Genomic DNA, 72,089 nt, shown 5'->3' with positions numbered 1-72,089 from the left:
TCACACACTGTTCATATTCTGACCAGAAACAGTATTCCCTTATAATTAGTCTCTATAACAAAATATTGAACCACAAATCATTCATAAAGAGCTCATCAGTCACAGATAACATGATTAATCCTTAATGAAGCTTGCAGAGAGCAGAACGTCTATTTTTAAAAACGATATAAAAAGTACTATATTGTGGTCATTTTTTAATTATTTTGGATATTTTGGATAAACGTGTGTCAAACATGCTACAAAAATGTTTTTAGAAAGTTGAATTATTTCCTTTTTTGTATTTTTGTATGTCCTGGGCCATATCAAGGGAAGCCATCAAATTTCAGGCTAATGGAAAAAAGTATTTTACTGCTCTCAGGTGTCAAATTTGACTCTGAACAGTATGTAAAGGGTTAAAAACATTAAATTCTCCATAAAACACCTTATCAACTACGGTAGTTTGGTACGATCTTATATTATAACTTATAACTTCAATATTTATCATTCTTTTGTGGTTACACCATTTGACATTTCCAGGCACATTCAGTCTTACTTTTGATTTTAAAAAATGGTGCAAATGTCATGATGCTGCTTTTAAGACCATTTTTAAAGATATTTTATAATTGCTCATCTTGCCAACCGTTATTAGTCACTGACCCTTACACAGCTATCCACCTTCCTGACTCCGACCACATCGTCACTGTTCAAAACAGGAAACACCCAACTTGTTCCAATGAACTGGAGGTAATTTCCATTCAACTAAAATTAGATGCCTTGATGGCTTACTGGTTAAGACACATACCACAAAACTGCACTGTCAGCATTTTAATTATGTTTATAAAAACTTTCTTAGTGATGTGTCCTCTCTCTCTCTCTCTCTCTTTATCAAATATCTATAAAACAAAATGTCAAAAAACTAAATGCAAACTCTAAGACGATGTTTAATTTCTTCTTGGTTCTGCTTCACTGCCTTCATGTAATTTCAGTGAGTCTGCTTAGTCATCTCACCGAGCTCATTACAGCAAAGTAAGTGAGAGAAAAATAAGCACTAACTTGGGTTTTTACATGATTATATTCAGTTTAAAAGGAGTTTTCATGCACTAAATAAAATCAAGGCCTGTTTGTTACTTAACACAAGTATATAAAACATCTCTTTTATTGTCCTCAGTGTATTTTAACTTTACCCTCCTGTTGTCTTCCCGTAGACAAAATCCTCCCGGGTCAAAATTGAGTTGGTGTGGTTTGACTGTTAATAAAGCTTAAAGGTATAAATTATCACCTTATTCTGTGTTAGACCTTTTTAGCCAACTTCATTCCAACTTATTATTTGTAAAACCTGATTTTACACGTTTTTTTGGAAATTATAGTCAATAGACCTCATTTAAATAATAGTACCACCATATACTTGAAACCATGAGTATATTATAGGAACTGGGTACTAGAATTGAAGATTTAGTTTTAATAGAGATGTCTCCTTCATATGTAGGATGATCACTTCATAGGGCACTCAATCAAATACTTCGTAATTTAAACCCTAGATAGTTATTGGGGGCAATTACATGATGTTTTGGCTTTTGGGACTACATATAAGTCTATATATAAAAACGCCACATGGTTCGACAACCTTACAGAGAGGCATGGGGAGGCTATTTTGGATGTTTATGGGTGTCAACAAATATAGTCAGTTACCCAATAAAGGGTTAAATATATGAGGAAAATGCTGTCTAGGCTTCAGAGTATTTTTGTTGTAATACCGTAAGTTCCCACTAGGGGAATTTTGGCCCCAAACCATGAAACAAAGTGGAACAAAAACAATTATTTGGTCGGATGATTAATAAGCAGTTTTCCCAAACTCATCAAGTAAATATATCCAACACTTGCTGGTTCCAGCTTCTCAAATGTGAGGCTTTGCTGCTTTTCTCTGTTTTATATAATTATAATTGTTGATAATGGTCATTTTATAGGCTTAGGGAAATTGTGATGGCCTTTTTGCTATTTTAAATTGAGCAATTAATAAAAAAAGAAAATCAAGATACTAATTGAGAAATGAAAATAATCCTAATAAGCTTAAAACTTTCCATATATAGTCCTGTAACAGAGATAACTCAGTGACCTTAGGGGAGGAAAATAATAAAGAGTGAGAATATAACAGAGTTCAAGTGAAGGCAGGTTGACACATTTTAAAAAGGTATCTGGAGGCGGATGTTGAACTTATGTGAGGAGTAAGAAGCTGACTGCTGAGTAACACTAAACAACACATAAACCCCACTCTTTTTTCCCCTCACAGTACCTCTGCTGATGTCTATTCTCAATGGTCGACTTCAAAAGGGGAAAGCCTGAGAATGAGATGTGAGAAAGTGAGAATGAGCTGGGAGAGGTGATGATGATACGCACGGACTCGCACATTACAATTTTATGCACGTACTGTAAGCTGAAAGATCTCTGGTCAATTTCTATTACAGCCCTGCAGAAGTGCAATGATGCCTTTACTTTAAAAAGACTGTGTCCTCTACTTGGCCTTTTTATAGGAACTACGACTGCATGCAAACAGGATCAGTGATAGCAAGTATCTCATATAACAACTGTATATAAGCTACATAATGAATGCATGTATTATAAACAGCAGTTTAAGGGAGCTTATTTCTTGGAGGGCATTTCCCATCTTCCTAATGCACCTCAAAATAGGATTTCTATCAACTTACTGTAAATTTTAAATTAAATTTGTTTCCTAAATCTGCTGGCAGACACATCTGACTCTCAATAACCAGGGGCACAGTAAGGGGGTGAAAGTTAAGTCGATATTTACAATGTACTCATGAAATTAAAGCTTTAATTTTCTTGTTTATGACAACAATTAACCATCCAAAGCCTCCATATTGCCCCAACATCCCCATCTTGCTAGCAGTGAATTGTGAGTGAGGAGCGCTACATGAGCATAGTGTCTTAAAAGGTATAGTAAGTGATATGGGGGAAAACCAGGCGGGGAGTTCTGGCCCTCTGAAATAAGGCCAACACGGAAGTAACTTAGAACTGCATTCTATCAAAAGGCCACCAGGGGGCGACCGTTTTGGTGTCAAAAGGACTCCCGTCTCTATACAAGTCAATGGAGAATTCACCAACTGCTACTGTCTCCGGTGAGTAGCAGTGTATTGCTGTGTCAACATCCGCAACAAGCTGCTCTGAAAGCAACACAGTATGTGAATGGGAATCACGTCCTCAGCAGGTCGTTCAATGAACGAACTGAGCAACGCGAATCACGTTCGCTCAGGCGTCAACAACAGTCCCTCCCTGCCTGCACGCTGGCTGCGTTTTTCGCCAAAGATTCACGAGTCAAAAGATTTGTTCGTTCGACCGACACGTTCACGACTGACACAACACTAGTTCAGACACCACAGTACCTCTGCTTTCAGCGTAGGGTTGGACCTGAACATTGTCCGGAGATTTGGTGCTGCTGTCCCGGGTTGTTGATGTTGGAGAAGGGGCTGGAGGCACGGTAGAGACGAGAGTAGAACAGAACTGGAAAATACCTGGCGTTTGTTGACAGCTTGATTTTGAGGTTCAATTGATTTTTAGTTCAATAAGCTATTTTCCACGTGCTTGTGTGCTAACGTTAGCTCTTGAAGTACTGTAACAGCACAGGCAACAGTTAACATTAGCATTTAGCATTAGCTTCAATGTTACATTACACACGTAACTAACGTTACTCATCTCATAATATTTTATGATTGTATACATGTATGCAATTAGCTATGTCATGTTACTAAGCTACTTTAACACTTGGCTGTAAAGTTTACCTCGAATTGTGGTAGCTAACTTGGTTTTCCCTCCTTTTGCGGTCAGGTTGTCAGGTTGCCGGTGTGTGGGTAGCGGTGAGTAGGCAGGCGTGCTGCGTGAACAATATCCTCGAGATCAGAGACAAATTTCAGGTGCATGCCTGGAAAAAAAAACAAGGATTTTACTTATATATTATATTGTATGTTTTAATGTTTCTCAAATTGCATGTTTTTCTGTTTCATGTAAAGCACATTGAGTTGCCATTGTGTATGAAATGCGCTATATGAATAAAACTGCCTTGCCTTACCTTATATGGGCATGAGGCGGAGTCATGGGCGGGACAATGGGTGGAGCGAGGGAGGTTGCGAGCCTATGGTTGCGAGGACTTTTTTAAGCGCGCACTTAGAAGGGACAGCTAGCGGATAGTGAGGAGAGAATTGGTGATTTTGACCAAAAAAATGTATTGGGTTATTATCGCTTACTACACCTTTAACAGCTTCATAAAATACAATCAGGGTTGCAAACGACTAGCCTGCACAGGTAGAGGTGTGGTTACAGGTGTGGCTTGGCCTATGTGTGTAGTGGTGGAGCCCAATATGATATCCATTCATGAGGCCCAAAATCCCTGACAGCACCCCTGTCAATAACAGTATACAGGCAAAAAAACAAGACTCACTTCCCCAAATATACAGTTTTTCCTTTAGCTGGTTTGTCTTCAAAAAGGATTTAAAACGACTTGCTGACAGACAATCGAACAGATGATTAGAATTGGATGAAAAGATGATCTTCTACTCAGGGCAAATGAATGCACATCCAAATAAAAAGAGTTTTAAAAAAAGACTGTGCTTTCTAAAAACCACAACAATCCTTTAAATCTATAGAAATACTGTATACTGAAATCTGGGATTTGATACGATAATCCTTCGGAAAACCAGCTGATCTGCTCTCTGTGTATAAGATGACGAGAGCTCAAGCTTGAAATCACAGCTGTTTAAACTGCAGCAGGACAGGATGAACAGAAGACTCCCATTTACTCATGTTACAGAATAATCACCTTATGTATAAAAGAAAGTAACCACTTATGCCAATTAGGTTGTTAATTATCTAAATTAATGCATTAATTAGCTAATTAAATAACAGCGGTGGTCTAATATAAAACCCTCCACTTCTACAACTTGGCCCTTAAAGATGTTGATTTAATTATTTAAAGTAGAAATTAAGCTCATTAATCTAAATATAGGGTAACTTTAAACTAATATGTCTTCTTTATGTGCAAATAATTAAAGATGCAGTACAGAGTATGCAATTTGTGAAATCAGAGTCTTAATCAACACTGGTGCAATGCGACAGTAAACCATTAATGAAAATGACAATTATTTTAATTAACTACACTACATTTAGTTAATAAATGTTGCTTATTTGACTTTTTAAAGGGTGAAAAAGAACAATTTAAGTCTAATTGTAGAGCAAATTAGATGTTGTTAAAAAGTTGGTACAATACTTTGGGGGTTTTTATTTATGAAGAAATTGTAGTTCAAGCATTATGTTATAAAAGTGAGACAGTGAACTAGTTATAAACCCCCAAATAAGACAAAAGTTAACATATTAGTGCACTTCAAGAGCCTCATGAACAAATGCCTCTTACTAACCTTAGCTAATCACACCAGCTAACCACATTAGCATGTTGCCTAATGATTTGATTGATTGATGATTTTTAAAAAGACACCTTCCTCTAAAACACACAATCTGCGTATCAGCGTATTCTCACCTTGGAGTCTAAAGCTGGCAGAGAAAAGCTGAATGATATCAATTAGTTTCCAACTGGAGAAAATCAACACTGACCTTCTGCTACATCTGAAGCTGTTTCTGTGCTGTTCTGACTCATATTCGTAACTCTTACTTCCTGTTTAGATGATGTTTGGTTTTGATTAACAGGCTAAATATTAGTCAATGTTTGGCTTTCCACTTAGAAATGAACTTTGAGATAATAAAACCAAACATTAGTTGAAATTTAGACTATTAGGCAGAACAAACACTGATAAGACACAACATTAAAACCACTGACAGGTGACGTGAATAGCACTGATTGTCTCGTTACCATGGCACCTGTCATAGGGTTGGATATATTAGGCAGCAGCTGAGCGGTCAGTTCTGGATGTTGATTGGTTGGAAGAAGGAAAAATGGTCAAGTGTTATAAGGACAACTGGTTAACAGGGACAGGGTCATGGTGCTAAAGCTAGCCCAACTGGTTCAATCCCATAGAAGAGCAACTGTAGCACAATTACTGTGGAAGGTGGTCCCATGGGCGTCATTTACCTGCAGAAGAGATGGCACCAGGATACACAATGGGGAGAAGGCTTAATGTTGTGGCTGATTGATGTATTTAAAGTATAAATGTGTTTGTTCTGCTAAGTTAGACTCTGTTTTATTGGTACTTTTATTTTATTATTTCTCTAAACAACACTTTACAATATATAATAAATGTGACTTTTGAGAAATTGAACTACTGCTAAGCTGGAAGTAACTTTGGAGGCAATAGGATTCAGTCAAACAGGAAAGGTAAGATAAGGTATCTTTAGAGAAAGTGATAATAAACAAAATAAAAAACTTCATAATAAATAAACAATCTCTGTGTAAAACAATCTGCAATTATATAACTGTGCAATATGCATACATTCCTGATATTCATTATCATCATCATCACCTTTCTTGTCAGACTACAGACATAGTATATAAAAAAGACCTAAAAACTAAAAACATTGCACTAGTTATACATTATATATACACGTGTGTACAATGTTCCTGGGATATACACAGTAACGACAGCATCAGTCTTTTTTAGTGAGAGTGGGAGGTACTGGGAGCTGTGGTGCAGTCTGATGGCTGATGGGATGAAAGAGCCCCCCAAAGCTCTATTTTCATTACCAATTTACATGGCAAATATTTCCCTGATTTAATAGTTTGGTTTATAAATGATCAGAAAGTTGTTTTCATTATTTCCCAAAGCCCGAGGTTGCATCTTCAAATTGCTTGTAGTCAGTTAATCATCAAAGAAGACACACACAAAAGTACAAATATTCACATTTGAGAAGCTGGAACTGGCAAAACTTTGGTATTTTTGCTTGAAAAATTATCCAAACAATTCATTATGTATAAGTTCCAGCTCTAAAAAATGACTACAGAGTTTAATTAAGACCATAAAGACGCTACACAAAGATAACATTTATTAAAGGAGTGGCGTATTGGATTTCACTGCACTGTACCTGCACACCTAATAAACTGGTAACTAAATATTTTATCCCTCTCTTCACTGAAACACTGAGTGCATTATGTGAGCAATGTACTGTCTAAAGTTACTGTTACTGCTTGTCGCTCCCCCCCCAACAGTCTCAAATCACCCATCTAATGCTTGTAAGAACCACACACTTCAATTATTCATTCAATTAGTGCCTTCAGTGTCCCACAGCCTGCTGGATTTCACCCTCCGCCGCTGTGCTGACAGGACAGTTTGGAAACGAAGCCCCATCTCATCGACCATACCTTACACGCGGCTCAGTTTTATCCCTCCATGTGTGAAAACGATAATCATGTAGGTCAGGAACTTCAATTTTTTTTTTTTTTTTTGGAGGGCACCAATTTCATTTTCCGCCTTCCTGTATTTACAAAGCTTCATCTCGCTGTGGTAGAGGGGGGAACGCTGAGGACACTCAAGGGTGTATTCTTTCATGTAAAAGCCCAAAAAGCTTGGCAACTGCTGCCAAGAGCACAGCTAAATAATGAGGCTCGAGTGGAGCAGCATTAGGGCGATAACCAAGCATCCAATAAATTATGTGTTATGTGACACAAGGGTGCTATCACCAATACCGCAGTTTCACCAGCATGACAGATCCTGCACAGCTTCGAGCTATTTCATGCCTGTTTTGCAACCTTCAATCATGGATTTGTTGATTTAACTCTCATTTGCTGCTCTGAACATGTTATTTTAGGTGCTTGGGGTAAACTTTTCTTGTATTAAATGTGAAGAACAGGTTTATTTATAAATGCACTTCATGCCCATGGTAGCTATTTTTTTTAATGGCGCTTAAGGGGTCAGTGTGGAAGGACTTAAAATTCAATTTCCTTAATGGAAAAAAAGCACACAAAGAAATAAAAGTGAAAAACAGTATGATGAACAAGCTTTTTGTGATAGTGCATTACAACTCATAACTTTCTTTTCTTTGCTGGTATTTTGTATAATGAGTTCCCAGTTGGAAATTTCAACTGGAACCCATTATTAGTTTCAAGTCTTTGTAAATTATAATGTAATTTAATTTTTTATACGTGGACAATATTAGATAGGTAATGTAACCATGTTGTAACCTCTAACTTTGGTGGCCTAAAAAATGTCTTATTAAGCATTTGGTTGTACTAAAAGACCCTCTGAGGATACAGATGTTCAGTTTTTCCAGTAAATCCATTTGTTTTAATGGTTTTAAGCCTCTTTTTTTGCTAGTGAAAGTTAGCATTAGCACAGTTAATCATCAGTAGCTAGCATCAGCTCCACCCTCTCCTACAAATACAATCACTTCTCATCACTTCTGGCTCCAAATATCCAACATGGCGACAGTCTCAATGGCAAACTCAAGGCTTCACAACAGGAGTCCACAAACCATGTCACTATGGTTACGTCCATGTATTCATTTATTTATGTTGTATGTTTCCCCGTAAAAAGTTTAAATATGTTCATATTTAATGCTCCATTGCACTAAAAGTGTCTTTATATCTTTAAGATGGCTCCAAAAAGTAGTTAACTGTCTTTGAAGAAGGATGGATAAAAAGAAATAATCATACTATATTTTGGAAAAAAAGAAGCTAATGGAATTTCCCTAATGAAAAAAAGCACACAAAGAAATAAAAGTGAAAAACAGTATGAGGAACAAGCTTTTTGTGATAGTGCATTACAACTCTTCACTTTCTTTTCTGTACTGCTACTACGACTCGGAAAATGGGACGTACCCCAACAGCCCCGACCTCAAAATCCAAGATGCTAGCCCCATGCATCAACAGTGTGAAAGTTGTATTAATATCTTGTTTATTAGCAGTTTGTCTTATTTGTGTCATAAACACAGCAATGTCCAACTTCTATCTGTGGACGTATTGCTGCAGTGCTTATATGCATAAATACAGCGAAATGCATTTTTATTAACTTTCCCATTCCCTTCTCCAACTTCCAACTTCCAAGCTAAATGCAACGCAGCATAAATGTGGCTCAGTGAAGTCATATCTCTGTGAAAAACAATTAATTTTGTTATTAAAGACAAAAAGCAAATTATTTTCCTTTATAATGTTTGTTTTGCATTCAGTTACTGTGCATAAAAAGAAATACAACACTGTGAATTGTATTTCACTTAATGACTTTGTTTGATTGTTTTTTATTTATCCACAGTTCATAAACACAAACCTGGCAAAGTAGCATAAAATAATACTCACATTTCAGATGAATTCAATTGATGTTGTATTTTCCCCTTTTTATGGATGTGCTGGAATTACTGTGCCATAATTAAATTAAACATATGTCACAAGGACAATCATTGGCTTTTATTTCTGTTGTTGTTTTTCAGTGTGACTTTTTCACGCCACAAACAAAGTTAAGAGTTGTTTTTCATAGTTACACAAAATGCTAAATTGTTCTTATACACACACACATACTGTATATATTAAGCAGTTACCTGGAGAAAAGGCTGAGAGAAGAGAGAAAAACAACTTTTATTGGGAGAAGATGTTTCTGCGAACAGTTCCTTAAGGATTCTGTTGTTTTTTTCCACATGCTTTTGAATATTTATTATCAGAAGATGCATGTTTAGTAAAATAGTCTTATAACTCTTGTAGGATGGTCCAGATGTTTGGCATGGCAAAGAAATAAAACTGAAAACTAAATACATATGTTTTTTTTATTGTTTTGTCCTTATTTCACTTCTTTTTTTGGATTCATTTCATTTATTTAGGCATTTTTAATCTTCCACAGTTTTATGAACTCCACCTGTCAAGTATCATATGATAAATGTTATGACAGCTTCTACAGAAACGTACACTTTTAATAAACCTGCCAGTTATTAAATAAAGAAACAAAGAGTACAGACTTACATAGATAGAGATGCACTGCTGGATTTGCAGTTAAAATGTGACCACAGCTCCCGTGCTTCAGATAAAAGGTGCTTGTCGTATCATCTAACAGTGTCCTAAAACTTTGCTGATGTCAGAAATTAGGAGGACTGGGCGCGCAGGTGGTCGAGTGGTTAGAGCGCATGCCATATAAGCAGCTGACCCCGGTTCAAATCGGAGGTCCTTTGCTGCTCTCTCCCATGTTTCCTGTGTGTCTACTGCTTAATAAAAGGTGTCTATGCCAACAAAATCTTTATAAGAAAAAAAAAGAAATTAGTAGGACTCAGACATGTATAAAGTACTAGCGATCCAGACTTGAGTAGAAGTAGAAGTGCTCTTTAAGCACCGTACTTAAGTGGAAGTACTAAAGTATTAAACATGTTTTGTACTTAAGTATTGCAAGTAGTTTATTTTTAAAATTACTACTCAAGTACTGAAAGTAAAAGTATTGTGTAATGTAGTTATTAAAGAAATCAGTTGAAAGTTTGAAAATCATATTGTTTATATTATTCCAAATGTTTGGCTATAACAGCAGTACAACGGAATGTACAAGAGCACCTTAAAACATTGAGCTGAACTCTTTTGAACAAAAAAATATGTATTGGCAAGTAAAGGGGCAAGTATGTCCCTTCCCCCACGGGACGGTAGACTAACAAGTAACGATGCAACACATAAAAAATGTATCGGAGTAAAAGTACTAAACTCATCGAAAATATGTACTGAAGTAAAAGTGGAAGTAAGAGAAAAAAATAATACTCCAGTAGAGTACAGATACAGCATTTTAGTACTTAAGTAGAGTAGTGAAGTAGTTCTACTTTGTTACTATACATCTCTGGTAGGACTGCATCCATCCATTTTTGTAAATTTTCAAAAACTAGAATCTGACAATTAGAGCTACTTCTTACAGCAATACGCCTGCTGAATTTATAATAAAGCTTTATAAATTGCAAATAGCTTTTGCAGATGTAATAAGCTTTTGAAATTAGCTTCTGGCACAAAAAGAACATAGAATAAATTGAGACCAGCAAATTTTCTCAAAAGGAATGATACTAGTTCATTATAAAGATGACAATATATAATATGTAATATATAAAGCATGAAAATAGAAGAATAGTCACACTCCTTACAGCATGACACAATCAGTAATAACAATAGTGTAATTTGGTAAATTTAAACTGGATAATTGAAAACATTTTCAGATAATTTTGTCATATTTTTCTTAACTTGGTGATGTTGGACGAGAGGTAAGATTACAAACATTAAATAATATTTTTATATTTGATAGATACTATTCCCTATCCAATGAAAATGCATTCAAAGGTTTATTTGAGGTGAGGAGACGAGGAGCTTGTCCTTCTTTGTCCTTAAATAATCAACCACCACCAATATGTACACAAAGTGATCATGCTTAATGTTTTATGTGAACACCTTGACTTCGATCTATATCTCAAGCTCTCCGTGGAGGATTATGGAAAAGTGACGAGCACCTTCATTAAGGTTTGGGAGTCGAGCCAAAAGAGCCAACTGACAAGGGGCTGAAATGGCTGCGTGTCATCATTCTTTACCGGAAAATGAACCCCGATATCCAAAAACCACAGCCATTACAATCTGTTGATGGGAGTTGATCATGTTCACAAATACTAATGAGACAGTGTTGGATGAAAGATATTAATCAGATGCTTTTAGGCGTAGTATTGATTTGGCTGTTTTGGATGAAGATCTGATTAATTAGTGCTAACACTGAGCAGGCGAGTAGCTCTGGGAATGGAAAGTGAAGCCGATGCAGAATGAAACTCCACTGGCTCCAGAAATAAGAAGTCCGAATGTATGAAAGTCTGAGAATATTACCCCAATTCTCACTTGATTTATTACCTCAGTAAACGGTTTATTGATGACTGTAACCATGTCGTAACCTCTAACTTTGGTGGCCTAAAAAACGTCTTATTAAGCATTTGGTTGGACTAAAATACCCTCTAAGGATACAGATGTTCAGTTTTTCCAGTAAATATATTTGTTTTAATGGTTTTAAGCCTCTTTTTTTGGCTAGTGAAAGTTAGCATTAGCATAGATAATCATCAGTAGCTAGCATCAGCTCCACCCTCTCCTATAAATACAATCACTTCTGGCTCCAAATATCCAACATGGCGACAGTCTCAATGGCAAACTCAAGGCTTCAAAACAGGAGTCCACAAACCATGTCACTATGGTTACGTCCATTTATTTATTTATTTACAGTCTTTGATGAGTTGTGTTTCCCCGTAAAAAGTTTGAATATGCTCATATTTAATGCTCCATTGCACTAAAAGTGTCTCTATATCTTCAAGCTGGCTCCAAAAAGTAATTAACGGTCTTTGAAGGATGGATAAAAAGAAATGATCACACTATATTTTGAAAAAAAAAAGACGCTTTAATTCATTGCTTTACACTATAAAAGCAAACACTATGTAGACGTGATAAAGACAACAAAAAATGGTAAGAATTGAAAAATTAAACATTTTCTCGCACTCTGACGCCTGACCAGTAAAAATACAGAGAGATAACTTTAACGTGATTAACTGAAGATGTCGGAGCTACCAGGAGCTGAAGTCTCCGAAGCCGGTCTTTCCTTTGGACTTCTTGACTGTTACACCGCTGGTAGACGGTTCGCTGTCGGCTTCAGGGGCCGAGCGTTTTCTGAAAGACAAGAAGCAGACTGTCAGCACACGGAGGACCTCCATGATGCTGCTTTACTCCACGGATATGTGCCTCTTGTTTGTTGATGATTAAAAGGCTTTCTCTTCTGTATGAATTCCCTCTCATGACCCTATTGTCTTTGTAAATTTGTTGTTTATGCTTTTTGTAAATGTGTCCCAGACTTTCTTTCCTTTCTTACTCGCAAAATCTTGGCTTCTCTTTTTGGGGTTCGACAACAGAGACATCAACATGAACCTTTCCTTCACCTGACTGTAGTGCAGGGGTGTCAAACTCATTTTCATTCAAGGGCCACATACAGCTCAATTTGATCTCATGTGGGCCCGATCACTAAAAGGAAGGAAGGACGGAAGGAAAAGAAGAAGGAGAAGGAAGATAATACAGGAAGGAAGGAAGGAAGGAAGGGAAGATTGGAAGGAAGGAATGAAAGATGGAAGGAAGGAAGGAAGGGAAGATCGGAAGGAAGTAATGAAAGATGGAAGGAAGGGAAGAAGGACAGATGGAAGGAATGAAGGAAGGAAGGAAGGACAGATGGAAGGAATGAAGGAAGGAAGCAAGGAAAAGAGGAAGAAGGAAACTGGGCCAGATTGGACCTCTCGGCGGGCCGGTTCTGGCCCACGGGCCGCATGTTTGACACCCCTGCAGTAATGCATATATTTGGATGTTCTTATGAATCAAACCTTCTTACCCAAATGTTAAAGGAATACTTGGGTTGGTTTCAGGCTTTGTGAAGATGAAGCAATGCAGCTTTTTCATCTTCAAAAGCTCCTTAATGTCCCACATTCAACATCTTTCTTTGTGTCGAACGTAATCCTTGAAATACTCAAGTTTTGTTATGACATTTAACATTTTATGTGCAGGTTAAGATCAAAGATTTTTTGGGTGAAGTAAAGGCTTTTTGCGAAGTTAAAGCCATAGTTCAACACTTTTGGGAAAATATGCTTGTTTGCCTTCTTCTTGAGTTAAAAGAGAAGATTGATCCCACTCTTAAAAACATGAGTGGGATCAATCTTCTCATCTAACTCTCAGCAATAAAGCAAAATGTTACCAAAATGTTAAATTATTATTTTTTTTTATCTTCACAGAACTTTTAAAACCATCTTCAATCTTAACCTAAACATACAATTCTCAATGGTATAAGTAAACTTATATATTTCAAGGATTTGGTCTTGCACACAAAAACATCAATGAGTTCAATCAATCGAGGCAGCATTAAGGTACCTTCAAGTCCGAAAAACTGGTCAAAGAAAATATACGCAGAGCAGTGTGTAAAGCGTTATTAAAAGCCTTTTTTTAAAGTCAGGTTTAACCATTTTAAACCAGTTTCCAACTTCAGTGTTCAAATAATAAAAACTTAGTGATTGATATAAACAAGAAATTATTTCATCAGTCGCTGAAGTGACAAAAAAATAAAGAAAACTGTAACAATTATAAAATACTAATATAATAAAACATTAATATCACCTACTTTACACTTTCAAACTGGATGAACATGGCTGCCGTTTTGGAAATTTATCCTAAACTATCCATTAAAATCAGTTTCAAAAAGACTTTGCCAGAACTTAAACTTCCTTTATATTTCTCGTTTACGTTGGCTCTCTGCTGTTTGGTGCTGAGCAGGTAGCTACACTTATATTGTTTGAGCTTGCTTGCGGTAAACTACTGGCCGCAATCATAAGGCAGCTGAAAAACTGAAATAATGAGCTAGAAGGAGTTTAGAGCTGAAGAGTTGGGTGTTCAGTTAGGATATGTAGGGTAAAGAAGTGTTAAGAAAATCCTCTGAAGTTAGAAAAACTCAGAATCAAAGGTTTAAAATAATTATACCGACTTGAACTCTGACCTCACCACTGTAATATTTGATCAATTCATGTCACAGAAAGATGTTTTTAGACATTTCACAACATAATGTTCATTTCAGATAAACCTCTCTGATGTCCTTCCTCCCTTGTAAATCCGAAACCCTAAAAAAACCCATAAAGTGACTAAATGCTAAAACCCCCCACCTGCCATTATACATTCAACTGTCCAGGAACATGTGGATTACACTATTATTTGGGAGATCTGCATAAAACTATATAAGAGAAACTGATGTGATGACAGGGGCTAATAATTATAATGAACTAGTATCATTCTGGGATAAAATGGGTAAATTCTGACAATAAAATGTCAAAGAAAGGGAAAAACATTAACTTAATTATGTCTTAATTAACACCAGCGTGAAGCACAGCATTTTAAGTGCAGCTGATGCACCTTCATTTTGAATAATGGCAGTAATTTCAGCATTGCCACAGATGCTACAAGGTAATATTGTGGAAAGTGTTTTTAGATGTAACAGCCTTATTTTTTTTTATTATACTACTAAAACATTGAACCACAATTAAGCTCTTAATTGAAGTTGTATACACCTGAGCATTGTAGAAAATAACACAGAACAAACTACCATAAAAATATAGCTTTTAACTTTTTGCAAAAGGACAAGAATCCCATGTTTTCTTTTATCTTGTTATTTGGTTTATTAGATTATTTTGAGGTTTACTCTTCAAACATATGGCGCTTTTCCACTACACAGTTCCAGCACTACTCGGCTTGACGCGGCTCCAGGAACGACCTTTTCCATTACAAAAAGGTACCTACTCAACGTGGACGGGGTCGTCATAGCACGGCTCTGCGATACTGCTGTGACTTCGTTTTCTACGCGACACAAACACATAAACAATGGAGGACATGGAGGCGAAGGTGTACTTGCTGCTGTATGAGGCTTTCTGTCACACACAAAGCAAAGAGAAGAGAAACCGAATCGCTGTTTCGCTGTTGCCGGTATTTAAAAATGCCGGGTTTGATTCTTGTGTGGAACGGCTCATGACTCTTCCAGCGACAACTCTTCTGACCAATCATCGGCCGGCAGTCTGTTGACGTCACATTTAGTATCGGCTCAGCTCGCTTGGAACCTCAGCAGAGCAGGTACTAAAAAAGTAGCAGGTACCAGATACTGTTGCTAGTGGAAATGCAAAAAAAAACGAGTCGAGTCGAGTCGAGCTGGAACTGTGTAGTGGAAAAGCACCAATAAAGATCTAAGCTGTTATATATATCGTGCCAGAGCTGCTAAAACAAGAGTTGCAGCACAGATCTAAAACATAAAATGTGTTGTAATATCACAAAACACACAATATGCTTACATGCAATAAAAACACAGTCTGGGTAATAAACCTGAATTATTCCCTGGGGGGGGGGTGGTTAATCCTCTCAGTAATTGTCAGTTTTTCACATTATACCTCAAATCATTCTGTGCTGCTATGTTATCATGTTTTATGATCCGTTCATTGCTGCATAGACTCTGAAAAACACATTGTAATACAGTTTGTGTGACTTTTTAATCCAAATTCTGTCTGGAAACATTATTTAATTTATGATTTGTGCATATGCAGCTTTTATAAACGCTGCAGGGATTCTTATGGATGATGGCAGTAAGCACTAAATCACTATGCATGTGTGTGTGTGTGTGTGTGTGTGTGTGTGTGTGTGTGTGTACTTACGCCGTGGTGGGGTTGATATATTTCCCCACACCTTCTTTAAAGGTCTTTGGCGCCTTCTCCTCCTTTGCTTTCTTCAGGGCGGCGCTGTCATGCTGCATCTCCTCCTCCTGCTTCTTCTGCAGCTCTTTTTCTCGCTCTGCTGCAATCTGAAAAACACACAAATCATGTCAATCCCGCCCCCCAAAAAAACACGCAAGGGAGATCAGAGGATAAAAGAGGCAAAGCTTGATAATCGTTACTACTGTGTTGACACGTTGCAAACAAGTAAATAGACGAACCTGAGCATCCGCCTCTTCGTACGGGTTCACAAACACAGTCGTACTTATGAGCTTGATCTCCGACTGTCAAAGACAAACACATAAAATACAGTTAAAAAAAAGCATTTGGCTCACTTAAAGAAAAAGTCAATAGTGCCGGTGTATGCTGGGGTCACCATTACGAGTGATAAAGTATCTAAAATGTTACGTTTTTTGTGTTGTGTGTGTCCATGTGGTTTAGTTTAAATTTAAAGGGTTAAAATGTGAAAATAAAGGTATGAATAACTTGCACACATTCTTTTTTTGTGGACCCAGCATCAAATTTCTGCTTTTAATCCATTTTGAGAGAATATATTAGAGGATTATGGTAAAAATGTCTAAGTGGTGTAACCATAAAAACTTTGTACCAAATAATTCAACGTTGCTTAAAAACAGTAAATAGTCAATAAAACACCATATCAACTAGTTTGGCATGATCTTACATTATAACTTTTATATTAAATAAAGCTAATGGAATATAATTGTTATAAATATTACATTTAATCTGGGTAACCATGGAGATCAGGACACATTTACAGTCATTATTAGTATAAGTCCACTTAAATACACTGTAGGTGGATAAAATATTTAATACTTATCATTCTTTTGTGGTTACACCATTTGACATTTTCAGGTGCATTCAGTCTCACTTTTGGTAAAAAATGATGCAAATGTCATTTTAAATGATACAAAAACTACAAAATGTACATTTTAACAAACCTGATGCTGCTTTTAAGACAATTTTTAAAGATATTTTTGAATCGCTCATCTTCGCCAAACCTTATTTGTCACTGACTCATACATCAAAATACCACTCAAATAAATTATCAAGTTTCTGCTTCCTGGCTGCAACTTAATGAGAATTACAGATATTATGTGTGACAAACATCTTGAGAACTGCAACCAAGTATTTTTATAAGGAAATTTAGATTTTAGCATCAATAAAAACTAGCTTCAAGTTTCCTTTCTGCTTGTTAGTAATTTAAAATGATAGATTGAACACTAGACTGAGTGCAGCCCTTCCCTGACATTTCCAGCTCCTTTCTCGGTGGCCTTGCTTCATTCTTGTCTCGGCGCCTGACCTTTACATGATCCATGTACGGGTCAAAATACTGTCACGGCACTCTGGCTGAGTCTTGTACCCCACAGCTGCTTTTAATGTTGGTGATCTAGGAACTGAAAGCGATTTGCACACCGGGACAGGAGCGTCGGCTACATTTATAGATTGTAAAATTAAAACATGATATGAAGAAAAATCCTCATAATTAAGATTTCACTGGATACGCTCTCTCATGCCTCAAGATTACTACAAAAAATACTACTATGATGACTAAAAGCTATGTTTTCTCCTCAGAACTAAATAAATGGTTAGTAAGTCAAATTTAATTATGTTTAAGGCACACCAGACTGTAAACATCATTAATTCTTACTTTGGGTTTGTCTGTTTTAGGATCACTTTCCACATTCTCCATCGCCGTCAGCGCTTCAAATCCACCAACAACTCTGCAAAAAAAAGAAAAAAAAGAAAATAGAAACATTGAAGTGAAAAGGCACAAGTGCAGCCAAGCAAAAAATAATGAGAAGACTTTGAATTTGAAATGGATTCATTACCAATTCAACCATTTTTATAACCATTCAACCATTCGAGTTTAAATCAATTCAATTCAAAGGCCCCGTTGTAACAAAACCCTGATGGAGTGTCCTTGAGCCAGACACCAAATCTCTCTCATTTACGGGCTCGCTGGACTATGAAGAATGTACTTTCTGTTCATACTGACTAAAAGTACTGAGTCAGAAAACATGCTGTGTCATGCTACGAGTACATGTGAGATGATGATGAAAGACTATCCGTGAAGTTCAGATGTCAGGACGCTGAACAGTTGATTCTTGTTTGGGGCAGAATTTGACAACTGTGTAAAGTCACATTGTATAAAGTTTTATTCTCTATTCGTCTCTTACTTCTTCTTTCATTACTTGTACGATAACTACATGCAGATGTTCTACCTGATATGTGGGTCAGTGACAAATAAGGCGATGGCAAGATGAGCAATTACAAAAATATCTTTAAAAAAATAGTCTGTACGAAGCAGAAGTGTTCAATCTATCATTTTAAATTACTAACAAGCAGAAAGGAAACTTGAAGATAGTTTTTATTGATGCTAAAATCTAAATGTCCTTATAAAAATACTTGTTAAGGTTGCAGTTCTCAAGATGTTTGTCACACATAATATCTGTAATTCTCATTAAATTGCAGCCAGGAAGCAAAAACTTGATCATTTATTTCTTGAGTGGTATTTTGATGTATGAGTCAGTGACAAATAAGTGTTGGCGAAGATGAGCGATTCAAAAATATCTTTAAAAATTGTCTTAAAAGCAGCATCAGGTTTGTTAAAATGTACATTTTGTATTTTTGTTGGTTTTATATAATTTGAAATGACATTTAAACCATTTTTCACTAAAAGACTGAATGCTCCTGAAAACGTCAAATGGTGTAACCACAAAAGAATGATAAATATTAAACATTTTATCCACCTACAGTGTATTTAAGTGGACTTATACTAATAATGACTAAATGTTTCCTGATCTCCATGGTTACCCAGATTAAATGTAATATGTAGAACAATAGTATTCCATTAGCTTTATTTAATATAAAAGTTATAATGTAGGATCATGCCAAACTAGTTGATATGGTGTTTTATGAGAATTTACTGTTTTTAAGCAAGTTCAATTATTTAGTACAAAGTTTTAATGGTTACACCACTTAGACATTTTTACCATAATCCTCTAATATATTCTCTCAAAATGGATTAAAAGCAGAAATTTGATGCTGAATCCATTAAAAAATAATGTGTGCAAGTTAGTCATACATTTATTTTCACATTTTAACCCTTTAAATTTAAACTAAACCACATGGACACCTAAAATGACGTCGACCCCTTTTGTGCATTTGCATGTATTTGACTGGGTAAAGCAGTGCAGCCAGTAAAGTATCTTATTTCTCTGCGCTACAGAGCTCCACTGTTGACTAAAAACACATCAGTGAGCCACAGCATTACTCTGGATGACATGTTCCTTCATTACTATGAACACGGCCACTTTAGTTTATTTTTAGACGGTCCCACATACAGCGTCCGTCCTGCTGCTGGCTGGAGATACTCAGCAAAGCACCACATGTGTATTAATGCACTAGTGAAAACAGGCTCCAATAAAGGCTCCATTTCATTCTGTTTGAGTGTCGTTTGCTTAATAGCTACAATTTCCAGATGAGCCTTTTCAAAAAATGAAATTGTACATTTGTGACCTGTTTTCAGTAGAAATAGGGACAGCTTCATTTGATTCGTTGTCGTTTGCTTTGCGATTGCTCGTCTAATCATCGCCTGAGTGATTACATATACAAATAAAACAGTTTATCATTTTAAAAAACCCACAAAAAAAATACATGATGTTTCATTTCAGTCGATATCCATAATTACGGATCATTTTAATAAAGACCAGGAGAATAAAGTTTAATTGAACCACCTGATTTTAAACATAACCATTTTATATTTATCCATTAGTCCATGTAGTCAAATTTAAAGGGTTAAAATGTGAAAATAAACGTATGAATAACTTGCACACATCCTTTTTTTGTGAACCCAGCATCAAATTTCTGCTTTTAATCCATTTTGAGAGAATATATTAGAGGATTATGGCAAAAATGTCTAAGTGGTGTAACCATAAAAACTCTGTACCAAATAATTCAACTTGCTTAAAAACAGTAAATAGTCAATAAAACACCATATCAACTAGTTTGGCATGATCTTACATTATAATTTTTTATATTAAATAAAGCTAATGGAATACAATTGTTTGTGGTTACACCATTTGACATTTTCAGGAGGATTCAGTCTTACTTTTGATAAAAATATTACATTTAATCTGTTGAATCATGTCATGTGTAAGTCCACTTAAATAAACTGTAGGTGGATAAAATATTTAATATCTATCATTCTTTTTTGGTTACACCATTTGACATTTTCAGGAGCATTCAGTCTTACTTTTGGTAAAAAATGGTGTAAATGTCATTTCATTACATGTACCCTTATTTGTGACTGAAAAGTTGCCCCACTGATGAGCTGAACTGTCCTTTTGTTAACCATCAATTTCCTCTTTGTCTGCACTCGTTTTCTCTCCGCACGCTGTTTCTATTGTTGTGTCACATGTCAATGGTGTAACTGAACCACACGCTTGTTAAAAGAGTCACTGTTTGCGTGTCACTCGTAGCACGCTCCATTATCGAGGGAGAAGATAGCCGGTTAATGAAAGAGGGAGGGAGGGAGGGAGGGAGGGAGGGAGGGAGGGAGGGGGAACACTCATGATATAGCCGAACTCTGCGTATATGTGAAGTGTTTTCATGGTGGATTGAATTTAATAAGTTTAACCTTCGTGTCGTCCTCTCGGGTCAAAGTGACCCCACCTGTTCCTTCTTTCCTCCCTTCCTTCCGTGTGTCCTTCCTCCCTCCCTCCATCTCTCTTTCTTTCCTTCCTCTCTCTTTCCTCCATTCCTTCTCTCCTTCCTCCATCCCCCTTTCTCCCTTCCTTCCTTCGCTATATAAATAAAATAAAACTGCCTTGCCTTCCTTCTTCTTTTCCTTTCTCCTTCCCTCCCTCCTTCCTTCTTTCCGCCTTTCATCCCCCCTTCTTTCCTCCGTCCTTCCTCCCCTCCTTCCTTCTTTCCTCCCTTCCATCCTTCCCACCTTCCTCCCCTCCTTCCTTATTTCCTCCCTTCCATCCTTCCTTCCTTCCTTCCACCTTCCTCCTTCCATCCTTCCTTTCTCGCTCCCTCCCTCCTTCTTTCTTCCCTTCCATCCTTCCTCCCACCTTCCTCCCCTCCTTCCTTCTTTCCTCCCTCCCTTCCATCCTTCCTTCCTCGCTCCCTCCCTTCCTCCTTCCTCCCTTCCTGCCTTGACTCGAGGACAACGGGAGGGTTAAGTGAAACTATTGAATCATCTATAACATCATTTTCTTATTGCTATTAATAAAGAGTCTAAATATCATATATATATATAAATCATTTCATCATCCAGGCCTACGTGACCCTACAGTGGGCAGATCATTTCAAAATTAGCCTCGACATTATGACTATCATACAAAACAGAGGAGGCCTGCTCTATAATTATAAATGTATGATGCATATACAAGAAAAAAGACAATAGGTTTACACTAGTTATTAGTTTAAAGCTATAATTATAACATGGAGTCTAACTGCTTACATAATAGTTTAGCTGTCACTTTTATATTGTCTTCATTTTTTTATTGTTGTTTCTTTTTAATGTGGTTTTAATTTCACTAACTCTGTACGGTGTCCTTGAGTGCCAAGAAAGGTGCCTTTAAATAAAATGTATTATTATCATGATAGCAGATTTCAGTTTTCTGTCATATTGTCAGCGTAGAAATCAACAAAACGCTCACATTTCAAGCAGTTATTATTGTTAGAAATGAAAAAAAGATTTCATCAAATGATCAAAACCAAAGCATTTAACAAAGCTGTGTAATAATACGCCTACATGTAATGCTTTTTTCTTTTTTTCATTCAATATAGTGTATCATCTTGCTGGCTGTGGGATTTGTGCAGATCTCATTATATTCCTCAGGCAACTTTTGAACATTGGTCGCCACTAAAAAAAAAAAAAAAAAAAGAAATTGTCTTTGTTATAAGCACATTGGCCTCATGGTGTAAACACAGCGGAGAAAACAACCGCTGAAGATATATAGTCTGTCAAACGCTGAGGGCCGAGAGGCGATCTGCTTGCGACTCCCCTGCTGCAGAGCACTTTAAAAAAGAAGTTGCTCTCACTTTCCTCTTTAAACTGCAAACTCTTTATCCAGCTGCTCCTGTGGGGGCCGTGTGGAGAGTGACAAAAGACACACACACACACACACACACACACACACACACACACACACACACACACACACACACACACACACACACACACACACACACACACACACACACACACACACACACACACACACACACACACACACACACAGTGATAAATACACACAAATAGTGTACCCAATAGATGGCGGGGGGGGGGGGGGGGCTTCTCGGGGCCACGTGAGCTCTGCTTCCACATGTTCAGATGAACAGCAGAGCTCCCACACTCGATGACTCACTGGCCTTACGGTATCAAGACTCAAGGACGGAGCTATGAGGGTTTTAATGCCAAGGATCGCTAAAAAAAAACTACAACTTTCCCCTCAAAGATAGTTATCTCACGCTTCTTTCTGGAAGATGCCTGAGTAGTTGAGCATTTTTAGACGTAGATGTAAAAGCAATTTGAAACTGGAGAAAAAGTAATGATATCTTGTGTCGCAATTGTAGTTGCATCCAAAGTGGCAACATTACTGTGTACTAGGGCTGGGTATCGCTACCTGATACTTTTAAGATATCAAGTGAAATAAATCGATACACAGTTGTATGAAGCACCTCCCGTCAAACGATACCTGCAATCCATCCTTAAATTTACAATATTGCAGCAAAGCGAACAGTAAAAAAGTGTCAATAATAAGAATAAACAACAATAAATAAGTAAAAAAAAGCAATAAAAACAATAGTAGTAAAAAGTATAGTAAATAATAATAACTGATATTACACAGTAGTTCCTTTTACACCCAGAGCTAGAAAATATGACTATTTGTACGGACTTGCTCACAGCTAATCAACATAAGAGTTCTTCGTTTTAATGCGACATGTGATTGGCCCACTGCCACAGCAGCTACGACCCGTCTGTGGTGGTGAAGTCGTGGTGAATTTGAGTTAGCGTGCTTAGCAGTTCAGCAGCTGAGATGCCACCTAAACGCTCTACAGTGCGTCTACACTACACGCCTGTTACACCAGATAAAAGACAGAGACCTAAATGTGTAAAGCTTGATTTATACTGGTGCGTGACGTCGACTGCGTAGCTATGTGTAGCCCTCTGTATCGACACGGACCCCTACGACCCCTGTGCACCTCCAAAAAATCCTAAACCCAAGGGCTGTGATTGGTTTGCTTGGTAGCAAAAAAGTAATAATTAATAAATAGAACAATGTTGTGTGACAATCATGTGCATTTCAACAAAACACTGCAGACATTTAAAATCTTCTAGTCAAAATTAATCTCATTACACTTAAAATAAGACTCATAGCCCAAAAAATAACTTGTTTTTAAACATCTTTCACTTGTTTCAAGCACATTTTCATTTGAAATAAGAAGCTCAGTCTGCTATGGAGCAAGTTTTTTTAAAATACTTGTTATAGGAAAAAATAAGAAGTGGCCATTACACAGAAAATAAAGTGTGAAATTGTCTGTGTCATACCTGGGAAGGGACTAGAGACACCGATAACCATTCAGGTTAATTACACCGCGACAAAACATGACGCGATGGAGAGACGCAGAACTTCGAAAGGTGCATGACGGCATCAGGGTTACTTAGAAGCATAAATCAGCCTTAATGGGTATCTTATGAAGTACTCTATTGGTATTAGTATCACTTTAAGGGTACTTGGATTGGTACTTGTATCGTCATTTTTTAGCCCTACTGTGTAAAGCACTTAATTACCATGACGTCTGTATTTCTGGTGTTAAACTGAAACAAAAGGGGAAGATAATGATAAATATCCTTTAACACAGTATTTACAAGTGAATATGATGATATTATTAAACTGTGCTGTGCAAAAGTTCGAGATACTTCAGATTCTTATCCCTCACGTAATACCCCTCAGGGAGGCGTTTGATTGGTCCCAAATTTATTCTGCTGCATGACAATGACCCCAAACATACGAGCAGAGTGATAAATAACCGTCTATGTCAGTGAGAAGAACAAGGAGTCCTGCAACAGATGGTTTGGCCTCCGCAAAGCCCTGATCTCATCATCACAGAGTCAGTCTGGGATTAACATGAAGAGATAAAAAGCTGCTGAAAACCACAGAAGAAGAAGAAGAACTGTGGAAACGTCCTCAAAAGATGTAGAAACAACCGAAAACAAAAATATTGACTTGATAAATTACAACTCACTTTATTTTTTAACCCTCCTGTTGTGTTCAAGTCAAGGAAGGAAGGGAGGAAGGAAGTAAAGGAAAGAAGGCAGGGAGGGAGGAAGGATGGAAGGAGAGAGAAAGGAAAGAAAGGGGGATGGAGGACGGAAGGAAGGAAGGGAGGAAAGGAAATAAGGAAGGGAGGAAGGAAGGATGGAGGAAAGAAGTAAGTAAGGAAGGAAGGAAGGTAGGAGGGAGGAAGGAAAGACGGTAGGAGGGATGGAGGAAGGAAGGAAAGAAGGACAGAGGAAAGAAGGAAGGAAGGAAGGAAGGACAGAGGAAAGAAGTAAGGAAGGAAAGAAGGTAGGAGGGAGGGAGGAAAGAAGGAGAGAAGAAGAAAGAGAGGAAGGTAGGGGGGGAGGACAGAAGAAGGAAGAAATGGACATGGAGGAAGGGAAGAAAGAGAGAAGAAGGAAAGAAAGAGAGAAGGAGAGAGGAAGCACAGAAGGAAGGAAGGAAGGCAGGAAGGAAGGAAGGAAGGAAGGAAGGAAGGAACAGTCAAAACAGATGGGTCAATTTGACCCGGGAGGACAACAGGAAGGTTAATGCCTGAACCTTTTGCATAGTTCTGTATATCGTGATATAATACAGAAAAAGTTATTTAGAAATTCTTCCTGGATAAATCACCCAGACAGAGGTGTGTTTTTTATTTTGGGCTAACTAAATGAATTCAAAGCTCAACATTTCAAAGCACAATCCAATATTAAAATCCAATAAGCAGCTTCATGGCTTATATACAGTATGAACATGAAGAGATAGAAGCGGCTGAAAACCACAGAAGAAGAAGAAGCAGAAAAAGAAGAAGAAGAAGAAGAAGCAGAAAAAGAAGAAGAAGAAGAAGAAGAAGCAGAAGAAGAAGAAGAAGAAAAAGAAGAAGAAGAAGAAGAAGAAGCAGAAGCAGAAGCAGAAGCAGAAGCAGAAGCAGAAGAAGAAGAAGAAGAAGAAGAAGAAGAAGAAGAAGAAGAAGAAGAACAACAACAACAACAACAACAACAACAACAACAACAAGAACAAGAACTGTGGAAACGTGATGTAGGAACAACCGACCTGCTGAGTAACTAACTGAGTGAATTCAAAGCCCAACATATCAAAGCACAATCCAATACTAAAATCCAATAAGCAGCTTCATGGCTTATATACAGTATGTTCAAATATCTAGAAACTAAAAACTCCAGGTAAAAGTCAGCTGGTAGACAAATAGCATCATTTCTCCTCTTTTAAGACATGATTAACACCTCAGCTCCACCAAAAGGTAATTTAACTACAAAATAATAAGCTCAAATATCCTCCAGGCGGTGTGGTGTTCACACATAAGGACTAATTTACACACAAAGGACTAATATTTGAACCCAGAAATGTAATTTCAATGTGTGTGAGGGGCTAAAGAATATGTTATGCTTATTATACAGAGACATAAATACAGCTTTATACTAAAACTGGTTCTGTAAACAAGCTAAATAGATGCAAAAATGTTTTTTTTTTAAAGGTAGAAAACACACTAAAGCAGAAAATTAGCACTTCTGATAAACTAATTCACTGATTAAGAAAGAAATGCAACACATCTTTTGGGTTTTATCTTCTAAAATGTGAGAAATGTGCAGTTTTTCTCCGTTTAATGTCACAGCCATGCAGACCTCGGGATTTTTCCAAAGGTAAATTTTGACCATCTTAGATGTTTTGTGTCAGCCTCCTCTTCATTTAACTTGCTTAGTAGGGCTGGGCCGATATGCTTTTGTGCCGATACGATTCTCTAATACTTTTTGGGAGCCGATTCGATTTAAATTTCGATTCTGATTAAACAACTATTGCGATTCGATTTTACCAAGTACAAGTATATATTTACAAAATTTAAAAAAATTTAAAAAATGTAATAAATAAATAAAAATCGATTCTTGTATGAGAATCGACTTTTAAAAATCGCCAGAAAAAAATTGCGATTAATATAAAAATCGACTTTTTGGCCCAGCCCTATTGCTTATGATGCTTTACTACTCGACAGATCATTTATGCTACTGCAGACTCAGACTGACATGTGGGCGGATCCATGGTACATTTAGATTTTGGACCTCAGTATTTCTGTTCAATGTCATGGTACACTGAGTATATTTGGGTTTGGGACTATTATTATTAGGACACAACAACTAGGGCTGGGCCAAAAAAACCCGATTTTTATATTATTCGCAATTTTTTTCTGGCGATTTAAAAAAAATCAATTCTCATACAAGAATTCTCAGAAAGAAATTTATGAATTTTTATTTTTTATTTTTTTAAATTATTTAATTAATTAATTTTTCTTATAAATACCAGCAAACTGACTAAAAGACGGACTGAGAGAGAAACCTGGCTGGCAGCTCTAAAAAGAAACAAACTGTCAGACTATATAATGCACCTGTTAAAAAAATCTCCAGTCTTCTTCTTTTCAGACTTTTTCATCCCGTATGAGTCAAACCACCTGGCTGTGCTCTCTCAGTCTGACATTTACTCTGAATAGGAACATTTCCCTCTAAGAGACTTCACATTATGTATAGATCAGGTTAAGTGGACAGACACAGTCAGCCCCATTAAATGTTCAAAGACCTCAGTCAGTCTGGAGAGGGAAAAACCTGGACGTGGGGGGTTAAAGCATAAACTTTTTAAAGTGTGCTGACCATGTGAGGAGCCAGTCACTTGAAAGCAGTCTGAATATATTTTTAGACAAGGCACAGAGCTTTCTCCAAAAAAAAAGAAAAAAAGAAAAAGACGACCATTTGAGATCATGCTCGGCTCAGCAGAGGAAGAGCTATCAGTTTAGATTCGGCGTCTGCTAAATTTTTTACTGCTCTAGCTCAAAATCACAATACTGGTTGCTCTGTCTAAAGCTCCAGAGGAACTAAATATATACTAAAGGGAAGAAAAAGGAGAAGAAGAAGAAAGAAAAGAGCAGAAAAGAAGATGTGGCTCACCAAACTTTTTTTGTGTAAATGGCAGTGAGCATTAAGCAAGCATCTGTCGGGGCTTTTACCTTTCAAAACCAAACAGCCTGGGATGCTAAAATACATAAAACACTGACACTAACACCAACGTGGATGCAATTTAAATATGAATAAATGAATAATCGTACAATTTAGTGTAAAAATATCTTTAAAAAAAAAAAAAAATAGAAAGTTTACCTTCCAAACACTGTGTGCTTCCTGTCGAGGTAGGTGCACGACCTGAATGTGATGAAGCTGAAAGCAAACAATATTACATTAGTATAAATATTCAAATATTCAAACAAATAATAAATAAATAAATAAATAAGGGTTCTGTATAAATGAATATGTGAAAAGCAACACAAATCTAAAAAGGAGGCCGGGTCTGATTATTTACTGGAAAAACTGGTGTATAAGTTGCACCATTATATAAATCTATTTTATTTTGTCTATTTTTTGGGGGGGTCTCATGCTGGGAAAACCCTTTTCTATTAAAGACTGGTTTATTTGAATTCACAAGTAGTTATTCATTTATAAACACAAACATTTAAAATAAAAACACTTTCATCACTTTTCTGATCACACGTCAATGACTGTGCAACCACATACACTCACTTCTATTCTACTCCTTCAAAATAAAACCATGTCAATAAATAAATAAATAAATAAATAATTAAATGAAGGTTCTGTATAATTGAATATGTGAAAAGCAACACAAATCTAAAAAGGAGGCTGGGTATGTAAGTATGGGTATCTATAAGGCTTGGTTACACAAGTATCTCCTTATTGTGAAACCCAACTGAAAAGTACAATTGGATCAGTTCTTCCACGGTCTTATACACTGGTTTCTATGGTAACTGATGTATAAAAATATAAAAAAACTACAGAATCTGCTTTACAAAACATTTTAAAATATTTTATCATATATCTAATTTTATTTATCTCCCAAAATACATCAAACAAATAATTGGCTAAAAAGCAACTGAACTTAATTTGTATAGCACCTTTCATTCAAGAAATGCAGCTCAAAGTGCCTTAAAATAAAATACTTCACATTAAAAGGGCCTATAAAGGAGCAAAAAGCAATGTTATGAAAGGAAATGAACGGAATATAGGATTGAAAATAAAAATAGTAATAATTTTAAAATAGTAAAGCTAATATTAGACGAATACATAAAATCCATAATGCATAATATGTTTATCCATTTTCATTCTCACAGCATTAAAACACTCCTCATCTCGGTCACCTGTGGGACCTCAGCTCAAATAATCAAAGGGAGGGAAATTCGAGGAAGGAAGAACACAAGTATCTCTCTGTAGACTGATTTTTCTAGCACACTGCGGTTGTTCAAAGTTTAAAAAGACTCTTCTGAAAAAAAAAAAAACATTTCTTACAACTGGGACTTGTTGGTGTTCGGGCCGGAGTTAGCCATGCTGAGGACTCCTCTGCCTGTGTGGGACAAGTTGGGCCGAAACTCGTCCCTGAAAGGTTTCCCCCAGAAGGATTCCCCTCCTGAGAATGGAGAAAGACGGAGAGAGAGAGAGAGAGAGAGAGAGGAGAGAAGGAAGGGAAGTAGAAACATGTCAGGAGAAAATAAAAGGTAACACTGTTGACAGATGACTAAGTGCTCTTTTATGATAACTTTCTACACTCAGCTCTTGAATATTGATGCTAATGTTGAATTTAAGATTTTCCTGTTGAAGAAATATTTGTTTCAGTAGGTGAAGCTCTTCAATTTCAGTTGCTCCAATAGAGTCACATCCATAGACTGTATAAAAGAAATGAACGTAACATCCGTGACGTCACCCATTGGTTTGTGGACTGCTGCTTGGAAGCCAATAGTTTCGAATCTAGGCAGCGCCATCCTAAAAATTTCAGGTGCATGCTGGGAAAAATAAAAACACAGATTCTACTTATATGGGCATGAGGCGGGGCCATGGGCGGAGTGGGGAGGTTGCTATGGTTGCGAGGGCTGGATCTCGAGGACATTGGTCAATCAACCTGTCAATCAGGACGTAGCCACGCCCTAATGCATACCCTGCTTTATCGTCAAATATAAAATCAAGGAGGCCAAAATGTCCCAAATGAACATCATACTGCATTGAAGAAGGCTTTAAACTAGCGATTGAGACCATAAACACATTTTGAAAACGTTTACTGAGGTTAGAAATCAAGTGAGAAGTTGGTGAATTCTCCATTGACTTGTATAGAGACGGTCGCCCCCTGGTGGCCTTTTGATAGAATGCAGTTCTAAGTTACTTCCGCGTTGGCCTCATTTCAGAGGACCGGAACACATATAGATCGGTAATCTATCATTTATCTTATGCTGGTCCTTTTCGCACTCAACAAACTATTAAAACTTTTCTCATCCTTTTTACTCTTAATGTCCACTTTTCCAAATGCATTCATACACCTTTGAGTTGGAATCCGATCCAAAATATGAGAGTGGAAAATGGGATACACAGAAAAACCATTGCAATGAAAGCAGTTCAGCAAGAGTTCAGAGAAGGTTTTTGGGGCTTTTGGGGCTTTTTTTTTTTTTTACCTTTGTTGTTATACAGTGAGTGGCAGAGAGAGAGAGAGAGAGAGAGAGAGAGAGAGAGAGAGAGAGAAAGAGGGAGAGAAAGAGGGAGAGAAAGAGGGAGAGAAAGAGAGAGAGAGAGAGAGAGAGAGAGAGAGAGAGAGAGAGAGAGAGAGAGAGAGAGAGAGAGAGGAAGAAAGAGAGAGAGACAGAAAGAAAAAGAAAGAAAGAGAGAGAGAGACATGGGTAAAACTTACTTCCTTTAACCACAGTTTTTGGAACATTTCCCATATTTCCCATAAATATCTAAACATCATAATAATATAAAATAACAGAAGAGCACCAGCGGCATGATATAATATGTTTCTTTTTATAGAGAGTCATTATGTGTCAACATTTTAAAGGCAGCAGTTCACTCATCGTTTGCTGTGTTAATCTCTCATTTAACTGCACCATCTGGCTTCTTATCTATACTCACAGAATGAGTTTACTTTAAGGATGAGTTCATGTACACGTTGATTCTGAAACATCATTAAAATAAACTACAGTCAGTTAAATGTGTTGAGATAACTGCCCCATCACAGAAACAGCTTGAAATGCCCCAGGTGTCCTCCCAGGTCAAATTGACCCTGTCTCTTTTGACTGTTCCTTCTTTCCTTCCTTCTTCCCCTCTTTCTTTGCTCCCCCCTTCCTTTCTTTCCTTCCTCCCTCCCTCCCTTCTCTCCTAAATTCCTTCCTCTTTTGTCCTTCCTTCCCTCCCTCCCTCCCTCCTTACTCCCCCCCTTACTCCTTTCTTGCCTTCCTTCCTTCCTTCCTCTTTTCGTCCTTCCTTCCTTCCTTCCTCCCTCACTCCTTTCTTTCCTTCCTTCCTTCCTCTTTTCCACCTCACCTTCCTTCCTTCCTCCCTCCCTCCCTTCCTCCTCTCCTTCCTTCCTTCCTTCCTTCCTCCTTTCTTCCCTCCCTCCTTCCTCCTTTCTTTCCTTCCTTCCTTCCTCCTTTCCTCCCTCCCTCCCTCCTTACTCCTTTCCTTCCTTCCTTCCTCCTTTCCTCCCTCCATCCCTCCTTACTCCTTTCCTTCCTTCCTTCCTCCTTTCCTCCCTCCATCCCTCCTTACTCCATTCCTTCCTTCCTTCCTTCTTTCCTTCCTCCCTCCCTCTTTTCCTCCTTACTCCTTCCTCCCTTCCTTCTTTCCTTGCTTCCTTCCTCCCTCCCTCTTTTCCTCCTTACTCCTTCCTCCTTTCCTTCCTCCTGTCCTTTCTTGACCAGAGGAAAACAGGAGGGTTAAAACTACAACTACAGTCAGTACAACGTGTTAAAGATAACTGCACCATGATAGAAACACCCGGGTATTATTTCTCTTAAGAAGCCAAAGACCTATTTGCCCTTGAACATGGAGCCATGTTGAGAGCCTTCAAGCTGTGAATCATTATTCAGAGCGACTTCATCATTAAGAATCATCACGATGAGTATACAGGAATATGCACCGCAGGAGCTTATTGGCTCCCAACTGGGGGAGAGGATCTGTTGCCCTGAGGTGTGTTTCACTGTCCTGCGTCGTGCCAGCTGGTGTGTGTGTGTGCATGAAACAATGTGTGTGTGTGTGTGTGTGTGTGTGTGTGTGTGTGTGTGTGTGTGTGTGTGTGTGTGTGTGTGTGTGTGTGTGTGTGGATGTATAGTTATGTACTGTATGTGTATGTTAACCTTTGTGTCGTCCTCCCGGGTTAAATTGACCCTGTCTGTTTTGACTGTTCCTCCCTTCATTCCTCCCTTCCTTCCCTCCTTCATTCCTCCCTCCTTTCCTTCCTTCTTCCTTCCCTCCTTTCCTTCCTCCCTCCCTCCTTTCCTTCCTTCTTCCTTCCTCCCTCCTTCCTTCCCTCCCTTACTTCTTCCTCACTTCCTTCCTTCTTTCCCTCCCTCCTCCTTTCCTTCCTTCCTCCCTCCCTCCCTCCTTTCCTTCCTTCTTCCTTCCATCCTCCCTCCCTCCCTCCCTCCTTTCCTTCCTTCTTCCTTCCTTCCTCCCTCCCTTTAGTCTTCCTCCCTTCCTTCCTCCTTCCTTCTTCCTTCCTTGACTCGAGGACAACAGGAGGGTTAATGCTCGACTTTAAACACGTACAACCAATAAATCGAAGCTTCAGAGGCTTCTTGTGCAGCCGTCAACCTTCCCTTGGTGACATTTTTGCATAATTTATCAACTCGCTGACATTTTACTTCAGTATGACTGGATCATAAATGAAGCAAGAGCCAGCCAAGAGGATGAAGAGAGAAATTCTCACCGAAGACTTGAACCAATAAATCAAACTGTACTATATTTGACATCAATGGTACGAGCTCCAAAAGCAAAGAAAGCTCAAATATGAAAACATCAACCGTGCATCAGCATCTCCGCTAACGAAAGCATTATTTGGGGCATTTCAAAAAATACATGAGCATGTGTTTTTCCATTTCATAGTTTTCTGTGTGTCCATATCTGGGATTTCATTTACAAGTCAATGTTTAAAACATTTCTTTCTTTCTTTCTTTCTTTCTTTACTCCCAAGCATCTGTGTTCTGAAGGATGAACGAGGCTCTGCTGAACTGAAGGGAAAGAGAGTCACGCTACAGTGAGCGCTGAGCAGGATGTGTCTCTTACCAATTTATGTAGGGGGGGGCGGGGGGGGGGGGGGGGGGGGGGGTGAAGAGACCAGGACTCACTCAAAGTCAGAGCGATTTTTTCTTGACATTTAAATCTCAAAATTCAAGTGTCACGAAAATGTTCCTCCAGGGTTCAACATCATATTTTGGAGCAGTCAAAAGTCAAAACCCAGATTTTCAACCACAATGCATGATTTCTACTAGTGCTCATGTCTTTCTTTAAAACTAAACTTGCAAAACACATTAAAAAAAGGAGGAAATTAAGTTTAGTAGTTTATTGTGTGTATGCATTTTAGAACAGACATTAACTCTTACATACTATTCAGGGTCAAATTTGATCAATTTCTTGCCTTTAAAAGCTATAAAAACATCATATAGACATTTATTTTAGTCAGACTGTTCCTAATGTGATCTACAGCATACACAAATGGAAATAAAATGTATGTTTTTTGCAGCCGATACTCATTTTTATAGATGAAAATGTACAAATCTGACCTGTGTTTATTTTAAAAACTTCAAATTATATTGACTCTGACATCTGTCTGATTCTGATGACTGAGCCCCCCCCCCCTTTTTTTATTTTTTATTATTATTGTTATTATTATTATTATTATTTTATTATAATTGTTTTTAAATTCATTAATTTATTTTATTTAACTTCATTTTTATTTATTTAATTGCAATTCTTCTTCATTTATTTATTTGTTGTTATTTTTTGGGGGGGGTGGGTTCTTGTCTTTTTCTTTCTCATGTATTGTTTATATGTATTGGGTATTATTAATATGCCCTTGATCGCTGTACAACGATAACTGCTCTCCTGTGGGTGGGATGGGATGATGGATAGTGAGAGGGATGAAAAGATGGAAAAAAATGGAAGTTCATCTCCTTGGCTTTGCACTGTTTTTATATTGTTGTCTGTGAAACTGCTTCTAATAAAGAGAGTTTAAAAATAAAAAAAATAAAAAATCAGCATTAAAACATGTTGTATTCATCATATTCTATAAAATCTTCTCCTGGATGATAAAATAGTGATTGTGAATTTCTTTTTTCCCATAAAACCTGATATATAAGTAAGTAAGAGTTAAATTAAATGTAATTGAATTAGCCCTAACCTTCCCAGCAGCTACCTGAGCAGGATTAATGCTCATCATGGTTCACAGATTACAAGCCGAATGTGTGTAATGCATCAGTTAAATACTCTGACTGATAAATCCGTCTTCACAAGTCAGTTCAAAAAGCTTCCTTCATGAGTCGTGTGTTCATGTTGTTTTTTCGGCTGGGCGACGACGAGAATTTTACCTACAGGCCTGGAATTCAGCACCTTCATAAATCTGTCACGGTGGACACGTTTCCTTGCATAGCGTTTTCGGAGACGCCCCGAAGACACAAAGCATGCTCTGTGCAACCGTGGAAACGACATGAAAGCAGGGAAAACATCTGCACGTGGCCTCGCAGTCAATTATACTTAGCTGCCCTTTAATAAACCGGCTTTTTTAAAAATATGCTCCGAATGTTGATTGGTTGGTCGCCACACCCCGCCGCTCTGTTGGCAGCACTCAGCACACATCTACATCATCCTCTCTCCCCTCTCTGTCTTTCATGAGAGTATTTTTAGTAACACTCCTGACTTGCAACCTGAGCTCCAAACAGTATTTACGCAAAGCCTCCAAAAAGGAACTATTAATAATTCAACAGTGAGGTGTTATGTAATTCAAAAAAAAAAAAAAAGAAGAAAAAAAAAAGTGGTTTAAGTGCAGTGAGTCCTCATCTTACCTGTGCCGGTGCCAGTGGGGTCCCCTCCTTGAATCTGGAGACAGAAGACAAAAAAAAGTTAACCCTTTATAGGACACTCATTGAAAGGAAGGGAGGAAGGAAGGGAGGAAGGGAGGAAGGAAGGAAGGAAGGAAGGAAGGAAGGAAGGAAGGAAGGAAGGACGGAGGGAGGAAAGAAGGAAGGAAGGAAGGAAGGAAGGAAAGAAGGACGGAGGAAAGAAAGAGGAGGGAGGGAGGAAGGGAAGAAAGAAAGAAGGAAGGAAGGAAGAAGAAAGGGAGGAGAGAAGGAGGGAGGGAGGAAGAACAGATGGAAGGAAGGAAAGGAAGGAAGGAAGGAAGGATGGAGGAAGGAAAGAAGGAAGGGAGGAGAGAAGGAGGGAGGGAGGAAGGACAGATGGAAGGAAGGAAAGGAAGGAAGGACGGAGGAAATAAGGAACGAAGGAGGGAGAAAGGAAAAGAGGAAGGGAAGAAAGAAGGCAGGGAGGAAGGAAAGGAAGGAAGGAAGGAAGGAAGGAAGGAAGGAAGGAAGGAAGGAAGGAAGGAAGGAAGGAAGGAAGGAAGGAAGGAAGGAAGGAAGGATATTTTGGGATATTTACAGAAGTTACCAAATATAATTATTTGCCCAATAAAGGGTTAAAAGGAGTTTTTCCATATTAATTATAACAGGAAATGATCTAATTTCTGTAATGTGGCCAAAAGAAACTTGTTTAATTTATAACCTTCAAATGTTTCCTTTTTGACGCACATCCAAGCTGCTGAACATGTTCCTCCTATTCACTGTTAATCATTCTCAAAGCTTTCCAGGATATTGGCCTCTATTGTTCATTGTAATAACTGATTTATAGAGCTCAAGAAGTCATGAACACAACACACTGCCTTTTTAAGCTGATACTGCAAAACTCCCCCTTATTTACACATCCAATAGTTCAAGAGCAACATTTTCATTATCATAAATCCAATATTCACTCTCTTTTAAACTCTGTTTTTTACTCTCTACTCACTCTCCCGAGGGAAATATCTGGCTCTTAAGCTGCTAAATGCTCCACTATGTTCACCAGCTAGTCCACAGCCAACTGTCTGTTTGCTGTTTAGTGCTGAGCAGGTAGTATACAGCGGCTTTTTAGTGCTTTTTCTCTGCCTGGTAAGGCCAGAAACGACACTATGAGAGCACTGAGAGGGAGGCAAAACAGTAAAGCTGAAACTCACTATAAAGCTGCAGAGTCACACATGCAATGTCCTTTACTTTGCGTCTATGTGGTTTAGTTTAAATTTAAAAAGGGGTAAAAATGTGAAAATACACGTATGAATAACTTGCACACATCCTTTTTTTGTGGACCCAGCATCAAATTTCTGCTTTTAATCCATTTTGAGAGAATATATTAGAGGATTATGGTAAAAATGTCTAAGTGGTGTAACCATAAAAACTTTGTACCAAATAATTCAACATGCTTAAAAACAGTAAATAGTCAATAAAACACCATATCAACTAGTTTGGCATGATCTTACATTATAACTTTTATATTAAATAAAGCTAATGGAATACTATTGTTCTAAATATTACATTTAATCTGGGTAACCATGGAGATCAGGGAACATTTACAGTCATTATTAGTATAAGTCCACTTAAATACACTGTAGGTGGATAAAATGTTTAATATTAATCATTCTTTTGTGGTTACACCATTTGACATTTTCAGGAGCATTCAGTCTTACTTTTGGTTAAAATTTTTTTAAATGATATAAAACCAACAAAAATGCAAAATATAAATTTTAATAAACCTGATGCTGCTTTTAAGACAATTTTTAAAGATATTTTTGAATTGCTGATCTTGCCAACCCTTATTTGTCACTGACCCAACTATATATACATAAAACTCTGACATTACACGTCATTTGATAGATTATTATTATAAAAATATGGATTATAGCAGCTTTAAGGCTCAACTTTCTTATTACTGTCTCTAGGTAGGAAGACAAAATGCATTTATTTTGGTGAGAAATGAACATAAATGATTATTTTACGGCAATCACCAGCAAAAATGTGTTTTTAATGACATTCTCCATTTTGCAGGCCCATTGATGCCTCTCCAGCAGAGTAACAGTAGAATTATAGAAACTGCAAGAACTGTAATTAAATTTCCCTAACTCTCAAACACTTGTGCATGCTCACGTGAAGAACACCTGCATCACATCTGTGCTGAACAGTTCTTCTCGTTGTTTGAGCCTGAGGGGCAGCAGCCTGGTGAGCTTCTCACATTTCAAAGCCAAACTGTCAAAATCACTTAAAGTATCATCTCAGGATGTTCAGTAAACTCGCAAAGACCTGAAAAACTGCTTTAAGGGAAAGGGAACGGCACATTTTTGTTCCCACTAACAGCTTTTTAAAGTGTTTGTTGCTATGAAATTATTCTCTCCGAGCCCACCCTCCTCTCCGTTCGAGGATAAGTCGAAGGCATAAGTGGAACAGTAATTATGGATAAACAATTCACAGCTTGCCGCTATGTATGAAAACCATGGGACAGAATAAAACAAGGTAAGAGCCCCCCCCCCTCCTCCCTCCCCCTCCCTCCCCCTCCCTCCCCTCCTCTTGAGACCAGATGTCCACTCTGAGACACTTTAATTATGGGAGCGGCGGCTCTGAAATACACAGACAAGCAGCTGATCAGAGACCTGTCATTTCACATTCTCAGTCTGGATTAAGAAGCTTCGGTTGGAGAGTGAGATAGAGAAAAAAAGAAGCTGTTTGCACAAATTGGGAGCAGAAAACATTGAAATAAGTTCCTAAGCAAAGCAAATTTATTTGTATAGCACATTTCAACAACAAGGCAAGGTTTATATTTTAACATAAAGCTAGTTAAAGCTAGTTTGTGACTTGCATTACACAGAGATGTGATAGAGGGTAAACCTAACCTAAATCTAGTTTATTCTGCCCATGTTAAAGAAGGACAGATGAAAGGAGGAAGGGAAGGAAGGAAGGAGGGAAGGAAATAATGAGGGGGGGGGATAAGGAAGGACAGAAGGAAGGAAGAAAGGGGGATGGAGGAAGGAGAGAGGAAGGAAAGAAAGAGAGAAGGAGGACCGGTCAAAACAGACGGGGGGTCAATTTGACCCGGGATGTCTCTCTCTCTCTCTCTCCTCTCTCCCCCCCTCTCTCTCTAAAATAGGATCCTCTTTTATCTGCAAATAACGTGGAATATAACTGTCATTTGTGCTTTTAACTATATCTCACTTAAAGGTACTGTTCCTGCTTAAAATGAGACAATCTGTTCAAACTTCAGTCCGCGCTCATCTGTCGAGTTTAGTTAAAAACTGATGCGTTCAAGATCCAACAAAGCGGCACATAAATCAATTTCAGCATCTCTAAGTAAGTTGGGAGTTTTAGAGTTGATTTTGAAGATCACTTAAAAAGGAGTTGGCTTCTGACTATAGTACACTAACCCTAACCCTATTTGTGACCTCTTAAAGGAGCAGTGTGTAGAATTTAGTGGCATCTAGCGGTGAGCTGAATAACCCTAACCCTAAAACCCTTCCTTTTCAAGTGTGTAGTAGATTGGAAAAATGTATAAGGCTCTCTTTTCTAGAGTCAGTGTTTGGTTTGGCCGCTCTGGGCTACTGTAGAAAAATGGCGGTGCAACATGGCGGCCTTTGAGGAAGAGGACCCGCTCTCTATGTAGATATAAAGAGCTCATTTTAAGACATCGAAAACACAATGGTTGTTATTTTTTTCGGCAATTATACACTAATTAAAATGTACTTGTGAATATTATGAATGAAATAATTTTTTAATGATCTATTTAGGTCAAGCTTTTAGTTTTCCTTCTCTCTTTCTACTTTTCTGTATTTTCTTTTCTTTTTATTCCCTTTATTACTGTTTAATCATCCACTGATATTTTGTTTACATGTAAATTACATTGAGCTGCCCCTGTGTGTATGAAATGCACCATTAACCCCATAAAAACCTAAATGTGCAATAAACAAATAAAAGGTGTCAACAAATATAATTAATCAGAGCTCGATCAGCTGCAGACAATTAAGTTAATCATGTGATGGTGAACAAGTTTGTATGAAGACTGTCCAGACTGTGCTGAATGCTGCTATGAAAGCCATTTTTGGTCATAAATGAGCCTTTTTTTAGCCTGTGAAGAGTAGTAAATGTGTCTGCACTGGTTGCCACGGTGACGTAAATAAACACAGATGAGCATTTTTAGCCGGGTTCAAGTCCTTGTCCTTACCATGAAATTACGGATGGACCTGTGGAAGACTGTCCCGTCGTAGTAGCCTTTTTTACACAGGCGGATGAAGTTCTCTCCAGCTTTGGGAACCTGGAAACAGAGCGAGAAGATGATTAATAAAAAAGATATTTAAGATATTTGTGTTATGATAAGATAAGTCAGTTTCACAGCATTAGACGGCTGCCCACAGATGATAAATTTAGCCACCTGTTTGCTTAGTTGAGGTGTGAATTATGAAATCAGTATAAAAAGCATTGAGAACACAAACACATCAGCACAAAGTGAAAACATTTAAAAGATGTTGAGAAAAGCTGTTCAGACTTGTCAGAAATCCCAGCTGAGCCTTCTCAAAAAAAAAAAAAAGTGTTGAATGCCAAAAAAATCCATCAAATATCTTGTGATGGGGAGGAGACCTTTAAATAAATCCGGTAATATACCCACGCTCACACAATAACATTTACATAAAGTGGATAGTGAATGTCAATACGTGTCTGTTAGTCACCATACATGAGTCAACACATCAACCTTTATGAAAGGAAACTGTTTAAAAAAGGTTTAATAACAATATATGAGAAGTGTCATTTTATGATTACATTCTGCTTTCAGAAGCTTAAATCAGGGATGTCAAACATGCGGCCCATGGGCCAGAACCGGCCGGCCAAGGCGTCCAATCTGGCCCACTTTCCTTCCTGTCTTCTTTTTCTTCCTTCCCTCCTGTCATCTGTCCTTCTTTCCTTCATCCCTTTCTTACTTCTTTCCTTCTTTGTTTCCTTCCCTCCGTCCTTCCTTCTTTTCCTAATCGCTTTTCCTTCCTTCCTTCCTTTTGTCTTTCCTTTCCTTTCCTTTCCTCCTCCTTCCTTCCTTCTTTCCTTCCTTCTGTCTTTCCTTCCCTCCTCCCTTCCTTCCTTCCTTGTCTTCTTTTCCTTCCTTCCTTCCTTCCTTTTGTCTTTCCTTCCCTCCTTCCTTACCTTCCTAATCCCTTTTCCTTCCTTCCTTCCGTCCTCCCTCCCTCCCTCCCTCCCTCCTTTTTATTGGTCCGGCCCCCATGAGATCAAATTTGGCTGTATGTGGCCCTTGAACGAAAATGAGTTTGACACCTCTGGCTTAAATCCTTCAGAAAATATCACATTTTGACTGACTTTACTTATTTAACAAAGCAAGATGACTGAGAACACGGAGCCACACTTACTAAAGTATCTACTAAAATAAACTCAGTCATTGCCCATCCTGTAGTTCAAATTTGATTAATTAAATATATTTATATATAGTATTTAACCCTCACATTTGTATGATATATGCTGTAAGCAGCCTTCACACTGCCTAATCCTCTGCAGACTCCAGAGGTAAACTTTTTTGTTTTATCTCCCGGATGCTTTATTCTATCAGTCTAATCATTTATTTTATGACTTTATCAAACAATTAGTTCGTAATGAATTCATATGATTGTTTTCTGTTTCTGTTTTAATTAGGGGCTTTTATAAAAACACCAATGTATTGAGAGTCCCAGGGGAGCCGAGTCAAAAGCAGCCCATTCTGCTGATGAGTGTTTTAATAGATGGAAGTATTTATTCTATTTATAGAGTTCATGTTTGCAATGAGTCCTCATTTAATGTATCACACACTCTCAGGGGGGGTGGGGGGGTTGGGGGGTAGGGGCGCTACTGTCAGTCATTTTGAAGGGCACAGACACAGATTCCCTCATGTGCTCTGTGGATTAACCTAATTTTAGTTTTACACTTTATATACAGATTTTACTAATATACAATATACTCATTTAACTGTAGCTTTACATGATAATCAATCAGTTTTTCAAATGACATTAATTACATAATAATGAGAAGAAGAAGAAGAAGGAGATGGAGATGGAGAAGGAGAAGGAGAAGGAGAAGGAGGAGGAGAAGGAGGAGGAGGAGGAGGAGGAGGAGGAGGAGAAGGAGGAGGAGGAGGAAAAGAAGGAGGAGGAGAAGAAGAAGGAGAATAAGAACCAGAACAAGAAGAGTTCAAAAAATAAGAGTGAGTAGAAGAAAAAGAAAAAGAAGAGTAAGAAGAAGCAGAAGAAAGACAGGAGAAGAAGAAGAGTAAGAAAAACAACAAGAACTTTTGCTTTATCAGTTGTTTCTTTCCTTTGAGCTACATTTCTTGTATGAAAGGTGCTATACAAGTTATTATTATTATTATTATTATTATTATCCTATTTCCCTACATGACCTAACATGTCCCGTGTATATTTGTAATGATTCTCAAATGTTAAACAGGAGCTATATTAAAAAAACCAGACTCACTAATTTATACCCAAAAAAGGAGCGATGATGATGAGCTGTCTCTATCTGACTTCATCATCCTCATATACAGCTGTCTGGGGAGCTGAGAGCCATCATGAGACGCTGACGTTGAGAAATAGAGGCAGATTATATTTCAAGCTGACTGACAGCATGCGTGAGAAGAGAGAGAAGAGAGAGAGAGAAAAAAGAAGGTTGATACATCTGCTTTACATTCACCAAACAAACACTTTGTCACACGTTTGTAACTCGGTGTGATCTGTTACGAGCTGTTTGTCATATACAGAAGTTTGCGGTGAAGCGGGGTTCAACCGTTGCCCGGGGCGACTTCTGGATTTATTTAGCTTGAAGTCAGGTTTTGTACTCTCAAACAAAAGCTCTGTTTAAACATTTGTTGGTGGGAAAAAAAAAGCAAGACATCTGGATTTTGCTTTTCACTGGGAGGTATATCCTGCGTCATAAATATTTACTGGCAGCTTGTAAATCATTACTAAAAAACACCTAATGACAGACGCTCATTCTGACTGACTGACTGACTGAGAAGAAAGCTGGTACTTGTCTGTGCCCCTAAAAGTAAAATGTAAAACTGCTCTTTGAAGAAGGAAGGAAGGAAGGAAGGAAGGAAAGGAAAAGAAGATGAAGGAAAGATGGAAGGAAGGAAGGACAGAGGGAAGGAAACAAAGAAGGAAAGAAGTAAGAAAGGAAAATAATACAAGGAAGGAAGGCAGAAGGAAGGCAGGAAGGAAGGAAGGAAGGAAGGAAGGAAGGCAAGAAAAGGGATTAGGAAGGTAAGGGAGGAGGGAAGGAAAGACAAAAGGAAAGAAGGAAGGAAGGAAGGAAGGAAGGAAAGAAGGAAGGAAGGAAAAGGGATTAAGAAGGTAAGGAAAGAAGGAAGGAAGGAAGGAAAGGAAGAAAGGAAAAGAAGATGAAGGAAAGATGGAAGGAAGGAAGGAAGGACGGAGGGAAGGAAACAAAGAAGGGAAGAAGTAAGAAAGGAAGAAAGGAAAAGAATACAAGGAAGGAAAGAAGGAAGGAAGAAAGGAAGGAAAGGGGATTAGGAAAGGAAGGAAAGAAGGAAGGAAGGAAAGGAAGAAAGGAAAAGAAGATGAAGGAAAGATGGAAGGAAGGAAGGACAGAGGGAAGGAAACAAAGAAGGAAAGAAGTAAGAAAGGGAGGAAGGAAAGAAGGACAGATGACAGGAGGGAAGGAAGGAAAAGAAGACAGGAAGTAAAAGTGGGCCGAATTGGACACTTTGGCGGGCCGGTTCTGGCTCACGGGCCGCATGTTTGACATCCCTGCTCTATACGGTTTCACCTAATGACAGACGCTCATTTTGAATGACTGAGTGAACAGAAAGCTGGTATTTGTCTCCACAGCAGCAGGAGGTGGAGGAGGCGTGGTTTTCTGTTGCCGTGACGCTGGTCAGGTCTGCTGTTATTAACGTCAACAGCCTTGAGGAGCCGTTTTGTATGTGTTTGAATATATATATGTGTGTGTGTGTGTGTGTGTGTGAGAAACTAACTTTTTCCCCCTTGGCAACAATGGTTGGTGTTTTCCAAGAATCACCAGATGCTTTCGTAAAACCTATTTTTATTCATTGGCCTTTCGCTGTGTGACAGGTTCTTCTCCTAAGCTCTACTGGTCCTATTTCCCACCTTACATCTCAATATTCTCTCTCTCTTTTTCACTACCTACCTCTCTCTTTTTCTCTCTCTCTCTCTCATTATTTTTCTTCTTGTCTTTTTTTTTCTCTCTCTCTCTCTCACTAATTTTAATCCCTTTATTTCTAACTAGAAACATTAAGGACATTTCTTTCTTTCTTTCTGTAACATTCAGGCTTGTTCGGCCTCTTGACACCGCTGCCGCCTTCTAATGGAGGTTAATTGAGCGTGTCTGCATACATACTTTTGTAAGTGTGTGTGTGTGTGTGTGTGTGTGTGTGTGTGTGTGTGTGAGAGAGAGAGTTTGAGCATGAGAATAATTTTAAATGCAATCCTATTTAAGAAACATACCAAGGTGCCTAAAACTGTAATCAGTGATGTCAGCATGGAAACAATGTTTGCTGACGCAGACGGAAAGAACACGTAAAAAAAAAAAAAAAAGTCCCAATTCACAAATGCTTAAAGGTCTTTTCTTTTTCCCAGGAAATAAGCCTAACATATTTATTAATAAGGGGGGGGGGGGGATACGAGATGTAGAAAATATTGAGATTTAGTCATCTTAAAGTACATTATATAAAAATGTATTCTAAATTTATTCCGACAACTTTTCTGCCAGAATAGTTTGAATTTAATGAGCTTGTAGTTTAATTTCATGTTTTATTTTTAGGTATTTTTCACCCAACTCTGACAGTAACGCTTTGAAGCAAGACTACTGAGACATGCCGTAACATTCATAGATTCAAGATATATATATTTGAATAGTGTGATGTAGTTTTATGTCATATATATAAAGTCAAACTCAAAGATTCTTGTCAGACACGTGTCCTATTTTACCCTCGTTCAGGTGCTTTTCTATATAATGAAGCCATACTTTTTAACTCTGACGTCCGCCCCCCTGACATTTTACCTAAGTTGGGGACAACGAGGAACAGTGACAGCCAGGCGAGCAAATGGCCACTTTAGAGGAGGGCGGGCCGTGGATCCGTGTGGCTGAGAGTGTATGTGACAGTGAAGCGGCGCTCATTAATTCATAAACAGCAGGCCACAAATAGAGCTGCAATCTTGTGTGAAAACCACTGGGGAGGAAGGTGGGGAGGAGGAGGAGGAGGAGGAGGAGGATGTGGGGCGCAGAGGGCAGGTTGTCTAACCGCTGTAACTCTCTCCCTGCATTATTCTGATTCGACGGCTCGGAGGCCAATGAAAACCAAGTGCATCAAGCGCCTGGTTACCAGGGCAGAAATGCGTTCCTGGAACTCACGCTGTCTCTCTAGAGGATCACATTTAACCTTAAAAAAGAAAAAAAAAGAAAAACCACACAGGGAGGCGGCACACAAGAAACACATTTTTGCCAGAGGAGAGAAATTTGGCAACCTTGGGGTCAGACTCTGCAGACAGCTGAGTGTTTTGGATGTGTCACTCTAAATTTAACCACCTGCCCACATCATGAATATTAGATGAGCAATCTTGTACCCAGGGTGAGAAATTAACAGGGGGTTCTGGGTAAAATGTTCCCCTCTATAACAGGAGTGTCAAACTCATTTTCGTTCAAGGGCCACATACAGCCACATTTGATCTCATGTGGGCCGGACCATTAAAAAGATGGAAGGGAGGATGGGAGGGCAGAAAGACAAAAGGAAGGAAGGAAGGAAGGAAGGAAGGAAAAGAAGATGAAGGAAAGATGGCAGGAAGGAAAGATGGCAGGAAGGAAAGACTGAGGGAAGGAAACAAAGGAAATAAGTAAAAAGGAAAAGAATACAAGGAAGGAAGGAAGGAAGGAAGGAAGGAAGGAAGGAAGGAAGGTAGGACGGAAGGAAGGAAGGTTTGGGTTAAAATGAGAGACAAGTTTTCAAATTCTTTAAAGATATGCAACCTTTGCTGTCATGGCAACAGTGAACACCATGATTAATTGACATGAGCAAGAATAAGTCGATTAGAGTTTCTAAATGTCGGTTTCGATTATTTTTCTATTAATTGCCCACCATACGCTCTTTCTCCACTTCGATCAGCTGTCTGGTGAACTCAAAACTTTCTAAGAAGTCATCCTTGGAAACTATTTGAAAAAAAGCATCTTCAAATATGAGCTACTGGACAACTGAATTTCCCCTCTGAGTCTATCTCTCTATCACCATCTTATCTTGTGAGGCTGCTGAACCTCGAGTCGGTTCTGCTTGAGGTTTCTTCCCATTAACAAAGGGAGTTTTTTCCTCCCTGCTGTCGCCAAGTTCTCACTCATGTGGGAATGTTGGGTCTCTTTAAATTAAATTAGAGAGTACAATCTGGACCTATTCTCTGTCAGAAGTGACTTGAGATGACTTTCGTTGTGATTTGGCAGTTGTTTGTGTCAGTTTAACTGTGAAATATATTGTTTCACTTTATCTGACAACACCAATACTCCTCTTATACTTAACACTACTATTGTTCTTATTGCTTGTTTACTTACTTATTATTTATTCTTCTTTATGTTTCTATTCTTGCTATCCACTTTGCTGCTGTCACATTGTAATTTTCCCATCATGACATCTTGACTGATCTTATAATAAAGATGCTGATTGGTCTGAACCACCGCTTGTTTGAACAAAAGCACTTTAAATTAAGTCTGATTTTGTGATGTTGTAATTGTGAGTTGACTGGAGCTGGTGTGGACAGCACAGAGGTAAGGACGGGATCTTTTTTTTTGTGGTACTGGTAAGGTAGTTGCACCTCAGCTGCAGCCAATAAACTCGCCAAGGCTGATCAATTAATCGAAATTTGATTGTGATTATGATTTAGGGGCCAAACGATTTCAAAACTAATTAAATCGAGGGGAAAGGATTTTTAATAATAATAATAATAATAATAATAATAATAATGAGATAGCGCTCAATAACGAAAGGTTTTATTTTGAAAAGCTTAGACCGGAAGACTGTATAAAAGAAATGAACGTAACATCTGTGACGTCACCCATTGGTTTGTGGACTGCTGCTCGGAACCCAATAGTTCCGAATCTAGGCAGCGCCATCTTGAAAATTTCAGGTGCATGCTGGGAAAGATAAAAACACGGATTCTACTTATATGGGCATGAGGCGGGGCCATGGGCGGAAGCGGGGAGGTTGCTATGGTTGCGAGGGCTGGATCTCGAGGACATTGGTCAATCAACCTGTCAATCAGGACGTAGCCACGCCCTAATGCATACCCTGCTTTATCGTCAAATATAAAATCAGGGAGGCCAAAATGTCACAAATGAACATCATACTGCATTGAAGAAGGCTTTAAACTAGCGATTGAGACCATAAACACATTTTGAAAACCCTAAAACTCTTTGTTAACTAAGGTTGGATTGAATTCTCAGGTCTGTTTTCACGAGTCAAAGTCTATTTTAGGATGCTTGTTCAGCAACCACTTTCTACTTTTTGGCTTTTCAGTCATTTTATGTAATTACTTCCATCAGGGAGGGTTAGGAACAAAAATACACTCTTTACTAATCCTCCATTCTATTACCGCAGGAGTGAAATTGTGTTATGTAACTTCATCATAATCCTCCACTTTATTATTGTAGGAGTGAAAATTTTGTTATGCAACTTGAACGTTAATCCTCCGTTTTGGAGTGAAATCGTGCAACGTGAAACGTAATTGCATTAACGAAGGTTTGAACATAATTGAGTAAATATAAGTTTAGTAACATGAAGACTGCTTAAATAAAAAATAAGATTAAATAAAAGTCTGCTACATGTTGTTGTCTTGATGATGGGACGTTTTGCTTCTTGTCTGCTCTCTGTCTGTGATGGGCGTCAGGTGAGGTGAGTATGGCACACACACACACACACACACACACACACACACACACACACACACACACAGAGCAGACACACACACACACACACAGAGCAGAGCAGACACACACACACAGAGAGCAAACACACACAGAGAGCAGACATACACACACAGAGAGCAGACACACACACACACACACACACACATACAGAGCAGACACACACACACACACACACACACACACACACACACACACACACACACACACAGAGCAGACAGCAGAGAAGCCACAGTGGACAGAATAAAAACAAACTTAGCATGAATCGACGGCTATAAGTGCAACAAAACTGTTGAAAAAGCAGAGTATGAATTTAAATAAGACCTCCTCCCGCTCTCCCCTCATCCACAGCCGCAATGTTTTACCGACATACGGAGCTTGTTATTTTAATATCAAGCTGTTCTGAACGTTTGTTGTATGGAACAATTGAGTTTAATTAGCTGAATATCTGAAAGTGAGTTTTTTTTTTCTAGTAGATTTTATGCTGCTCCTCCTCTCATAGCAGCAGCAGCAGGGAGAGGAAGAGGAAGAGGAGGAAGAGGAGGATGAATGATGCCACAGAGCTGTTAACCAGTTTTCCTATTAAATACCAGCTGTCTTTCTTAAACAGTGGAGACTGAGGGCTTCAATCATCATTATCATCAGTCAGTTCAACAGTATGAAAATTTATTCTAAGAGTCTTTGAGATCAAGTTCAACAGTCTACATATGAAAAAGATAAACTGGGTGTCACAAACAAGTTATAATAAATAAATTAATTCTTTATTGTAGGGATGGCGAGTGCTGTAAATCTGGTGCTATACTGGGAAAAAACACAGGGATGTGCTCTCTCTCTCAGGTTCTTCTAAGTCCTACTGGGGTCTCTCTCTCTCTCTCTCTCTCTCTCTCTCTCTCTCTCTCTCTCTCTCTCTCTCTCTAAAAAACACTGAATCGATTTTAACCTTTCTGTCCATAAAACAGATTTTTTTTTTGGGATGAAGAAGACCACTTTAAATCTAAATATTTATATATATCAACTGTTATCTTCGCACTTTTGCATTTGTTATAAAAACAGCAGCAGCAACATAAAATGATCTGTTATAAAGTATCGACCACAAAAAAACCTCCATAATTATTCTGTTCTTTAGTAACTTAATCTATAGTTATGATTATTTCCTGTGTTGAGGCATTCCTCTGTGTGTGTGTGTGTGTGTGTGTGTGTGTGTGTGTGTGTGTATCATTACCTTATCACAGTGTAACTCCAGATTCAGGTCTCCCTTGTTTGTGTGCATACGGACGTAGCCTTTCTTCTTCACGTACTGGTAACGCACGGTGTCGTCAGCGATGGCATCTGTAACACACACATTTAAAAAAAATATGAGAGAGAGAGAGAGAGAGAGAGAGAGAGAGAGAGAGAGAGAGAGAGGGAGAGAGAGAGAGAGAGAGAGAGAGAGAGAGAGAGAGAGAGAGAGAGAGAGAGAGAGAGAGAGAGAGAGAGAGAGAGAGAGAGAGAGAGAGAGAGAGAGAGAGAGAGAGAGAGAGAGAGAGAGAGAGAGATTATCTTGATGAGACTTATTTCAGTGTGGCTGGACAGACAGATGACATTTGAGATTGTGACTCTCAAATCAGAGGGGAACGGTTATTTTGAGAAACAATCTTTTTTTTTTTTAAATTATTGATTGTTGAAGAATCTCTGCTTGATGTTGCTCCAGGAAAGATCTCTGACCTTTGAAAAGCCCCAAAGACTCTGTAGTTCAGGCTGATGTTAAAATATATGCAAACGTTTTATCCTCCTGTGAGAAAGCTTTTAATGCAAATAGCTTTTTTAAATTACTCTTCTTTTGTGGTTACACCATTTGACATTTCAGGAGCATTCAGTGTCATTTCAAAAGACATAAAACCAACATCTTAACAAACCTGATGCTGCTTTTAAAACTATTTTTTAAATCATCATCTTGCCAATACTCATTTGTCACTGACTCATACATCAAAATACCACTCAAAAAATAAATTACTAAGTTTCTGCTTCCTGGCTGCAATTTAATGAGAATTACAGATATTATGTGTGACAAACATCTTGATAACTGCAACAAGTTTTTTTGTAAGGAAATTAAAAACTAGCTACAAATTTCTTTAACTGCTTGTTTGTATTTTAAAATGATAGATTGAACATGAGTCTCTGAATGGGCTGGCCCCAGAATACCTGTCCAAACTTAAATTAAATTGCATCAGCCCTCCAGAGCCCTGAGGTCAGCTAATCAGGTGGTCTTGGACGTTCCTCGATCCTTCCTAAAAACTAGAGGAGATCGAGCCTTTGCAGTTGCAGTTCCCATTATCGCTTACTGTGCAGACTGTGAATGGCCTCTCTACTTTTAAAACACTGCTTAAAATGCACTTGTTCACCTTGGCGGAGTATAGCCACTTTATTGGGTCTTTTATCTTTTATCTTTATTTTATCTGTTATATTTCTCTTTTATTGTTTTTTTTTATTGTTTCTGCTTATTTGACTGTTTTAAATGTGCTATATAAATAAAGCTGACACAACCTGATGCTGCATTTGAGACAATATTTAAAAGATATGTTTGAATTGTTCATCTTGCTAATCCTTATTTGTCACTGACTCATACATCAAAATACCACTGACAAAATAAATTGTCATGTTTCTGCTTTTTTTGTAAGGAAATTGAGATTTTTGCATCAATAAAAACTAGTTACAAGTTTCTTTAACTGCTTGTTTGTAATTTAAAATGATGATAGAGAGATTCTCTGAATTGGGTATTTTATCTGTTATATTTATCTTTAATAGTTTTTTATTGTTTCTGCTTATTTTACTGTTTTAAATGTGCTATATAAATAAAGCTGACACAACCTGATGCTGCTTTTAAGACCATTTTTAAAGATATGTTTGAATTGCTCATCTTGCCCAAACCTTACTAGTCACTGACCCTTATAAACTACAAACAGAAGACACATCACCGTCCTCAGTAGTGCTTCTTATTAAATATATGACATCCTGACAATCCTTTTTAAGAAATGTGAACTAGGTCACTTCATTCCAAACATCATCGTCCTCCTCTTCTCAAGTGTACTGAACCTACTCTACCAGTTGCATAAGAGCAAATCTCTCCCATGGAGCAGCTCCGAGTCTGACAGGAGAAGAAACACAGAGCGCTTCTTCACTTGCAGCTGGATTTAACCGTTTGAGCACGAAGCCGCGCTCTGCTGCGTGACCAGCCTGTCCTCCCGAGGATAGCGAGAGGTTAAAGCAACACGACGAAGATAGAAGAGGTGATGGTTTGGTTGTGAAAGGGGAATCCGTAGGGAGAGGGAAGATTTGAGCGAGATGTTCACTTGCCTGCTTCGTGTGTTGTTGCAGGAGTCATGGCCGTGGATGTGAAGGAGGCGGAAACTCTGCCGGTGGAGTAGTGAGCCTAGGAAAAAAAAAAAGACATAAAAGATTAAAAAAATGAATCATAGCATCTTTAATGTTGTAATTTTAACCCTACTTTTTAAAAACACTACTTCCTCTGTTAATTTACACCTTCATACTGTCTTTAACACTCCTGTTGTCCTTGAGTCAAGGAAGGGAGGGAGGGAGGAAGAAGGAAGGAAGGAAGGAAGGAAGGAAAGGAGGGAGGAAAGAAGGAAGGAAAGGAGGAAGGAAGGAAAGGAAGGAGGGAAGGAAGAAGGAAGGAAAGGAGGAAGGGAGGAAGAAGGAAGGAAGGAGGGAAGGAAGAAGGAAGGAACGGAGAAATAAGGAAGGAAGGAAAGGAAGGAGGGAAGGAAGAAGGAATGAAAGGAGGAGGGAGGGTGGAAAGAAAGAGAGAAGGAGGAAAGAAAGAGAGAGGCGGTAAGGAAGGAAAGGAGGGAGGAAAGAAGGAAGGAGGGAGGAAAGAAAGAAAGAGAGAAGGAGGTAAGGAAGGAAAGGAGGGAGGGAGGAAGGAAGGAAAGAAGGAAGGAAGGAAGGGAGCAAAGAAGGAACAGTCAAAACGGATGGGGTCAATTTGACCCGGGTGGACGACACAAGGGTTAAACACAACTCCGTCAAGAGGTTTGTATTTTTTTCACCCATCAAAAAACATTATGGGGTGAAAACAGGTGTGAACAGCTTAAATCAATTAAGTGGGATAATTGATTACCTGATACTAATAATAGGATCAACCTGTATTTATATCCAATAATCTTATTAAATGCTGTTTAGCATAATCTTAACTTAAGGTCCACTTAGATTCTCTGGCTGTTTTCCAGAAATTACATCACACTATTTAAGCCTATTTATTATTTGTTTATTTGTTAAGGGTATGTAGGCAGCAGTTTCTGTAGTTATATACTAACCTAGGGCCAGGCAATAAATCGATATTGTGATATTTTATAGATATCGTCTTAGATTTTGAATATCATAATATTATAATATAGAAGTAAGTGTCTTTTCCTGCTTTTAAAGGCTGCATTACAGTAAAAATTTAATTATCTGAGCTTAACAGGCTGTTTTATTATCATTTGTCTTTATCCACTTTGTCATTATATCCACATTACTGATGATTATCAAAAATCTCAATGTGTAAATATTTAGTGAAAGCACTGACAGTCATCCTTACAATATTGTCAAAATATCTATATCGGGGGTATTTGGTCAAAGATATTGTGATATTTGATTCTGCCCATATCACCTAACCCTACATACACAAGTTAATATATATCGTACAATTTTCCCCCCCATTTTTTAATTTTTTCTTTTCATTTTTTTTATTCATAGTTATTTATAATGATTAAATTCCCAGTAAAGTTTATTATTATCAGCAATGTCATTTTATACAGTATAATAATATAATGGCCTCCTTTACATATCTTTGTCACAAGTGTTTGAAAACCACATTTGAGGGATCATTACAAAAATAAATAAATAATATGTGTTCATGTATTCAGTCTATATATATATATACGATTATCGCTAATATGTCTAATATCTGTGTTGGCATTGGCTCCAAAAATCCAGTATCAGTCGGTTCCTACTCATTATATTAATCAATTAATCATGGCTATAGTGTGCACAAGTTATCATCATGTGACCTAAGTACTGACTCAGGTTGAGGATAAAAGATATGCTTGAAAGCTCTGCAAAATGAAAGTAAGTAGAGGTTGATTAAGGCTGAATTTTAACTTATCTAAATTATTCAATTCTTGTTTAATCATTTAATCCTTTAGTTCAGAAGCACCCCAAACCCCACCAATCATTCACTGTTTCCAGACTCCCAACTATGAGGATTTTCTGCTTTTCTCTGATTCATATCTCTGTAAATTGAAGATTTTCTGCTTTTTGGCCTGCTGGTCCGACAATACAAGAAATATAAAGATTACTCTGTAAAACTCTGATTGCCATTTTGTTTCTTATTTTCCAGAATTTTATAGATTAATGGAGAGATATGAATCAATAATAGGGTTGCAGCTCTTAACTGTGTATTTATTACCGCGGTGAAATCCTCCACAGGAGATAAGGCTCGGATAAATATGCCGAGAAGGAAGAGCCCTATGACGGTGCGGAGGCTTTCTCATTAAGAACAGGTTTTAAATGTTTTCCTCTAGGTGAGGATTTATCTTCCCTACACCACCACACCTCTTTCCAGACACACTGTCTCCATACCCGGTCCCCTCATTTGCACTAAGCGATGCATCAAGTGTAAACTATCTTAATGACAGCCCCTGCAGCTTCTGTGTAATTAAACAGCGCAGAAGCTACCCTCACCCCCCCTCCTGCCTCCCTCAACACGGAGAGATTTCCACCATCTTATAATTAAGGGGTAGCGGAGATGCTTTAAGGCCCCTGTTTTAACTGCGGAGGCGCAAGACAATAAGCGTAAGGTGGTGGGTCTCTAGTGCACGGACTGTGTGGGCGTCTCCGATCGCACACCTGCTATTTTGGTTTATGTATGAGCGACGGAGCAGCGGGGAGAAGGAAGGGATGGGTGATGGGTGATGGGTGATGGTGATTTAAGATCAGTGGGTGAGGTGATTATTAAACACTCTCAGCCAGTCACATCACTGGTCTCAATCACAGGTAAAAGGTGATAATGACAACTTTGAGAAGAAGAGAAGAATGGAAAGTTTCTCCTTCAGCCAAAGACAGAGAGAGGAGTTGTTTCTTATCAGTAAGTTACGATAATAATAATAACGATAGAAATAAACTTGGTTGTATGCCTCTGCTAAACAGTTAAGTTTGAAGTTTACGTCCTTGTCTGTCCTGATTCATAATATTCACAGTGAAGACTTTATTAAAGTAATAGGGCTGGGTATCAGTACTCCATATGCTTTAAAAAAGATATAGACTGAAATAAATCGGTACAGAGTGGTAAGCTTCACACAATCAGGATTTTTGGGTCTGATCACGTCTATCGATACGATAGACGACGATACCCTATCCAGGTACATTTGTGGTGTTGAAACATTTTGCAGATGCTTCCATACGAGGTTCTTTAGTGTTGCACAGATTGTTAAATAGCTTGTGTTTTATCTGTCTGCCCACAACACCCACATGTTTGTTTGAATCCGACACCTAATGATTCAAGATTCAAAAAACTTTATTGTCTGTCAACATCGCGTCAGGGCTCAAAACTAGCTATCGGATTCAAACAAACATGTCGGTGGTGTGGAACTTCTTCAGAGTAAATGAGACAGATAAAACACAAGCCGTCTGTAATCTATGCAACGGGAGCATCTGCAAAAAGTTTCAACATGATGACATTGATCGGATCGGCGAATTGAGACATTACAGCTGATCTCACTAATTACATAAAATGCTAAATATCGGCCGATCCGATATATAACCGATCAGATCGGTGTAAAGCCTACCAAGACGTGGTATCAAAACGTCTCCTGTCAAACGACACCTGAAATCGACCTGCTCACAGCCAATCAAGGCAAAGCGTTAAATGTTCATAATTTAATTAATCCGATAATTTAAGACCTTCAAAATGCATTGGTGTGAAAATCTAACCATTTGGATGTGGAGGAGTGGTGACAAATGTATATTTTAATGCTTCTACTATAATAATGATAGAAATAAACTTGGTTGTCTGCCTCTTACATCCATGTCTGTCCAGACTCGTGATAATAATATTCATAGTGGAGACTTTGAAGTAGTTTAATAAAAAAGATATGAAGTGTTTATTTTGGTGACCAGTGCCAGTGTGATACCAGTCAATAACTTCCACTGAGAAACATGCTTTCTTCACTTAAAACTATTTTTGAAGAGGAGTGTGATTATATTGTATTTTAATAACTGTGCAGCACTTTGGTTCAACTGAGGTTGTTTTTAAATGTGCTTTATAAATAAAACTTGACTTGACTTGACTTGACTACAGAGGACTGTTATAGAGCTTCATCACATGGTGCGACAAGTTAAATCGCCCGAAGCTCAACATCAGCAGAACCAATGAGCTTGTGTTGGACCACCAGAGGAACAGGAGGCCCCCTGTCCTGGTTCATAAAAAACCAAAGATGCAAAGAAGCTAAAAAAAACCTCTAAAAGTCGATCAGGCTGCACCGAAGATTTAAACAGAGATTAGCGTCACAGTTCAACGTTCAACCAAATATAAAATACTGTCACAACTTCCTCTTCTGTTAATGAGGTATAATGTTGAATAACAGCCAGAAAAGTGTTTTATAGTATATCATGATGTCACAGTGAAGCTGACTGTTGACCTTTTTGATATTAAATGTTACCACTTCATTATTTTATCCTATTTGCGTACGAATTATGGCCTAAAAATATGTTTTATGAGTTTAAGTGACTTTCCAAATTCTTATCATTTCATCCTTGAGTCTAAATGGATGTTTGTGCCAAATATAATTAAATTCCCTAAAGGCGTTCCTGAGATATTTCGTACGCCACGCTAGTCAGCTAATAAACGTTTACCCCGCTAGCTGGCTAATAAACGTTAGCACCGCTAGCCGGCTAATAAACGTTAGCCCCACCCCCAGTCCGCTGATGTAATCGGTTCTTGCTTTAGACCAGCAAAGAGTTGGTGCTTGCTCTGGCTCCCGTTATGAGGCTCGGGGCTGGAGCTTTGGTGGTGGAAAAGGAAAGAACCGGTGCTTAGTCAGGCTCTGACTCTGAACCAGCACCAGCTCGGTGGAAAAGGGGTATGATACCCAGCCCTCGATGCTGCAGGGACTGAACTGGATTTTCATACAGTATAAAGCAGCTGTGGACATCAGATACTGCAAGAATCACTCATTTCTAGATCAATGCAGACTTATTTACTGATTTTCCAGCTTTAACCAAACTGTTATTTCTTGTGCAGATTTTGGTTGCAGAGTGTTTAAATGAAGTTAATTATTTATATATTTTAAGCATTAATCTGTTTTTTGCAGCATTTCTGCAGCAAGTATTTAGTTTGATCCTGTTGATAAAAATCAGTAAAGCAGCAGCAGATTGACGCCGTGCCACAAACAGACGCGGTTTGTTTTCAGGGTAACATTTAGGACCAAAATTCAGTCAAAATGAAACGACTGTCTTCATGTGCTGCTTCATTTGAACGAGCCTCCCACCTGTCTGCACCTCTCCTCCCACCTGTGCACCGTGCTCTAAAATATCACACAGATGCACACAAAATGAGTTTATTCATCACTGCGTCCCTCACGAACATACGGACCTTAATGTTTCTTTAGTTTAAATTATAGTAGAATATGTTTACCAAGTACCGGTAGTAATTTACAACATCTAAAAAATACCCCAAAACAATGCAGTGAGATTAGAGGAGTTAAGTTAACCCTCCTGTTGTCCTCGAGTCAAGGAAGGAAGGAAGGGAGGGAGGAAGAAGGAAGGAAAGAAGGAAGGAAGGGAGAAAGGAAGGAAGGAAGGAAGGAGGGAGGGAGGAAGAAGGGAGGGAAGAAAGAAGGACAGAAGAAAGGTAGGAAGGAAGGGAGGAAGGAAAGAAGGACAGAAGGAAGGAAGGAAGGAAAGGAGTAGGGAGGGAGTTTGGAAGGATGGAAGGAAGGAAAGGAGGAAAAGAAAAAGGAAGTAAAGTAGGAAGCAAGGAGGAGGAAAGAAAGGAGGAAGGAAGGAAGGAAAGAAGGAAGGAAGGAAGGCAGAAAGGAAGGAAGGAATGCAGGAAGGAAGGAAGGAAGGAAGGAAAGGAGTAAGGAGGGAGTTTGGAAAGGAGGAAGGAAGGAAGGAAGGAAGGAAAGGAGTAAGGAGGGAGTTTGGAAGGGACGAAGGAGGGAGGAAGGAAGAAGGGAGTGAGGAAAGAAGGACAGAAGAAAGGGAGGAAGGAAGGATAGAAGGAAGGGGGGAAGGAAAGAAAGAAAGAAGGACAGAAAGAAGGAAAGGAGGGAGGAAAGAAGGAAGGAAGGGAGGAAAGAAGGAAGGATGGAGGAAGGAAGGAACAGTCAAAACAGACGGGGTCAATTTGACCCGGGAGAACGACAGGAAGAGAACAACAACAACAGAAAAGAGATAAAAGTGAAAGAAGTGAAAATGGAAAAGCTGAAGTGTACTCCCGTCTAGTCCTGGTTTAACATTCTTCTGCTCTAGTTCTCGTGAAGCCACATTAAAGCTCAGACTTTACCTTATATGCTCCGTCTGACCTACTGAATATTGCCTGTTCGCTCGGATTCTGTCAGAGCGTCACCTCGACTGTGAACTGGAGACGGAGAGAGCGACCGTGGAGAAAAAAAGCTCAGACGTAAAAAAACTAATAATAATAAAGAAGAAGAAGAAGAGAAGAGCTGCAGCATCAAAGGAGAGCTGATAAGGAAGGAGAGGTGTTAATAATGCTTTAAATTGATTCAGCTCCCTTTAATAAATGTTTGTTTCTGCTGCTGTTAAACCCGACTTATAATGACTGACAGCAGAGCAGGGGTGTCAAACATGCGGCCCGAGGGCCAGATACAGCCCGCCGAGGGGTGCGATCCGGCCCACTTGCCATCCAGTGCTCTTTTCCTTCCTTCCATCTGTCCTTCCTTTCTTTCTTGTTCCTTCCTTCCATCTGTCCTTCCTTCCTTTCTTCCATCTGTCCTTCCTTCCTTTCTTCCTTCTGTCCTTTCTTCCTTTCTTCCATCTGTCCTTTCTTCCATCTGTCCTTCCTTCCATTCTTCCTCCTGTCCTTCCTTCCATTCTTCCTTCCTTCCGTTCTTCCTTCCGTTCTTCCTTCCTTCCTTCTGTCCTTCCTTCCTTTCTTCCTTCTGTCCTTCCTTCCTATCTTCCTTCCGTCCTTCCTTCCATTCTTCCATCTATCCTTCCTTCCTTCCTTTCTTCTGTCTGTCCATCCTTCACTATCTCTCTTTCCAACCTTTCTTCCCTACTTCCCTTCTAATTTCCTTATTTCCTTCCTTCCTTCCTTATTTCCTTCGATATTTTTAATGATCCGGCCCACATGAGATCAAATTGGTCTATATGTGGCCCTTGAATGTAAATGAGTTTGACACCCCTGATCTAGAGAGCACATGAATCAAAGAATATAAACCTGCTGCATGTTTATAGACTTTAAATGTCATGTTCTTACTGCCAGGGTCTTTTTATATCTATATTTATTTATTTATCTATTTATACCTTAAATTCCTTTGTCTCTTCCTCACAGCTCTGTAAACATGCTTTGTTCTGTCTGTGCATGCAGAGTCTTGTTGTCTATAATGTTATCAATGTATTAATGTGTGTTTGGCTCCCTCCGGTGGACACTATAGACATTACAGCCTGATTTTCTCTAATTTTACTTATTTATATTTCATTATTTTCTTTATTTATTTGGTTTTTATATCATTCTCATTTTCTCTCTCTTTTCGTTCATCATGACGGTAAAATAGTCCATCCTAAGTCAATCTATTTCAGTAGAGTAGTAGTTCCTCTCTCAACTAGTAGAAGATGTTGTGAACTATTGATTATGCATGAAAAAAAAATACCGTCATATATCCCGTGAAACCGCTTTTATTTTGAAAAATACCGCAATATAAATTTTTGGTCATACCGCCCAGCACTACTAGATGGTGTATTATAGTAAAGTTATAATATGTATTATATGGTTTTAATGGTTTTGGTCCACTCAGGATCAGATTGGGCTGCATGTGAACCCTGAACTGAACTTCTGACTTCTCTGATCTAGGTGAACAGCACTATATTTAAGAGGAAATGGCTTTTTTCAATCATGCCTACTTCACTGATTGAATATTTTCACCGTTATCCTCCTGGCTTTTTCATTTCACAGTCCGCTCTCCACATCCTGCAGGTGACAATAACTTAATGCTCAAATATAATGATTTTTTTTTTTTTTTTTTTTTACTTACGGCGTTCAATTTGTCCGTCTTCTTGGCCTCTGGCTCCTTCATGGTGGAAGCCAGGAGCTGGTCCCCTTTGTAGTCTTTGTACAGCTCGGCTAGAGTCTCTCTTGTCTCCAGGTCGGTGGTCTTCAGGTGGTACGCCGGGTTCAGCTTGGCCTTCTCCTCCTCTGAACCACGCCAGGTAAAAAAAAAGAAAAGAAGAGAGAAATAAAAAATCATTACCTTCTTTAACCTTTGCGTCGTCCTCCCGGGTCAAATTGACCCTGTTTGTTTTTGCTCCTTCTCTCTTTCTTTCCTCTGTCCTTCTTTCTGTCCTTCCTTCCTCCTTTCCTTCCTTCCTTCTTCCTCCCTTCCATCCATCCTTCCTTCCTCCTTTCCCTCCTCCTTCCTCCCTTCCTTCCATATCCTGCCTTCCTCCCTTCCTTCCATCCTTCCTTCCTCCCTCCATTCCCTCCTCCTTTCCTTCCTTCCTGCCCTCCTTCCTTCCATCCTGCCTTCCTCCATCCCTTCCTTCCTTCTTCCTCCCTTGACTCGAGGACAACATAGTTTTAGTCCAGCTTTTTGTTAAACTCTATTTCATTTTACTTTTTAATCAGATGTTAACCTCGTTTATACTCTCGTTCCTGCTCTCCTCACATTTGGGACTTTATTATAAAGTCAGTTTTAAAATTGTAATCCTGCTAAATAATCCCAATTTTTACTAAATGTACCTGTAATCAGATTATGCCCTTTTTTATGGGATACAGTGACCTTTTTAATATCCTAATTAACACCTAAATAAGACTTTTACATGTATTTGGTTACTCCCCAAGCGTCGTCTCTCCAGTGTTGCAAAGTGAGAATATGAGACTGCTGGGAAAAATACACTTTTGTTTTTTTAGAGTTGTATTATTTTAAACTTGTGACTTTATTCATTAATTTGTACTGTCTTAATTATTTTAATGCAAATCATTATTTTATGCTGCACTCATATTTTATGCTTTATTTTAGTCTACCTTTTAATTTCTTCTCCTCTCTTTTTTTGTCATAATTGGGTTCTTTTTTTATATTTTATGTTTTAATGTTTACAATTTTTACTATAATTGGGTTTTTAATTGTTTGGTGTTTATGTAAAACACATTGAGTTGCCTCTGGGTATGAATGTGTTATATAAATAAAGCTGCATTGCCTTTATAATGTCGGAGAATATCCAAGTTTTTTTCTCATAATTTCACATATTTATATATTTTATTATATATATTTAAATGTATTTTTTACATATATGGCCCTAATACACAGTCATAGTCTTCACTTGTTGTTATTATCAGCTTGTTAATCAACTGTGAAGCACTTTGAACTACATTAACCTGGATGATAGGTGCTATATAAATAAATATTGATTGATTGAAGCCAAAGTGGGAGATTAAATCATTCCCACACATATAATAAATTCACAAATAGTAAATCACAGCATCAAATCTCACCTGGATCCAAAACCTTCAGGCTGTTTTTTACATGATAGAAGTTGGCGATGTTGAATTTGTCCAGATTTGTGGGATCCTGTGAGGGGAACAACAAAATAAAAAGGTTACTATCAGAATTTTAAAAAAGGTTAAATTATATGATTTCCAACAACTAAAATAGGGATAAAAAAAGAAAGAAATAATTAATCACCTGAAGTGTGATGATGTCTTTCCTGGTGAAGGGTTCATCGGTCAGCAGATCTTTAAAACTCTTGGTCTTGATGTTGAGTTGTTCGACAGCCTGAGAGAAAAAAACAGAAAGAGCCTCGTTTCATTTCATTTTAGACTTTAGATAGACAACTTTCGATTAGATACATGTGAAAAAGAGTGATTCCATTTTCTTAAAGTTATCTGTAGAGTTGCAAAGTTCCGGGAATTTTCAAAGGAATTAACCGGGATGCATAAGAAGTAACGGAAATAAACTGGAAATTTACAAAATTGCATGTTAGCCTATAACAGATCCATCCATCCATCCATCCATCCATCCATCTATCTATCTATCTATCTATCTATCTATCTATCCATCCATTCATCCATCCATCCACATTATCTATCTATCTATCCATCCACATTATCTATCCATCTATCCACTCTATCTATCCATCCACATTATCTATCCATCTATCCACTCTATCTATCCATCCACATTATCTATCCATCTATCCACTCTATCTATCCATCCACATTATCTATCCATCTATCCACTCTATCTATCCATCTACCTACCTACCCACCCACCCACCCACCCACCCACCCACCCATCCATCCATCCATCCATCCACATTATCTATCTATCTATCTATCCACATTATCTATCTATCTATCCACATTATCTATCTATCTATCCACATTATCTATCTATCTATCTATCTATCTATCTATCTATATTCAGCGTGATGTAAGACAGCAGCTTGTGAGACGCTGTGGGCTGCTGAGTGTCTGCACTGTATCACACTGAAAATCTAAATCAATAACATTTCTAGAAGTATCTGAGTGTAATTTTAGACGCTGATGTGTGTTCAACAAACCTCATATGAGTACACGTTGCCTGTGACCTTGTTGGCAACGATGTGAGAATTATTTGTGAAGACGTTGTACAGAACGGGGCAGTGATACTTTCCTGGAATGAAATGAAAAAGACAAAAAAAATGAGGCAGAGAGAAAAAAAAAAAGGCAGAGTCGCTCACAATCTGTTAAAAACTCCCTCCTGAAGTCCAGAAGTATCATCATGTATCGGCTCCCTGCTGAATTATATCACCTCTCTCACTTCTTCCTCTTCTACCTGCTTAAATTTGCTCTTATCCGCCCCAAAAAGTGACCCTCTAACACGCTCTTTAACTCCAATTTTCCATCTCAAGCCGCTCTCACAGCAGCACTGGAAGAAAATTGTGGCTTTGACCTTTTTTTTTTTTTTTTTACTTCTACCGACCATCCGATTTGGAAGATTACAGTTATTCAGCTATAATGTCATTTTTACTTTATATCCCTCATCTTTTTTATGTGAATCTTTTCTGGTTAAAGTACATGGAAACGTATATTTACCGTCATTGTTCTTGGCCATGTTGAGTTTGATGAGGGACTTGGCCTCCATTTTCTGTGTGAGGAATAAAAACAATTAAAAAGGTGTTAAAGTGTAATCATGAAAATAACGTGTTCAAAACTTCATTTACTGGAACAGAATAAAAAATAACTTTTTCCCTCTTAAAGCAGATGAAGATATTTGATGAAACTCTCACACAGATTATTTTTAGTTAAGTATTTTGAACTTTTAACGAGTGCTGATGTTTTTCAATGCTTGTATATTTTCAATTTAGTCAATGGGCTTCGGACTATCAATGTTTTAATGATTCATTTTCTGTTCCAACGACTGCTGCTGATGGATGCTGCTGCTGTCATATTATTCATACTCCTGTAATTATTAATGTCTGTCTCTGTGCTTCTCTCTCTCTTTTTCTCTTTCTCTCTTAACCCCAACCGGTCGAGGCAGATGGTCGCCCACCTAGAGCCCGGTTCTGCTTGAGGTTTCTTCCTGTTAAAAAGGGAGGGGGGGTTTCCTCGTTGTTAACGCCAAGTGCTGCTCATGTGGGGAATGTTGAGTCTCTTTACATTAAATTAAAGAGTACAGTCTAAAGCTGCTCTTTGTGAAAAATGCCTTGAGATAACGTTTGTTGTGATTTGGCGATATATAAATAAAAATGGATTAATTGATTTAAACTTAGCTTTAGCTATTGAAACAATGTGAAAATGGCAGCAGATCAAGAAAAGCTGATCAAACAATGCATTAATGTGTGTTTGAATGTTGTTTTCCTCCTAATAAGCAGGTTGGCACCATAGACTGTATAAAAGAAATGGACGTAACATCCGTGACATCACCCATTGGTTTGTGGACTGCTGCTCGGAAGCCAACAGTTTCGAATCTAGGCAGCGCCATCTTGAAAATTTCAGGTGCATGCTGGGAAAAATAAAAACACGGATTCTACTTATATGGGCATGAGGCGGGGCCATGGGCGGAGCGGGGAGGTTGCGATCATACTGCATTGAAGAAGGCTTTAAACTAGCGATTGAGACCATAAACACATTTTGAAAACGTTTACTGAGGTTAGAAATCAAGTGAGAAGTTGGTGAATTCTCCATTGACTTGTATAGAGACGGTCGCCCCCTGGTGGCCTTTTGATAGAATGCAGTTCTAAGTTACTTCCGCGTTGGCCTCATTTCAGAGGACCAGAACACGTTGAACTGCCTGGTTGGCACCCATCAGTGTATGAATGTGTGGATATGACTAATGTAAAAGCACTTTGAGTGGTCAAAAGACTAGAAAAGTGGTATATAAGTACAGTCCATTCATTCATAGCATTCACTCTACGCTGTGAGGTGATTTTAGCATCGTGGTCACAGTTGGTGTTGCAGTTTTATGCAACACATTAGCCCAAAAAGACCTTTGCAGAAAAACAGCTATAAGAACATTATCACCTTTAAATTATTATTTCTGTGTAATCAGCATTTGATCCATTTATCCTGATCAAAGCTGGAGAGCATAGAGAAGGACTACAGTGTGCTCAATGTGCTTTTAGAGCAACTCAGAAACCTCAAATACTTTTTTACTTCATATGAACCCACTGAGAGACTTTCAAAGTGAAGAGCATCTGAACTCAACAACCTGTTATTCTTAGTACATCCATGGCTTGCTTACCTCTCCAGTAGCAGGATTAGTACCATACTTCTTGATCCATGGAACAATGCTCCTGAGAGAAGAGGCAGAAACAGAGTGATCTTTATTTGAGGAGGTCCACACAGACACAAAACAAGAGGCTGAAATATGAATGAGATGTAACGTGTTGCATAACAGTAACAAACAGAGAGATGCTCTGATCTGATCGTTGTGTTTCTAAAGGTGCCAGAATAAGAACAGATGGTTATAGATTTATCTGGTAGCATGAGAGGTAATGACACAAACACCAAATAACAGCTCAGATGACGGCATTTATTTCACTTTGACTTCCAAAATCCATAATTACAATACAAAGTCACCCGATCATCTCCACCCCACCTTTCCCAGGACGACTTTTTCTAAATTTCCAGCTAGATTCAGAGCTCCTCTCTGTTGGAACTAAGCCTACACGATATGGACAAATGATTGTATCTCAATATTGAAGCCAAATATCTCGAAATCGATACGATATGAAGATGATTTCATTCTTTTTGAAGTGTAGCAACAGTGAAAATGAGTCAGACATTTTCAAATTCGATCATAGAGGCGGTAAAATACAAGTTAAAATAGTTTAAAGTTTAAGATTTCTAACTTACAGCAGGTCAAAGACGACTCCCTCGTCACTGCAGACAGGATACTCAAACGGCTGAAGGGACAAACTGAAACATAACAGAGAAAAACAGTTGAGTCTTAAAACTACGTAATTTACAAACACACACTTCTAGCTGGAAATTTTAATATATTGACGATACCGTTTATCATTATGTTTATAAGTGCTTTTCTGTTCACATTTAACCCTCCTGTTGTCCTCGAGTCAAGGAAGAAGAAAGGAAAGGAGGGAGGGAGGAAGGAAGGAGGGAGGAAGGAAGGAAAAGAAGGAAAGGAGGGAGGAAAGAAAGGAAGGAAGGTAGGAGGGAGGGAGGACAGAAGAAAGGAGGGAGGGAGGGAGGGAGAAAGGAAAAGAGGAAAGGAGGAAAGGAGAAAAGAAGGACAGAGGAAAGAAGGAAGGGAGGAAGGTAGGTAGTGGGGGAAAAAGAGAGAAGGAAGGAGGGAAGGAAAGAAGGACAGAAGGAAGGAAGAAAGGGGGATGGAGGAAGGAAAGAAGGAAGGAAGGAAGGAAGGAAGGAAGGGAGGGAGGAAAGAAGGAAAGAAGGAACAGTCAAAACAGACGGGGTCAATTTGACCCGGGAGGACAACAGGAAGGTTAAATAAGACGTGAAGAATAAAAAGACATATCTAACGTTCCTCTCCTACATGGATGGAAAATGAGTCTCTTACGAGCAGTGGTCGAATGAAAGCCGCCTGAAGTCCGCCTGAGGGATTTCTGAAAAGTAAAAAAAAAACATCAAATAACATTAATTTCCATACATTGAATTAATTCACAACTTTAAACACTGGTTCTGTTCTCAGTTCTACTTCAGATCACTGTTTAGACTGTGGTGGATGTTATAAAACAGCTTTACTAGACTCTATCAAAGTCAGTGTGGTAGTAAACAGAGTTGTTGGTGTGTAAGTCCACCTACATAAAGTCAGATAGATTGCCTTTAATGTCATTTTGTATGCATACAACACAATTTAAATAGCTACTATGTTAAATAAACTAAAACCTTGAACATAGAATAGAATAAATAATGCATATTGCCCATCATAAAGTAAAGTGTAGGTGTGAAGCAGCATGAGTGGATGACATTGTTCTAGGTTCTTTATCTTATTTAAAGTGTAAATTGCTTAAGGGAAAAAAACTGTCTGAATCTGGAGGTCCGAGTCTTGTAAAACTAATGCAATATAATACAAGGGTTCCCAGTTTGTGGTTTGGGCTAATCAATGGTTGCACATGCTAAATATGGTAAATAGGTGCAACTATTGATGAGGGTCTCAAATTGATGTTACCGTGTTTTGAGGAGTCACAGACAGATGGAAAATCTAACAGCCCAACAACAAACCAGCTTTCATTAAAGTTATAATGTTTGTTTTATATTGAAACAGTTTCAAACCTTTATGTTTTGTGGTGCTGTTGAATGATAGTCTATCCTCAATGATGTGAATAAGTTGGATAGAAACACTTCTCAACACGACACAATACTATTCAACAGCAGACTCCAAAATGACCATAACACTGCTTTCTACACTGTATTTCTGATAGAGAGGTCCCTACTTTGTACTGCACTTATACACTATTTTGAGGTATTTCCATTTGATGCTACTTTATACTTCCTCTCCTCTACATTTCAGAGGGAGATATTATACTTTCTACTCCACTACATCTGACAGCTTTAGTTACTTCTCAGATAAAGATTTGACACACTGGATAATATAACAAGCTTTTAAAATACAACACATTGTTAAAGATTAAACCAAGCTTTCCGGTTTTTTGTGTTTTAATGTCTTACAAAAAGCAGTGTGTAGTTAGGCTCACATTACAGATGTCTATAGGTTGTGAACATAGACTGTATATAAGAAACAGCTCCACCAAATAGTGATTTTTCCCTCTTAACTTTTACTGTAATACTTTATCTACCTGCTCGTTTCCCTCCGTAGAAGTTAGTGTACTCTGTAGATGTAATGTACCTGTAATGATGAAAAACAAGAGTCAATATAATAAAACGACATTAAATAAGATAATTAAGTTAATAATAAACATGTGTCTCGTTGCTAGCTGTTAGCCTGCTAAGCTAACAACAACAAACACGTTATTATTTGTGTGTATAAAAAAACTAAACAATAATTTAAAAAGCTTACATCTTGTCCTTTTGATGCTGGCGCTTCCCCATCTTGAGTCCGGGTGTAAATCCAACAGATTATCTACTTTATATTTAGTTAAAACACAGATTTTAGCTTCAGCTAGCTAACAGAAACACACAGAAGCCAATTCCTGTTTACGTTCTTCTTCGTCTCATTTATTAACGGTAGTTCAGTTATTGTAAAAGCACTCTGCTGCCCTCCACAGGGGGAAAACGTCACTTTAAACTTCCTGTTAAAGATATTATTTGGACGTGAACTAACATTTATTTCATTTTATTTTAGTTCAGCTTTTATTAAACTTAATCTGTTTTGTTTCATTTTAGTTTTGTCTTTTTAATCTATTCAACCTATATTTTTTTACTCTAAGTTTTAATAAACATTTCATTTATTCATACATATTTTCTAAACATTTAAATTATCCTTTTTTTCCTTTGAATGCACTTGTATCAATTTTTGTCTTAATAAAATGTGTTTGTTTTTGTACCTTTTATTCCTTTTCTTTATGTTGTCACTTGTTCTGTCTTATTATCAGTTTGTCAATCAGCTATAAAGCACTTTGAACTACACTAGCCTTTATGAAAAGTGTTATATAAAGTTTGATTATTTAATTTACTCCATGCAAATAACTTATTCATTTATCTGTGAAAACCCATAAAAACTCCAATTTAAGCAAAATATTACCTTACTTTGCACGTCCAGCTGCATCATGTGTACTTATTAGAATATTTTATCCCACCTTCATCTTCATCTTCCTACACCAGGCATGTAGTTTAACATCCATACTTTTTTTTCTCCCTCTCTCACAACCTCACACACACTTATTAACACATATCTGCTTTAAATGTATATACACCCACAGACACACACACACACACTGTATCCTGCTGATCAAACGAGACAAAACCAAACAATGCCAAATAAATTCATCTATAATGACTTTTTATTTTGTCTTGGCATTTAATTCATTGAATGTAATTCTTATAATTATGGCTAAATCATTTTTTACTTCTTCTAAACAAGAGAAGGCAGCAAACACACACACGCACACACACACACACACACACACACTCACACACACACACACTCACACACACACACAAAGTGATTAGAGGCATGAACCATGAAGGAAGTTAGTAAAGTGTGGTAATGTGTAGCAGGAGGTACATTCAGACATGTTCTCTGAAGAAAAGACACATTTTACAGGTGCTACCATCACCCACCCCCCCTCTCACCCCCCCCTCACCCAAAAATAAAAGACCCAAAAAAAACCCCCAGGTGGATCCATCATAAGCAGGAAATTAAACGTCAAACTTTTAAACCATTTTATAGATAAAAGGACACTCTGTGTGGAGTGATATGGAGGGAGGAGGAAGGGGGGGGGGGGCTGTTTTTATAAGAATATGACACAGAGCAAGAAACAGCAACGATTCCTGTAATTCCTGAGTTACAATTGGCTGTCGTTTCTTCTCTTCTTCTCATCACTCGTATAGCACTTCAACAGCTTATGACGGAAACACACTGAATCCCCCCCCCCCCCCCAAAAAAAAAAGAAAAAAAAAAAGAACAGAAACTTCACAATTACAGACTTCATATTGAATGTTTTTACGCCTCACAATGAATAATTCAACGAGTGAAAACGTTCTCAATCCTTGGCACTTTTTAATCTGTCAGGCAGGAAAACACACTTTGATGAAAGCGATGAAACAAAGAAGGTCGGGGGGTTTCCTGCCACTTATCATCTGATGAACATATTCTCTTTTAATTAATGACAAGAAACATTAAAGGACGGGACACAAGAGGAAGGTGGAGGGGGGAGAGGGAGGGGGGGTTCGAGAGCCAGAGGTTTGCCGGTCCGTTAGTTAGATATTAGTCATTTGCTCAGAAAGTGCAACAATATGTGATAATATCATTTTTACAGAGCAAAAAAAAAAGAAAGAAAAAGAAACTTGTAATGTTTGTTCCCTTTGAGAACAATTAGAATAACTGAAGTCCGTGTAAATGGTAAACTCAGGGCCTCGTTCGCTCAGTACCATCCTGAAAATGAGATGAGTGTTTTTCTCAGATAAAATGTCTCCTGTTTGATAAAACAGTCAGTGAGTGTTCTGGTAGAGAAAAAAAAAAAACCTTTAAAAAATCACCGCAAATCCATCATGGACACCGTGTCATCTGTGATGTTCACGTGTCCTGCGTGCTGAAAGAAACACAGAGACACAGTTACAGCCTGCTCCAGTCCAGGGTTATTATAGGTAACTAGCAGTGAAAACATCATTTCATTAACTGAAATAAAAAAGATATTAAATATTCAATAATGCATTAAAATAAATGAAAAATAAATAAATAAAAATCAAATCAAATAAAAAATAAAAATAAAAATAAAAATAAAAATAAAATAAAAATAAAAATAAAAATAAAAAAAACTTTTACGCAGCTGCAGGGTTATTACAGTTAATGAAAACTAAGATTAAAACTAAAACTAGCAGTGAAAAAATAATTTCGTTAACTGAAATAAAAATGTAAATAATATATGATAATATATATAATATATAATATAATAATATATTTTTTTAAAACACTGTCCAATATACATCCATTCATTTCAATTAATGCTGGCTAATTCCTTTTCATGAATGAATGAAAGCATCAACACACTATATGATAATAAAATAAATAAAAAACAAAAAAAATAAAAACAAAATAAAATGAAATGAAATAAAAAAACTTTCACCCAGCTGTTTAAATTGCAAATACAGATCAGGGTTATTATAGTTAATGAAAACTAAGACTGAAATAAAACTGAATAACTAAATAAAACTAATAACTATAATAATCCTTGTTTGCTCACATGTTTGATAACAAAGACAAAGTCTACAATAAATCCTTTTATGTGTATTTTTGTCGCTAATTCAGTAATAAAAATACACTCCTGTCTAGTTTTATATGTATCTTATAGCCCAGTGAACCATGTTTTACTTTGCTTATCTTCTTTTTATTCTGTGATGTATTATATTTATCTATTAGGGATGTACTTACTTCCTCTTTAAAAAACAAAAACATATTATAATCTCTAACAAATGTCCTCCTATGTATACTATATCTGTCCCTATTGAATAAACCACAGCAATCACAACTTATTCTCCACTTTAAATCTGGTCATTGATCAAAAACCACATTTTAAGAGGAGAAATTAAACTAAATTTGGGTATTTTATTTTTTAGAAACGACCCAACCTGCTGCCTCTGGTTCATCTGATGCTTATTTAACGTGACTGAACTGACTGCAGGTAGTGAAACAAACACACATGACCTTTTTTTGGTGTCCTGGACCACCTACGAACTCTCAGTGTGATTCACCCACATCACAAAAAATCATCTCTCTCACTTCTATTTTTACATTATTGAACCATACAGATAGGTTTGGTTGTATTTTCTGCCCTCATGAGACAATACAGGTGAAAGGAATCTAGTTTGCTTTGATTGAACAGTGAGATATCTCCTCTCCTCTCTCTCTCCATGTTATGTAACCACCAGATCAGGCCGTTCCCTCCGACACCTGCTCGCTGCCTGAGGTGAACAAACAGGTTTAACTTTAACCCTCCTGTTGTTTTCCTATCGACCGTGCTGCTACTTTTGTCCTCCTGGTTTGACTATTTATAAAAGCATGAGGTGTAAATTATCACCCAGTTCTGTCTTTAGTCAACTTCATTTCAACTCATTACTGCAGGTTTTACACTTTATGATCAACAGGCCTCATTTAAATTAAATTATACCTCATTGTTGAGTTAAGGCCTTAAGTATCAGGTCACAGTGTATCTAGTACAGTAGTTATTTCCTAAAGCGATCCCTTGATCTATATTTATAGTATTACTGCAGTGAGATCTGTGCTTCCTAAAATACACAGTATGATTTACACTTCTGAGATTTTACTGATACTATTTCTGTAGAAAAAAAGTAGGGATTTGGGATAATTCATTCAATGCTGTTGAGTTTTTAATGTGTTCAAAACAAGATGTAATGACCCTTTACTGTGCTGTGATGTGAGACAGATATATGACAACCTGGTTTTAGACACCAACAGAGGAAACTCAGAAAAGATCATATTTATATACACAGTACTACATTATAATAGTATAGATAGTATAAATAGTGTCTAATGTATTACTATATTAATGTACATTTAATTCAGTTTAAAATCCAGATGATCCTGAACGTTAATACCTTAATTAATTAACATCTGATTTGCACTATGTGTAAAGTGCCTTGAGATGACTTTGATGCACTATACAAATAAGGATTGATTGATTGATTGACTTGGGATAAATATCAACGGGCTGAAATTATTGTATTCATTCCCAGTGCAGTTTCATTTATCTTTATTCCTGAAACAAGACTAAAGGCTAATAGCTGCCTAAATATAAAGAATATAATGCATCTGACTCTAACACATTATTGGAATAAGCTGGTTTGTATTAGAAACATATGAAAGAACCAAATAAACTATCACTTCTAATCTATTTACTACCATTTTTTGTCCTTTCAGAGTCAGATACAACTTTCTATTATACTTTATAGAGTGCAAAAGCTATGTAGTAAGTATAAGGAGCAGATGAGATAATGTCATTAAAGGCTGATTTCTGTGTTTATGGCTCCAGAGTAGAGGTGTACTCACTGTAAATAGAGGAGGGTCTTTGCTGTGAGGATGAAAGCCTTTCTGTTTACACGTGGAGATTTCATCTGTTCCTCGATCTGTCAACCTGAAGTAGCCGATCCTGGAAAAACACACACACACAAACACACATCAAACATAATCAACACCTCATTTACAGCAGACTAAATATTATGAACACCTTTCAGTATATTATAATAGACTACTAAAATTAAAATAATGGTAAAGCAACACTTTTATTTCAGGGTTTGTTGTATTATCGTAGCGGTCTGAGTCTGTTTTAGCTACGTAGTTCAACTAGAGGGAAACAAAAAAAAAAGAGTTTATTTTTTCCGTGACATGACATCACCACTTCTCTGACTCACTCGTTGAATTTGGGCGAGCAGACGATAGCGATGGCCTCCGGCAGCATCATCTGGTAGGAGCAGTGTGTGTGGAGGTCGACGCTGGACAGGAAGGCCGTCTGTGTGGGGTGAGTCTACCAAAAAAACAACAAAAAGAAAAAGGACAACTCACCATGATGTCTGATTCTAGCTCCCTGTATGATTTACTGACACCTCTTTATATCGCTGAGAGAAGCTGAGAGTTTATATTTCATACATAATTATTCATAAAATTAAAATTAAGCTCTGTGCAGAAAAAAGGGGCAACCAGTGTAAAATGATTTGCTTAATTAAGAGTTATTCATTCATTATAAGGGTTAGGGTCATTAATGAAAGGTTAAAAAGCTTTTATTTTATTTATTTAAGGAAAAAAAGACATTCACAATCACTATTTTATGATTTGGGAGAACATTTTACAGACTATGAAGAACACAACTACATGTTTTAATGTTGTTTTTTTTACTTTTGTACATTTGCATTAGGGCTGGGCCGATATGCTTTTGGGCCGATTCGATTCTCTAACGACTTTTGGGTCCCGATTCGATTTAAATTGTGATTCTGATTAAACAAGTATTGTGATTTTATATTTCAATTATTGTGATTTTCTTTCCTTAAACAAGAACAGGTTGAACCAAACACTTGATTATACATCACAAGTCATATTTGCAATACAATACAATAATACACACATCTCATCAGTTTGTGAGATTTATTTTTAAAACTGTGAACCTGCCCTCACGAAAAACACTCTCATCCGCCAACATCTTACATTAAACTACACTACTACATTTAGCTGGTCTTTAGGAAAAAAAAATCGCGCGAAAAAAAAAAAATCACAATTAATACAAAATCGATTTTTTTGGCCCAGCCCTAATTTGCATACACAAAAATGTGTATCAGCTGGTGAAAAGGTAGAAAGATAGAAAGCATTTTATTTCCATTTCTGTATACTGTGGGCCACATTAGGGAAGATCCTGCTAAAAGAAATGTGTATATAGCTTTTTTACAGCTCTCAAATGGAAATAAATTGAGTTTAATTTGACCCTGAACAGTATGTAAGGGTTAAAAAGGGTTTTAACTGTCAAATTTCACTTTAGCAGCATTGGGAATATCTTCATGTGAAGTCATGCTCTCTTAATTCATGTGTTTCTGTGTTTCCAGGGTGGATATTCCCTGTATGGTGCAGCAGGATAAGCTTGTACTTATTTGAGAGCGCTTGCCAGAATTTGCCGGACTTAACTCACATGAATCCAGCCCAGAGTGATGAGATCATACTGGTCCTGTATGAGAAAGAGCTCCTCTTCGTTTTCTGTGTCGCAGTAGTCGGGTCCGCCACACTGCTTTGGTACGATGACGTGGGTCACGGTGAACGCATTTCTAGTCTGGGAAAAAAAAAAAAAAAAAAAAACCAAACAGCGTCACGCTATTATATTTCTTTCAATTATTCATAGACACAGTCTGCCAAAAGCTATCCAAGGACGAGCAGAAATAAACAGGGCTGGTGAGTGAGGCGCTGCTGGCTAACAAAAAACAAAAAAACAACAAAAAAAAAAGCTTGGTCATGCTCATAAAGGAGTGAAAAGAGCTTTTGAGTTAACCCGGCCGACAAATGAGCCACACATATTTTAAACAAAAGCAACAGCAGATCTGGGAGAGTCACAGAAGCGCCAGATTATGTTTTGCCTCTCTGTGGGCTTTAGGGGCGGTCAGCTGATTTCTTGGTTTCATTTAGAAATCTGCAAATCCACATTCCTTAGACATTCACAGCCCGTCTTTCTCATGATAAGAAACAACTAGAATAAAAAGATCACCCCAGCTGATTATATTAGATAGAAGATAGAAAATTGTCCTTTAATGATAATAAAAATAATAAAAACCTCCTTAAAATACAACATTTTGGGGCTTCCTGTAACAGCAGGGGATCCAAAACTGCTGCATCAAATACAGTCGCTCTTTTCCAGACTCTTACCAGCTTGCCACACAGGATGCCGCAAGTTTCTACAGCTCG

General features: G+C 37.9%; 2 protein-coding genes across 2 annotated transcripts in view; both read right to left on the bottom strand.

The window, feature by feature from the left end:
• Nucleotides 1–12,292: 12,292 nt before the first annotated feature.
• ppil2 (peptidylprolyl isomerase (cyclophilin)-like 2) lies at nt 12,293–65,169 on the bottom strand. Its single transcript, XM_053324945.1, has 20 exons — nt 65,034–65,169; nt 64,813–64,862; nt 63,573–63,618; nt 62,891–62,953; nt 62,277–62,328; nt 60,629–60,680; nt 60,115–60,206; nt 59,238–59,327; nt 59,048–59,123; nt 57,591–57,751; nt 49,669–49,744; nt 47,558–47,664; nt 38,588–38,677; nt 34,357–34,390; nt 28,826–28,943; nt 27,629–27,685; nt 17,846–17,918; nt 16,398–16,460; nt 16,120–16,265; nt 12,293–12,568 (listed from the first exon to the last, which is right to left on the bottom strand). The coding sequence occupies exons 1-20, from the start codon at nt 65,063–65,065 to the stop codon at nt 12,466–12,468; spliced, it is 1,581 nt and encodes a 526-aa protein (XP_053180920.1). The 5' UTR covers nt 65,066–65,169; the 3' UTR covers nt 12,293–12,465.
• A 1,442-nt stretch (nt 65,170–66,611) lies between these two features.
• LOC128364435 (STAM-binding protein-like A) overlaps nt 66,612–72,089 on the bottom strand; it is an 11,050-nt gene continuing 5,572 nt past the window's right edge. Inside the window, exons 6-10 of the mRNA XM_053324962.1 lie at nt 72,051–72,089; nt 71,326–71,463; nt 70,064–70,176; nt 69,702–69,801; nt 66,612–67,227 (exon numbers count right to left, since the gene is read on the bottom strand). The exon at nt 72,051–72,089 is cut by the window's right edge and continues 86 nt beyond it. Of these exons, the coding sequence (XP_053180937.1) occupies nt 67,171–67,227; nt 69,702–69,801; nt 70,064–70,176; nt 71,326–71,463; nt 72,051–72,089 (447 nt within the window). The 3' untranslated portion in view covers nt 66,612–67,170. The remainder of the gene's footprint in view (nt 67,228–69,701; nt 69,802–70,063; nt 70,177–71,325; nt 71,464–72,050) is intronic.

Source organism: Scomber japonicus, chromosome 9 (assembly GCF_027409825.1).
Source record: "Scomber japonicus isolate fScoJap1 chromosome 9, fScoJap1.pri, whole genome shotgun sequence".
Lineage (NCBI taxonomy): Eukaryota > Metazoa > Chordata > Actinopteri > Scombriformes > Scombridae > Scomber > Scomber japonicus.
The sequence above is the reverse complement of the archived record's forward strand: the minus strand, read 5'-3'. Positions and strand labels throughout refer to the sequence as shown.

Excerpts from the sequence above, each read along its gene's own strand:
- ppil2 (XM_053324945.1), bottom strand. The coding sequence starts at position 65,065 with ATGGGGAAGCGCCAGCATCAAAAGGACAAGAT. Across the intron at positions 64,863-65,033 it reads CAGCATCAAAAGGACAAGAT|GTACATTACATCTACAGAGT; the intron begins GTAAGCTTTTTA and ends TCATCATTACAG. Across the intron at positions 47,665-49,668 it reads TGCAACAACACACGAAGCAG|ATGCCATCGCTGACGACACC; the intron begins GCAAGTGAACAT and ends TGTGTGTTACAG.